Below are 59,207 nucleotides of genomic sequence, written 5' to 3' on the forward strand. Positions count from 1 at the left end.
TTCTCTGCTCAGCGGGGAGCCTGCTTCCTCCTCTCTGCCTGCCTCTCTGCCTACTTGTGATCTCTCTCTGTCAAATAAATAAATAAAATCTTTAAAAAAAAAATGTCAAACATTTCGCCGATTTTCCCCACTCAGCACCAACTACCACGACTCTGCCAACGACCCCTACCTAGTACTGTATATACATTTTTTTGGACTCTGATACAGAGCTTCACCTGGTGATTCACAGTTTATTTCCTCCAATTACCCGGCTCAGGCAGGTCTGAATCTTACTCATTTTTCTCTTCCATAGAAGAGAAACTACTGCTCAGCTAATATCAGTGAAAATGATTTGAAGAACATTTGAAAAACAACCCGAGCCGAGATACAACCTTTTAACCTGCTCCAGAAGCCAAACTTCTCGCGACACCGCCACACTACGCAGGCGCAAAGGCAAAACCCGCGCGCTTCCTCCAGGTCTTTGCATTTGGCGCGAAATCCCGGCTCCGTGGGCGGGGCTGAGGGAGAAGCTGCACTCATTGGGCAGGTTTGGCGCGAAATCCGCGAGCTCTTGCGCCACGATTGGTTCTGGCCATCCCAGTGGGCCGAGGGGGCGGGCGGCGGCGGCGGCGGCGCGCGCAAAGCGATCGCGTAAGTGGTGGAGCTGCTGGTGGCTGCTGAGCGTGTCGGCTGCTGCTTGTCGCCACCCGGCAGCCATGGACCTTGCGGCGGCAGCGGAGCCGGTCGCCGGCAGCCAGCACCTGGAAGTCCGCGACGAGGTGGCCGAGAAGTGTCAGAAACTGTTCCTGGATTTCTTGGAGGAGTAAGTCGGCGGGCTCCCCTTCCTCACGGAACTTCCCGGAGCTTCCCCTCCCCGCTTCCGGAGCCCCGGCGCCCAGGGCCTGCCGACTCGCGGCTCCCGGGGCGGTGGAGCAGCAGTGCGTTGGGGACCCGAGGGGCCACGCACCTCGCAGAGTGCCCCACGCCCCACTTGGGGCTTAGCCGGGCTGTCCCGGAGGACTAAAATTCCCCAGGAGCCATTTTTCAGACTCTGAAAGCAGCGCTTTGGTCCCATCATTCCGTCTTCAGCGCCTGTAAGGCTGGTGGTCCCGTCGGCCCTGGTTACCGGTGTGGAAACTGAGGCTCGGGGAGGATAAGCGCTACCGAGAAGGGAGCCCTGCAGAGTCCTGATTGGACCAGACAGCCAGGCCCCTTCGTGTTGGGGGCACCGAGGGCCCGGGCAACCCCTGGAGCCTATGGAGATAAACTACTGGAGTGAACCCTGCACCTACGCAGATGCTGGGGGGAGGGGGAGTTCCAACCTGCTTGAAAGTGAGCACACTCCCCCCCCTTTCCTTCCGCTGTCCGCTTCCCCACGAACATTTTTTTTTTTTTTTTTTCCAGTTGCCTTCTAACCTTCCAAGCTCTTGGCCTCTCATAACCTCCCCTGCCTGGCTTTTTGCCACTGCCACCCGTTACTTTTCTTAGATAGTGCAGATGTATCACCTCTTTCCCTAAGCGTATGGACTTTGGACTGTTTAATTAAATTCTTTTTTTTTTTATTGTAAAATATGCATAACATAAAAGTTACCACTTAACGTTTTTAAGTGTAGAGTTGAGTGGCGTGAAGTACATACATGCATTTTATTAAGCAACTATCACCACCATCCATCTCCAGAACTCTTTTTGGTATTCCCAGACTGACACTGCAACCACTAAACCGTAACCCCAAACCCTTCCCAGCCCCAGCACCTGGGAACCACCCTTCTCTGTACTATGAATGTCACTATTCTAGGAACCTCATTCATATACTTGGAGTCAGTTTTTGTCCTTTTGTGACCTGCTTATTCCACCATAATGTTATCTTCAAGGTTCATCCATGTAAACAGGATGTGTCAGTTTCTTTTCTTTATGTGTGTGTCAATTTCTTCTTAAGGCTGAATATTTCACTATATGCACATACCACTTTTTGTCCTTTCATCCATGGACTTTTGGATTGTTTCCACACTTTTACTACTGTGAATAATTCTGCTGTCTTATGAAATTCTGATGTATTTAAAACCGTAATTTAATTTACATTCCCTACCTCTGCCTGACAGCTCATTTTTTCAAAGCCCAGCTAAAGACTCAACTCCGTTGTGAAACCCTATAAGCCTTTCAGTCAGCATCAATCAGTTTTTCCCTTATGCTCCTAAGGTACCACTTTCCCTTATCTCTGTAGAGTAACTTACATCTACCTGTCAGTCACTTCATCTTGCATGTAAATCCCTTTTTTTTTTTTTAAGATTTTATTTATTTATTTGACAGACAGATCACAAGCAGGCAGAGGCAGGCAGAGAAAGAGAAGGAAGCAGGCTCCCTGCTGAGCAGAGATCCCGATGCGGGGCTCGATCCCAGGACTCTGAGGTCATGACCTGAGCCAAAGGCAAAGGCTTAACCCACTGAGCCACCTAGGCGCCCCGTAAATCCCTTTCTTAACCCCACCTGACCACCACACCATATTGCAAAGGTCCTCAGTTAATGTTTGGTTTCTTTCAAATTCTCAAGGTCTTTCAAGGCTGAATTCCAATGTCACTTTTTAAATTCTTGAAATCTTGGAGCGTCTGGGTGGCTCAGAGGGTTGGAGCCTCTGCCTTCTGCTCAGGTCATGATCTCAGAGTCCTGGAATCAAGCCCCATATCGGGCTCTCTGCCTGCCTCTCTGCCTACTTGTGATCTGTCAAATAAATAAATAAAATCTTTTTTAAAAATTAAAAAAAAAAATGCTTGGAAGTCTTTCTAGATGTTCTTGTTGGGCAGAATTAGTTTATAGTTCCACAGCACAGTTCTTATACCTCCATTTTTTCCCTGATTTTATTGTGGAAGGAACAATTAACATGAGATCTACCCTCTTAACAAATTTTAATATATTACCATTGACTGTAAGTACAGTGTTACACAATAAATCTCTTAAAGCTTAACTATTCAGTCTCACTTGGCTGAAACCTTATGCCTGTTGATTAGTACCTCCCCATTTCCCACCTCTGGCAACCACCATTCTGCTGTCTACTTAATGTAAGCTCAGCATCCAACCTGGGGCTTGAACTCTAACTCTGAGATCATGAGTCACATGCTCTACCAACTCAGCCAGCCAGCCAGCCACCCTCATTCCACTTGACTCTATCAATTTGACTATTTTAGATACCTCATATGAGTAAGATCATACAGTATTTGTCTTTCTGTGATTGGCTTATTTCATTTAGTGTGATGTCCTCAGCGCTCATTTTTGTTGACACATATAGCAGACTTTTAAAGGCTGAGCAGTGTTCTTTTGTGTGTGAATACATTTTCTTTACTCATTTGTTGTGGACATTTAGGTTGTCTTGTTATCTCTTTAATAGGAGTGTCTCCTGTGAGACAGGAACAACATTGTCATTTTTAGCTTAAAGTATCTGGCACAATGCTTTGCAGGTGGATGTCTAGTATGTATCTAACAGAACATGCCATATTTGAAGAAGGAATTGACTTTTGCCTCAAAATGAATCTGCATTTTATGTTAAAAGAACAAAAAGCAAAAATGTTTGATAATCCTTTATGTTGCGTGTATAGATGTTTCTGTTTTCCTGAGAACTTGGGCAGTGAAGCACCTCATCTCTGTATTTTTATTCATGTTTTTAAATTAACAACTAGTCTGTAGTTTTCCTTATAGAAACAGAATCTTTGGATTTCACCTTGCATTTCTTGGTTTAATATTTTCCAATCTTAATTATATGTGACAATAATAAAAGAATAGTTAGCATATTTTATTAGAAAATATTAAAGTAGGAAATGCAGATTAAAATCTGAAGGCCTAGTTTTTCTGTGTTCTGGGCAAAGCATTATACAGGCATTCTTGTTTAAAATTCACAGTAATCTTATGAGATAAAGCAATGTCCTAATTTCTTTTTTTTTTTTTTTTTTTTTTCTCAAAAAAGGGGTATAAGTAACTTGCCCCAAGTTACACAATTTGTAAGGTGAACCTGTCTGACCCTAAAGCTGATGAATTTTAACCAATACACTGGATTATCAGGCATTTAGATTGTTATTTTTACCTCCTCATTCTTAAATTTAATCTGACTTGCATGTACCTGCAGGTTCCAGAACAGTGATGGAGAAATTAAGTACTTGCAGTTAGCAGAAGAGCTCATTCGTCCAGAGAGGAACACGTTGGTTGTGAGTTTTGTGGACCTGGAGCAATTTAACCAACAACTTTCTACCACCATTCAAGAAGAGTTCTATAGGTATGGGGCATTAATCTTCTTTACTCTAAATAGGCATGGAGCCTGTGAATCCAGCTCTTCTGGGACTGCAAGTGTTCATTTGTGAGGCAGAAGCCAGCTGTCAACAGAGGTGCTTTGATACAGCCAGTGGTCATTTTAGCTGAACTAATTTAGGCCTTTGTGGAGCTGAATATTTTTCACATGCAAATGTTGAAAATCTATGCTTTCTATGTAGTTTTCCCAAGTTTTCAGAGGACCACTTACTTTCTATCAGACATTCAGTGCTATTACTGTGTTCATTTGATTCTTTTTCTTGCCCCCAGGAATAGGTGTTTGAGAAAGTGTGTGGATCCTATTCTCGATCAGGGGTGTTTTTTTAAAGTAATGACATTGTTCTTAAAGCTTAATTTTTTTCTGATTATAAAAGTAATGTGTATGTTGTAAGAAGTTTAGAAAGTAGAGTTAAATAGAAGGAATACATACATATTTACAGATAGTGGGATTACATATATATTCTCATCATCCATAGATAACCATCATTAGCAGATCGGCATATCGGGAGTTTCCCAAGGATCTTCTGGCACATTTTTTTTATTTTTGGTATATGTAACTATTGAGATCATACTGTAGATACAGTCTCCTGCCCTTTCACTTAATAGTATAACGTAATTTTCCATATCATATAAAGTCCCTTGAAAACATTTTAATAGCTGAATGGTATTTCTTTTGGACAGAAACTAGACAATAATTTAGGCTTTCATTTTACTTTTAATTGCTGTATAGAATAAGAACCTTCTCTTCAAACAAAACTTTGTCAGCATTTAGATTAAATAAATGTGACAATCTGTATAAATAAAACCAGGTTAAAATAAACATTGTGGACAGTTGTGAATGAAAAATGAAGACCCAGAAGTAATGAGAGACAGCCCTACTCCTTTACTTGGTGGGCTGGGAGATGGATGACTTCAGTGTTTCTGGTTATATCTGATCATCAGGACTGGTTGCAGGGATAGGCAGCCGAGTTTTGTGAGCATGCACAGCAGGAAAAGTTGTATTGACAAGTGAGAGGGAGCTAGAAAATCCAGGCTGGTTGTATAAACACCTGTACTCATACCTCATGCACAGGCATGTAGCAGTTGTGTCTCCTAAAGGTAGTTCGTTGTTCAGAAGACATTCAGATCCCACTGCTTAAACAAACCAAGCTGCAACAACTACTGGGAATGTGTATAAAGACACTTCAGTCTAATCAGTCAAGTGGTATTTTTCTGCCAGTTTCCTCTCATGTCAGTACACAGATTGCTCCCTTCATCCATTTCTTTCTTTTTTTTTTTTTTTTAATATTTTTTTTTTTTTTTTGACAGAGATTATACAAGGAGGGGGAGAGACGGGCAGAGAGAGAGAGGAGGAAGCAGGCTCCCTGCTGAGCAGAGAGCCAGATGCGGGACTCAAAGGACCCTGAGATCATGACCTGAGCCGAAGGCAGCGGCCTAACCCACTGAGCCACCCAGGCGCCCCCCTTCATCCATTTCTTATCCATCAAGAATTATACCTAGAAAAATATTCCAGGCCTTGCATCAAATGAGAGACTGTCTTGCTGGATTGTAAGCCACCTAGATTGTTCAGGTAGATTCATCTTGGAGTGACCTACAGTGTCGGTGCTAAATGCTAATTTAAAGATAGTGGATATTTGGGTATAACATTTTATCTTCTGTGTTTCTTGTCTTAGATCTATTTGTGGTGGGATAGGTGAGGATTGGAAGAGGCTCATAAACCTAGACTAGACAATAGAAGTGTTCTGCATAGTTAAATTTTAAGGCTTGGTTGTAGCCAGATGAAATTGCTTAGTCTCAGCTGTTTTAAACATGGAAGGTAAAGGGGGCCTGGGCCTTGGTAGCCCTCTTGAAGATGACATGTGTTTTTTGTTCATTTGTTTGCTTTTCAGAGTTTACCCTTACTTATGTCGGGCCTTGAAAAACTTCGTCAAGGACCGAAAAGAGATTCCTCTTGCCAAGGATTTTTATGTTGCATTCCAAGACCTACCTACAAGACACAAGTAAGAAACTCTTCTTTGGAAGAACAGGAATTCACCAAACAGTATAGGCATCACTTAATGATTAAAAAACTCAGGAGGTTTAGTTGTTGGGTGCTTTTGCTTGTTTGTTTGGTTTTTTTAATATTTTATTTATTTACTTGAGAGAGAGCAATTGAGTGAGCGACAGCATGAACAGGGAGGTGGGGCAGAGGGATAGGAAGAAGCCAACTCCCAGCTGAGCAGGGAGCCCAGCACGGCTCAATCCCTTCTGAGCCGAAGGCAGACACTTAATCGACTAAGCGGCCCAGGTTCCCGCAGGTTTTGTCTTAAATGTGTAAAGAGTTAGGCTTAGTTATCTAGAAAGTTTGGTTTTGGAGAAATACATTTTTCTAGAGAGATGGAATGGGAAGTAAGTTAAATAAAGACATTTCTGGGGAATATCATATTTCAGGACGCCTTTCAGGGGACATCTGGGGAAAAATCAATCAAGGGAGAAAATAGGAAAACTGTGAACAGTCACAGAAATACATGAATCTCTGGAAATTTTTGTCAGCTTAAATGGCATAACTTTAAAACATTTTTTCTCATTAGCAATTATTATTTAAAGAATAAATTTGCTGGGAGAAATTGAAGTGATATTTTGAAAACTTACACTAATGAAATTATTTGTGAAATTAATAAGTTATTTAATGTAAAATGAGTTTGTGATATAAAGGAAGTGTTTCTGAATTTCTCAGTATACCATTTCTTTCCTGTGATAACTTTACTATAAAACTAATACATGATTGTTTAGAAATTGTAGGTAAGCAGAGAACATTTGCATATAAAATAAAATGGGATCATCTGTTTTATAATTGTAATTTCATTTCTTTGGCATCTTTATTTAGTTTTCATATTAATGATTTTTACTCTGAATGCATATACTTTCTCATTTAGGGATGGGCACATTGACTAAATCATTTTTGGAGAAGAGTCCAAAGAATTCCTTCTTGTTTTTTGTTGTTTTTGTTTGTTTTAACATAAATTTATCTTTGAATACCCTCTCATTGAAATGGAAACATTTCTTAGGTTGGAAATGAATATTTATTATCTGTCTTTAAACAGAATTCGAGAACTCACCTCATCCAGAATTGGTTTGCTCACTCGCATCAGTGGGCAGGTGGTACGGACTCATCCCGTTCACCCAGAGCTTGTGAGTGGAACATTCCTGTGCTTGGACTGTCAGACAGTGATCAAGGATGTAGAACAGCAGTTCAAATACACACAACCAAACATCTGCCGAAATCCAGTTTGTGCCAACAGAAGAAGATTCTTGTTGGATACAAATAAATCAAGATTTGTCGATTTTCAAAAGGTATTTATTAACTTCTGTGTAGTTCAGATTCAGTTTATGGTAATAATTCATCTCTAGGAACTTGCAGTTATCATAAGCTTATTTAGGTGATGTTAGTCTTGGTTTTTATGTAAGTGGAGGATCATTATATGTGACTACAAACTTAAGGCCAAAACTCTTTTTTCTTTTTTTTTAAACCCAAAACTCTTTTTTTTTTTTTTTTAAAGATTTTATTATTTATTTGACAGAGAGAAATCACAAGTAGGCAGAGACGCAGGCAGAGAGAGAGAGAGGAGGAAGCAGGCTCCCTGCTGAGCAAAGAGCCCGATGCGGGACTCGATCCCAGGACCCTGAGATCATGACCTGAGCCGAAGGCAGTGGCTTAACCCACTGAGCCACCCAGGCGCCCTAAACCCAAAACTCTTGATGCAAATTCTAATTACCAGTATATAAATGTGTTTCAACCTTTAATTTAAAGTTGGATTGGAAGCACCTTCAGACTGTGACAAAATATATTTGTCAGAGAATAAATAGTAAACATGATGATAAATAGTAAACGTGATGATGATGATGATGAAGAAGAATGAGAACTAATGTTAATAAAACTTTGAAAAAGTAGAAACTTGTTGGTTTAAGACCAATGCATGAATAAAAGGACAGGCAGAAATGGACATGTTTCTTGATAGCCGTGAAGATTATCATGACTGAAGAAGAGGAGCCAAATTGGAGATCATCTGAGGGATGATTTGGTGTGAGGCATGGAGGTTATCAGGGCCTTAAAATCTCAGGTTGGGAAATTTGGGCCTATTTTGATAAACAAGGGGAATATATTTTCAGGAGATACACTTTTCTTTTTTAAAGGAAGATTAATAGGACATTGGTGTGTAGTATATAACAAGAGACTAATAATTAGGCAGTTGTAGTTACATGGGCAAGAGTTGGATAGTAGCAAAAGGATGAAGGTTGTGGGCGGAGGGCCTCTCAGTTCCCCATAGGATTCTATAACTGTGATGGACATAGGGAAAGAAAAGTTGCAGCACCTCAAGCATTTAAACATGGGGGAATGAGTACCAGACTAAAATAATTAATATTAACTTCAGTTTTTAGTCCTTACTTACTGTTTTAATATCAATCTGGGATTTAGTTTATATAAAGCGTATACCCCACCAACAACTCTGGAGAAGAGGTATTTAATATTTGAAAAAGAACATGATATAACAACCAAATACAAGTGTAAATCTGTATTGGGTCTTGGTTTGGCAAAAAACAAACAGTTGTAATAAAGGACATTATTCACAATTGAGGAAATTTAAGGATGGACTAGATAATAACAGACCTTATGGATTAAATATTTAATTGTCTTGGTGTGGTAATATCGTGGTTACAAAAAAGATGGTCTTATTCCTAGGGGATGAATGCTAAAGCAGTTAGGGGCAAAGTATCTTGATTTTTATAACACCTTTCTTTTTAAAAAAAAATTTTTTTTAATTTTTTATTTATTTGACAGAAAGAGAGAGAGCTCATGGGTAGGCAGAGAGGCAGGCAGAGAGAGAGGAGGAAGCAAGCTCCCTGTTGAGCAGAGAGCCCGATGCGGGGCTCGATCCCAGGACCCTGAGATCATGACCTGAGCCGAAGGCAGAGGGCTTAACCCACTGAGCCACCCAGGCGCCCCATAACATCTTTAAAATACAATAGAAATATATATGTGTCTAAGTAATACCAACAGTAGTGTTGAGGTGGCATGTATGAAGTATGTGAAATTTTTCATGAGGTTTCCCCCCAAAATTTGGAGGAAAATCGAACAGAGCAGAAATTTACATAGTCAGTTTGAGCAAGGAGGAAAACTTTCTTTGTTTTGTTATAAGATTTCATTTTTACTTGAGACGGCACAAGCAAAGGGAATGGCAGGCAGAAGGAAAAGCAGGCTCCTTGCTGAGCAAGGAGCCCACTGTGGGACTTGATCCCAGGACACTGGGATCATGACCTGATCTAAAGGCATATGTTTAACCGAGCCACCCAAGCGTCCCAGAAAACCTTTTTTTAATCTTAGATTTTTATTGAATTATTTGACAGAGAGACAACGAGAGAGGGAACACAAGCGGAGGGGGGGAGAAACAGGCCTCCCACCAAATAGGGAACTCAAGGCAGTGCTTGATCCCAGGACCCTGGGATCATGACCTGAGCCGAAGGCCGAGGCCTAACAACTGAGTCACCCAGATGCCCTGCAGAAAACATTTTTTAATGACAGTAAAAGTGAAGTTTTTATTTTTTATTATTTTAATTCCTGAGTAGTTAACATAGTATTTAATTAGTTTCAGGTGTGCAATATAGAGATCCAACAGTTGCGCATATTAACTCATCATGCTCATCATGATAAGTCTACTGAAGGTGAAGGATTTTTTTTTGGTTGTTTTAAAGATTTTATTTACAGGGCACCTGGGTGGCTCAGTCATTAAGGGTCTGCCTTCGGCTCAGGTCATGATCCCAGGGTCCTGGGATTGAGCCCCACATGGGCTCCCTGCTCTGCGGGAAGCCTGCTTCTCCTTCTCCCACTCCCCTGCTTGTATTCCCTCTCTTGCTCTCTCTCTGTCAAATAAATAAACAAAACCTTTTTTTTTTTTTTAAGTTTTTGTTTTTTTTTAAGATTTCATTTATTTATTTGAGAGAGAGACAGTGAGAGAGAGCATGAGCGAGGAGGTCAGAGGGAGAAGCAGACTCCCCATGGAGCTGGGAGCCCGATGTGGGACTGGATCCCAGGACTCCAGGATCATGACCTGAGGCGAAGGCAGTCGTCCAACCAACTGAGCCACTCAGGCGCCCAACAAAACCTTTTAAAAAAAAAAAAAAAAAAAAAAAAAGATTTTATTTACTTATTTTGAGGGGGGTTGAAAGTGAGGGGAGGAACAGAGGGTAAAGAACAAACAGGCTCCATTCTGAGTGGTGCTGAGTGCAGAGCCCAATGCGGGGCTCAATCTTGTGACCCTGAGCTCAGGACCTGAGCTCAAATCAAGAGTCGGACACTTAAGCAACTGAACCACCCAGGCACTCCTAAAGGTGAAGGGTTTTTTTTTTGTTTTTTTTTTTTAAGATTTTATTTATTTGACAGAGATCACAAGTAGGCAGAGAGGCAGGCAGCGAGAGAGAGACGGGGAAGCAGGCTCCATGCTGAGCAGAGAGCCAGATGCAGGGCTCGATCCCAGGACCCTAGGATCGTGACCTGAGCCGAAGGCAGAGCCTTTAAACCACTGAGCCACCCAGGTGCCCCTGTTTTTGTTTTTAAAGATACAGTTATTTATTTGAGAGAGAGCATGAGCATGCACACAGAGGGAGAGGGAGAAGCAGACTCCCTGCTGAGCAGGGAGCCCAATGTGGGACTTGTTTCCAGGGTCCTGGGATCCTGAGCTGAAAGCAGATGATGCTTAACCGACTGAGCCACCCATGTGCCTCCAAAGGTGAAGTTTTTAAACAGGTGTTATCTCTTACCAAACTGGAAGGAGTATTAGGGTAGAGAATTTTTAAGATGAATTTTGGCCAATGTCAGAAGTCTGCATATCATTAAGAGTATGGAATATGTTGATATTTGTGGCATTAATTTAGATTATATGATATTTGAAAAATAATCTCTTCTTGGCCATTGTTACAGGTTCGTATTCAAGAGACTCAAGCAGAGCTTCCTCGAGGGAGTATCCCCCGAAGTTTAGAAGTGATCTTGAGAGCTGAAGCTGTGGAGTCAGCTCAAGCTGGTGACAAGTGTGACTTTACAGGGACTCTCATTGTTGTGCCTGATGTCTCTAAGCTTAGCACACCGGGTCAGTAATCTTTGGCTCAAATCTAACAAATTCTCATTCCCTAAAACTACAGAACATTCAGCTTCTTGAATCTTGTCTTATTTTTGGCTACCCATCAGGATGAGCAAGGAAGTATGATAAGAATAGAGACAAACTGATTTTGCCTCAAAAAGTACTATTCTGAAAAATTTCAATGCCTAAATGAAATCTTTGGATTTATAGGTTTTGTTTATTTAAGGAATTTTGATTCTCAGCACCTTTGATATTTGAGCTGTGAAACAAACTCTTGTTTGTTCTTTCAGGAGCACGTGCAGAAACTAATTCCCGTGTAAGTGGTGTTGATGGATACGAGACAGAAGGCATTCGAGGACTGCGGGCTCTTGGTGTTAGGGATCTCTCATACAGGCTGGTCTTTCTTGCCTGCTGTGTTGCACCCACCAACCCAAGGGTGAGTCTTAATAGAATAGCAAAGGTTGAGAAAGACCTCCCTTGAGGCTGCCACAATATAGGCTTCTGAAACTACTGAGTTTTATCTAGTCAGTGTTATTGGTTGACTTGGCGGGTGATTCTTTAGTTTTTGTGTTGGTGGGTTGTTTTTTTTTGTTTTGTTTTGTTTTGTTTTTTTTAAGATTTTATTTATTTGCAAGAGAGAGAGCACACACAAGAGAGAAAGTGCGTGTGCGAGTGTGAATGAGCACAAGCATGCGGGAGCAGTAGGAGAGGGAAAAGTGGACTCCCACTGAGTAGGGAGCCTGCTCAATCCCAGGATCCTGAGATCGTTACCGGAGTCAAAGGCAATTGCTTAACCAATTAAGCAACCCAGGTGCCTCTGATTCTTGTGTTTTAAAACCAGATCTTTTCATGTCTTTCTGACCTTGAGGAGAAACCTATTTGTTTTCTTGTTTAAGAGCTCAGTGCCTTAAGAACATTGATAAGAGATTATATTCATGGTATAATTTTATTGTTTTTTGATTACCGCGGTTGCTTATCAAGCTTCTGGAGAAAGTACAAATAGAAAAATGTAGTGATCTGAAAAGTAAAGTGACTTTCTGTGAGTGATGGATTCCTGGTATTGTAGTTGTATAGAACTTGATTCTGTGTCCTCAGTGGGAAAGCAGTGAGAAAAAGTTTGGAAATTAGTCAAGTATTGGAAGAAGAAGGGTGAATATAATACTATGTTACTTTATGTTCATATCGGTGATTAACATTTTATTACGGGTCATCTCTTGAGCATTCAGATTCATTTAGATAGCAGTTTAAAACCATGTTAGCTTTTTTGTTTTCAGTTCACTGGACAAGTGACAAACTCTTCAGTATCTTGATTAACTTAGGCCTTACTAGTTTGGGGATTTTTTTTTTTTAAAGCTTTGTAATCAGCAGACTCTGAATAACCTCCCAGGCTATTTTTTTGTTTGTAGTGAAGCTCTTTATGTTTCACTTTACATTGACTGTTCCCATGCAAGTATGTTTTCCTTTCTTCTCCACCCCTCAGTTTGGAGGGAAAGAGCTCCGAGATGAGGAACAGACCGCTGAGAGCATTAAGAACCAAATGACTGTGAAGGAGTGGGAGAAAGTGTTTGAAATGAGTCAGGATAAAAATCTGTACCACAATCTCTGTACCAGCCTGTTCCCTACCATACATGGTAAGAGTTCCTTCCATTTGTGACATAAACTTGAAATCAAAATGATGATTAAGAAACCGCAAGGAATATTATATTAACTATACTAGAACTTAAATTTTTTTTAAAACAGCAATAAGTGATTCCTTACAGCACATAAATCAGATGAAAAGATTTTTTAGTGGACTTACAAGGGGTATTAAAGTCATTTATGAAAGGACAGATATTACATGATTCCACTTAAAATGAGGTACCAAGAATATGCAAGTTCATAAGGACACAAAGTAGAAAGGTTGCCTGTGGGGGAAAAGGTTACCTGAGGGAAATGGGGAGTTAGGGTTTCATGGATAAAGTTTCTCTTGAGGATAATGAAAAGTTCTGGAGATGGATAAGGGTGGTGGTTATAAAACATAGTGTATTTAATTCTGCTAAATTGTACACTTAAAAATCATAGTAAATTTTATGTGTATTTTACCATGATTTTTTAAAAAGAGAAAAGTTCACTTGGGCTTCTTTTTCTGGCTTTAGGGTAGAACTGTACTTCAGTATATTTTAATATGTTAGATTAATATGCTGATTTTTTTTTTCCCCAAGAAGATTTCGTGATTTTTTTGGTTATATGTACTGTGTCTATACCTTCACTGGTATCTTCTTTTATGTTTCCTTGGCTCTTGGTTGCTAGTTACTCACCATCACTTAATCCCCTTTGTGTGTTGAAGGATATGACTAAATTTTTCCATCTTTCATACTGAATTGGAGTTACAGCAGGAACTCATAGGGTTATGGGTGTTTGTCTTAGGCATATTTAACTATTTATTTTTTTATTTATTTTTTAAGATTTTATTTATTTGACAGAAATCACAAGTAGGCAGAGAGGCAGGCAGAGAGAGGAGGGGAGCAGGCCCCCTGCTGAGCAGAGAGCCCGATGTGGGGCTTGATCACAGGACCCTAGGGTCATGACCTGAGCTGAAGGCAGAGGCTTAACCCACTGAGCCACCCAGGCGCCCCAGTATATTTAACTATTTAAATGTAACTTTTTTTCTATTTAGATATTTGGCCAATGAAATTGAACTGAAATCCTTTATGTTAGTAATCCTATGGATTTTAGAGTGTCCTCTCTTAATTGAGTAGGTGTCCAGATTTTGATCTACCTCTACTTTCAACCCCCCCAGAAATTTATTGGTGCATAACAAATTATCCCCAAAACTTAGTGGCTTCAAACAACAAATAGTGTCTCATACAGTCTGGGTCAGAATTTGAGAGAAGCTTAGTTGAGTTGTTCTGGCTGAGTGGTTTCTTACTCAGTCTTCTGTGAGGATGCAGCTAAGACATCAGCTGGAGGCGCAGTCATCTGAACGTTTTATGAGGCTGAAGGACTTAACCTGTTAGTGTTAGTTGTTAGTTGGAAGTTCCGTTCCTTGCCACATAAATCTCTTCCATAGGGCTGTTTTAGTGTTCTCACAACAGAGCAGCTGGCTTCCTCTAGATCATGCATCCAGGAGAGCAAAGCAGGGAGGAAATAAAATGCTTAGGACCTAGTCAGAATTTAAACACCCTCATTTCATCAGTGTGCTATGTTTTTTAGAAGCAAGTTACGAAGTCCAGCCACTCCTAAGGAGAGGAAACTTAAGCTCTATTTTCAAGTGAAAAACATAAAAGAAGTATACTGTTTAAAAACCATGATGCCTCCCAACACACTTGTTTCAAAGATCATAAGTCAGAGAAGTTTTGTTTGTGGAATGGATTTTTTTTTTCTGCTTTTAAGGGGTGGTTTTTATAAATGTGCCCAGTGCTTAGTTGATAGAATTCACAAAAAGTCATAATAATTAGCATAGAAAAAATGGTTTTTTAACAGCACATTTTTAAAGATCCAGTTTTTTTACTGTACATTTCTTTCTTATATTGGATTCATAAACAGCTTGTAGAAGCAGCCATAAATTACAGTCAGCATCTTATCTAATCCATAGCAGTTCATTTGTCATGTTTTTATATTCAACACTATTCACTGTCGGTGATGCAAAAGACGTAAAACATGGGCTATTTCCTCAAACTCTTGATAACAACAGCAAGATCTGCTGTTAGAAAGAAGTAGCAAGTGCAGTGTGCTGTGGTGGACATAGTTTATTTATGGAGTTATTTGAGAAGTACTACATCATAAAAGGCTTTGTGAGGAAGTAGGTCTTATAAAGAAGGAAAGGCTCCCACGATGGTGAGCATCAGCATTTGTGACATCTGTGGTATAGATGAGAGCATTGGGACAGTGGTTAGGTGGCTTTAAATTCACAAAACAAGAACTAAGATTAGACACCAGATATTTTTATTCAGTCTTACACTTCACATCAGCTCTCTCAGCTCTTGATTGGTAAACATGCCTTGTAGGTTCTTGTGAAATTATTTAACCTCATATTGAAAAATACCTGGTGTTTTCTTTTTAGGCAATGATGAAGTAAAACGGGGTGTCTTGCTGATGCTCTTTGGTGGTGTTCCAAAGACAACAGGGGAAGGAACCTCTCTTCGAGGGGACATAAATGTTTGCATTGTTGGTGACCCAAGTACAGCTAAGAGCCAGTTTCTCAAGTAAGTGTTTGCCTGAGGTGGTGCATTAGGTAAAACAGTGTGTATAGTTTCAGGCTTTCTCTGCTACCAAGAATACAGTCAGTGTGCCTTTACTAAAATAGGAGTATAAATTAAGACTGCTGAAAATATCTCTTGCTTAGATTAAGTCACCTTAATTTGTTTAACAGAATATGACAACATTTTGCAATTTTTTAGTACAGGAAAAAATTGCCTATAATCCCAATCCCATTTAGAATTCTTTTAATCCTTGTATAATGTCTTTGTATAATCTCTGTGTAAGTCCTTGAATACATGAATATGTATTTTCATGGTTCTAAATCAGAGCATAGATATTTTTAATTTTAATTTGCCCTAAATAATTTTCCATGTTTATTTTCACATGTTGGTGTACTATAACTTAAAAATTATTTTCCTAGTCTGTCTTCATTTATTTTAATGATTATGGATAGCTATACAGTGAACATCATGATTTGTATAAATTTTTATTTATTTTCTTTTTTTTGTTTCCCTTGGAAAGATCCCTAAGGATGGGATTCCCGAGGCTAAGGATACAAACATTTTTAAGGTTTTTAAATAGGACATGCTTTCCAGTTGCAGTGCAGTAAGGATGAGGCACGTTGTGGTAACCTTAACAGCATGTGTACTAATGGGGCGCCTGGGTGGCTCAGTGGGTTAAGCCTCTGCCTTCGGCTCAGGTCATGGTCATAGGGTCCTGGGATCAAGCCGCATATCAGGCTTTCTGCTCTGCTGGGAACGTGCTTCCTCCTCTCTCTCTGCCTGCCTCTCTGCTTACTTGTGAGCTCTGTCTGTCAAATGAATAAATAAAATCTTTAAAAACAAAAAAACCCCAGCATGTGTACTGTTTTAGCAATTATTTGCTTATTTTTAAGAAGCTATAGTAAATACTTGCTTACTTTCAAACTTTTTTTTTTTTTAAGATTTTATTTATTTATCTGACAGAGGAAGATCACAGGTAGGCAGAGAGAGAGGGGGAAGCAGGCTCCCTGCTGAGCAAAGAGCCTGATGTGGGGCTCGATCCCAGGACCCTGAGACCATGACCTGAGCTGAAGGCAGCGGTTTAACCCACTGAGCCACCCAGGTGCCCCTACTTTCAAACTTTTAAGAAACTTAGAGGTCAAAGTAATAGCAACTAGTTTTGAAACACCTGCTGTGTTGGTGCTGTGTATGTATATCCATCTTACCCTCACAGCACCCATACAGGGTTGTAAAATAATCATCTTTTGGGGGGAAGCAAACACAACTTATCTGAAACTTAGTAAATTACCCAACTTCTCAAGGCTAACACGTGACTGCTGAGCCATAAATATTTGTACGCGGATGTATCTGAATGCAAAGCTTGTGCTCCTCATACTTTATCAAGCTGCTTTTCTTTTATTTGTTTCAGAAATTTTGTAACGTGGCACTGTTTTAGAACTGAGAACATTTTTAGTTGGTTTGGAATTTTATAAGTAAATATTATTTCCTTCACGGGTATCAAGGAATAGGCTTTAGATTTGAAAATAATAGTCCTGGGGGCGCCTGGATGGCTTAGTGGGTTAAGCCTCTGCCTTCGGCTCAGGTCATGATCTCAGGGGCCTGGGATCTAGCCCCAAATTGGGCTCTCTGCTCAGTGGGGAGCCTGTTTCCCTCTCTTCCTGCCTGCTCTCTGCCTACTTGTGATCATTGTCTGTCAAAAAAAAAAAAAAAAATCTTTAAACTAAAAAACGAAATAGCCTTTTATATCTAGTGCAGATTTTTTGCATTTTTATTGCAATATAATTTCCATATCATAAAATTCACCACTTCAAATTATACAATTCAGTGGTTTTAGTATATTCATAGAGTTGTATGACCATCACAGAACTAAGTGTACAACATATTCATTACCTAAAAAGAAATCCTGTACCCTCTAGCAGCCTTCATTCTCCCTGCTGGCTATAGGCAACAACTAATCTATGTTTGCATCTATCTGGACATTTCCTGTAGATGTAATCATGTACTTTGTGATTCATTGTGACTGGCTGCTTCTACTTAGCATAATGTATTCAAGGTTCAGCCATGTTGGAGCATGCTGGTATTTCATGTCCTTTTATTACCTAATATTCATATGTATGTACCACACTTAATAATCTATTTATTAGTTAATGGGCATTTGGATTATTTTTACTTTGGCTTTTATAAGCAATGCTGCTATGAACATTATTAGTATATAAGTTTTCACCTTTTTTTAATTGTAAAATATACATCACATTTACCATTTCAAGTATTTTTACATGTACATTTCAGTGGCATTAAGTACATTCAGATTGTGCAGTCATCGCCACCATTCATCTTCAGAACTCCTTCATCTCCCAAGCTGAAAGTCTGCATTAAAAAAGTAACTTTGGAAAAAAAAAAAAAAGTAGCTTCAGGCACCTGGGTGGTTCATTGGGTTAAGCCTATACCTTCAGCTCAGGTCATGATCTCAGAGTCCTGGGATCGAGCCCCGCATCCGGCTCTCTGCTCAGCACGGAACCTGCTCCACCCCCCCACCCTGCCTCTGCTTGCCTCTCTGCCTACTTGTGATCTCTCTCTGTCAAATAAATAAAAATCTTTAAAAATAGGAAAAAGGATGAGATCCCAGATCATCGCAGTAACATTTTAAATAAATAAACAGTAACTTCACATTCATCCCAGTCCCAGCCCTTAGCAACCACCATCCTTTCTGTCTCTAAATTTGATTGTTCTAGATCTCTCGTATACATGGAATCATATACTATTTGTCCTTTTGTGACTGGTTTATTTCACTTAGCATAATATTCAGGGGCCATCCATGTTGTAGAATGTCTTAGAATTCCTTTCTTTTACAAAAGTGAATAATAATTGCTTGTATGGATTTACCACCTTTTGTTTTATCTCTTCATCCATTGATGGACATTTGTGAATAAGACTGCTGTGAACATTGATGTGCATGTATCTGTTGAAGTCTCTGTTTGCAGTTCTTTGGGATCATTTGAGCTCTTAAAATTTAGTTCCTTTAGGTGCCTGGGTGGCTCAGTTGGTTAAGCATCTACATTCGTCTCAGGTTATGATCCTGAAGTCTTGGGTTCAGCACCACATCAGGCTCTGTGCTCCATGGGTAGTCCGCTTCTCCCTCTCCCTCTGCTCTTGCACCCACTACTGTTCTATCTCACTCTCTCTCAGATAAAAAACAAATAAATTAGGTCCTTGATCCATTTTGAGTTAATTTTTTACATCGTATGAGGTAGGGTTTATTCTTTTGCATGTGGATATCCAGTTGTTGAATGCCAAGGCTATTCTTTTACCCTGTTGAATTGTTTTTGGCACCTTTGTTGAAAATCAGTTGACTATAAGTATCAGGGTTTATTTCTAGACTCTCAGATATATTTCATAATCTCTATGTCTGTCCTTAGGCCAATACCGCATTATCTTGATTATGATAGTTTTGTAGTAAGTTTTAAAATCAGAACTGTGAGTCATCCAACTCTTCTTTTTCCAGGTTGTTTTGGCTATTTTGGGTACCTTGAGTTTTCGCATGAATTCCGTTTTATTTATTTATTTTTTAGTTTGTTTTAGAGGGAACGCACAAGAGTGGCAGGGGGAGGAGCAGAGGGAGAGAGAGAAAAAGAATCCCAAGACGGCTTCACACCCAGATTGGAGCCCAGTGTGGGGCTCGATCTCACAACCCTGAGATCTTGACCCAAGCTGAAATCAAGAACCAGACACCCAACCAGCTGAGCCACTCAGGTGCTCCCTACATGAATTGTAGGATCCACTTTGTCAGTTTCTACAAAGAAGCCAGTTGTGATATTAAGTGATTGCATTAATCTGTAGATCAATTTGAGGTATATTGTCTTTTTAACAATTTTAAGTCTTTTGATCCATGAACATGTGATCTCTTTCCATTTATTTAGGTTTTAAAATTTTTTTCAACAGTGTTTTGTAGTGTTCACAGTATAAGCTAGTGCTTCTTTAAATCTGTTCACAAGTGTTCTTTTTCATGCTATTGTAAATAGAACCATTTTCTTATTTTCATTTTTGGCTTATTCATTGCAGGTGTATAGAAATACAATAGATTGTGGATATTTATCTTGCAACCTTGCGCAAGTACTTATTTATTGTTTTAGTGGATTCCATAGGGTTTTTTTTTTACCTACAAGGTCATGTTATCTGGGAATAGTGATAGTTATTCTTCCTTTCAAATATAGGTGCCTTTTGTTTTTTTTTTTTTCCCTAATTGCCCCAGCTAGACTTTTCAAGTATAATATTGCAGAAATCACAAGAGTGAACATCTGTATCTTCTTCCTGAACTTAGGGAGAAAGAATTCATCCTGTTACCATTAAGTATGATGTTAGCTGTGGGTTTTCAAAGATGCCCTTATTAAGTTGTGGGAAATACTCTTCTATTTATAGTTTGTTGACTTTTTATTATAAAAGGTGTTGGATTTTGTCACATGCTTTTTCTGCATCTGTTGAGATCCTTCTTATCCTTTATTCTGTTGATACAGCAAAGTGTTGATTTTTAGATCTTAAACCAACCCATTACTTTGGAATAAATTTCAGGTACAGTTTTGTCTTGTTTTGTTTTTTAGATTTTTTGTTTATTTGTTTATTTATTTGGCAGAGATCACAAGTAGGCAGAGAGAGAGGAAGGGAAGCAAGCTCCCTGCTGAGCAGAGAGCCTGATGTGGGGCTCGATCCCAGGAACTGGGATCATGACCTGAGCCAAAGGCAGAGGCCTTAACCCACTGAGTCACCCAGGCGCCCTTGTTTTGTTTTTTAAATCTCTCTCTCTCTTTTTTTTTTTTTTAAGATTTTATTTATTAGGGGCGCCTGGGTGGCTCAGTGGTTAAGCCGCTGCCTTTGGCTCGGGTCATGGTCTCGGGGTCCCGGGATCGAGTGCCGAATTGGGCTCTCTGCTCGGCGGGGAGCCTGCTTCCTCCTCTCTCTCTCTCTCTCTCTCTGCCTCTCTGCCTACTTGTGATCTCTCTCTCTCTGTCAAATAAATAAATAAAATCTTTTTTTTTTTTAAAGATTTTATTTGATTTTATTTATTTATTTGACAGAGAGAGAGAGATCACTAGTAGGCAGAGAGGCAGGCAGAGAGAAAGTTGGGGGTAAGCAGGCTCCTCGCTGAGCAGAGAGCCCAATACGGACCTTGATCCCAGGATCCTGAGATCATGACCTGAGGCAAAGGCAGAGGCTTAACCTACTGAGCCACCCAGGCGCCCTCTTGTTTTTTAAGTGGAAGGCCTTCTAATAGATGATTGTTGTCAAACTTTTTTTTTTTTTTTAAGATTTTATTTATTTATTTGACATATCACAAGTAGGCAGAGAGGCAGGCAGAGAGAGAGGAGGAAGCAAGCTCCTTGCTAAGCAGAGAGCCCAATGTGGGGTTCGATCCCAGGACCCTGGGATCATGACCTGAGCTGAAGGCAGAGGCTTTAACCCACTGAGCCACCCAGGCACCCTGCCAAACTTTATTATTAAAGACTTCTTTTAAAATGATGTTCTTGTTGTGTATGAACTTCATCTTCCATTTGACAGGAATGTATTTAAGTTGATTTAAAAGACCAAAGGAGATAATAAGGCTTTCTGTTTAGTCTGTGATATATATATCTTTATGAATTGATTATGTTTAATACCTCTCTCAGATGTTCTTTAAGAAATTTAAATTTTTGATTGACATAAGCTTGTTGGCTGACATTTCTAGAAAGGACGCTTATAATCATGTGTTAATGAATATGATAACTTTGAACAGGCATGTGGAGGAGTTCAGTCCCAGAGCTGTCTACACCAGTGGCAAAGCATCCAGTGCTGCTGGCTTAACAGCAGCTGTTGTAAGAGATGAAGAATCTCATGAATTTGTTATTGAAGCTGGAGCTTTGATGTTGGCTGATAATGTAAGAATCTTTTATACTTTGGGTTATAAAGAAATCAGAATAGTCCCTATGCTATCAAAAAGGGCTGTAACTTTCTATTAAAGAGATACCCTTAAAAAAAAACATTTTAGTAAATGATTCATAATTTCATTAATCTTGAATTTAATTGAGATTGTCATCATTAATTACTTCCTGGGCTCTGGAATGTATCATCTGCCCTGAGCCTGTGTTTGCTGTGACTAATAGTTCCCAGCATTTGTTCCTTTCCAGACCATGACACCTTTATGGGTATGTTTCTTGCATTTTACATGTATTTGACATAGATCTGTTAGATCTGTAAAGGCATATAGGCTATACCTCTATGTTTATAGACTTTATGTTCCAACTTTACCCTTCACTACCCCAGTCTAAAATCAATGCTCAGGTGCCAGAATATTTGACCCAGAGATTTACACAAGGTTTTGATGTTGAATAAGAATGCAATAAGTAACCATATATAACTATAACTGAATATAAGTAATCTTGCTCTTGGTTAAAATGAGTCAACATATATGGTTTCTTCTAGCTCTGGAATCTGTCGAACTATCCTACTCTAGTAGAGGAAATTAAGATTACTTACTTACCTTAGAGTTGTTTAGAGAATGAAAAGGTCTCTGTGGTAGCAAACTTGAGTTTATGTTTGCCATTTGGCATCTCAGAGGCAGTTTCTTATGCTAATTTGTTTGGTTACAAGGGTGTATGTTGTATTGATGAATTTGATAAGATGGATGTGCGGGATCAAGTTGCTATTCATGAAGCTATGGAACAGCAGACCATCTCCATCACTAAAGCAGGGGTGAAGGTATGTGTGTTCACTTCTGTTCTACATCATGCCTTAGGCTTAAAGACTAGTGTTGTTCTAGAGACATTCACTTGGATAAAATGCATTATTTCAACATGAAGTGTTGATCATTGAAATGGGAAACATAGCCCTGAGCATTATTAATCCAAATTATAGGTACTTTTTGGGTATTTTGAAAATGTGTTGCTATGACAGAAAGCAGAGAAAGTGTTGGTGAAATTTTTAGCACTTCACCTCTCAGAATTTCCATCAAGCTTCTGTATTCTTTGATAATGTGTGCTTCCAATTGCAACAAAAAATAATCAAAGTCAGTAGATTATTTAAATGAAAATAATAAGTACAGTATTTTAACCAACTTAGGAACCAAACTTCTTAAATAAAAGTAATGCATTCAAATAGGTAAGGAAAATTTAAGCAGTGGAAAAAAATATAAATTAAAGGGTGAAATCTTCCCCATAGCTCCTGTCACCAATAAATGTTCAGAAGTTACAGCACTTGCAGAAATTTTTCGTACATAAGTAGGCATAATACATGTAAATTAGTTCTTTGCTCATTTAGGTTCATAGTTTTATTTTGGCGACCTTTCTATACCAGTACATATTAGATCCATTTAGTATTTATGTTACCACATGGTTTTCAAATCTCTGTACCCCAGTTTGGTTCATTAGGTTTACTAGACTCCTGGTCATTTTCCGCCTTTTGATTATAAGCCATATTGTAGTAAACATCCTTGAACATGCATTTTACTGTACTTAGCTGCAAGATAAATTCCTAACAGATTGCTGGCTTAACGAGTGTGTGTGTGTGGTATCACCACCATTAATATGGGAGTACCTGTTTGCTATACATAATCAGACTTTAGTTTTGATGATTCAGTAAGTGAAAAATGATGCCTTAATATTTTGGTTTGCATTTAGTTAATTATGAGTAAGATTGAGCATTTTGTCTTGTGTTTATTAGCCATTCCAGATGTCTTTTTAAACCTTTAACAATGATTTCTTTTGTGGTCAGGCTACTCTGAATGCCAGGACATCCATTTTGGCAGCAGCAAACCCAATTGGTGGGCATTATGACAGATCAAAATCTTTGAAACAAAATATAAATTTGTCAGCTCCCATCATGTCCCGATTTGATCTCTTCTTTATACTTGTGGATGAATGCAATGAGGTAACTGTGTGAACTGTCACTGTTGGCTTCCTTTGTTATTTCCAGTTTGATTAATTGAAGGAGACAAGACTGTAGGATGTACTCTCGAACAGCTGGTGCGTACGTTCGCACTGACTTTCATTTCTCTCAGAATGGCACAAGATTGGGAAAAATGTTTATTAAGCACATCAAAATAAGGTCACTTTAATTGCTGGTTCCACTTAATTGTGTTAAGGAATATGGAGTTTTTTGTTGTTTTTGCTACTGTTTTTTATTTTTTTATTTTTTTTTTAACGATTTTGTTTATTTATTTGACAGACCACAAGTAGGGGGAGCAGGGGAGGGAGAAGCAGGCTCCCTGCTTGGAGCCCTCCCAATGCAGGGCTCAATCCCAGGACCCTGAGATCATGACCTGAGCTAAAGGCAGACATTCAACCGACTAAACCACCCAGGCACCTCTGTTTTTTTTTTTAATTCTCAAGAGATGAAACATATTACAGTTAACTCCCAGCTATACTCCTAAAGAGAGGGATTTTTTTGGTTGGGTGTTGGTTTTTTCTGGTTTTTTGTTTGTCTGTTTGTTTTTAAGTAAGCTTAGAGAAAATTGGGATACCAAAGAAATATTTTCCACCAAATCAATGACAAATGACAAAAAAATGACAAATGAGTCATTTATCTTCCTATATCTTCCCATCCAGTTCTTGAATGTATTAAGGTTAGCTATAAACTTGTGGATTTACTTGGTTAGTTATTAAAGTTACTTATACCTAGACTTAAATATTTAGCCACATTGCACAGCTCAGATGTGCACAGAAGTACAAAATGACATTATATGGAAGCTAACATTATGGGCTATACTGTTAATCACTGAGCACGAAAGTCCTACATTAGATTAGACAAAATGATTACCTCTTGATTAAAGCATTTATTATCTAAATAAAAGCTGTATTCCATTATCTGAATGTTTGGGGATCTTTAGTTTTTTATGTTTTGTTTTTTTCCCTTCACAAGTCCATGTAAATATTTAACCCAGTCCTCCTCCTTCCCCATCTCTACCCTCATAGCTGGGTGTTGTCTGATTTTCATATATTTTTGTTTATATGTGATTCTTTAATTTAGTTTTTAAACTTTTTTTTTTTAAGATTTTACTTATTTATTTATTTGACAGAGATCACAGGCAGAGAGGCAGGCAGAGAGAAGCAGGGTCCCGGCAGAGCAGAGAGCCCTATGTGGAACTAGATGCCAGGACCCTGAGATCATGACCTGAGCCGAAGGCAGAGGCTTTAACCCACTGAACCACCCAGGTGCCCCGCTTTTAAACTTTTTAATGGAAAATAATTTCAAACTTAAAAAACAGTTGCAAGAAATAGAATAATGCATGTAGGACCCATGTTCCCATTATTTCACATATTAACATGTCTATTTGGTGCTTTTTTTGTACTGTTGGAGAGAAAGTTGCTTATTTTTCGTGCGTCTGTGTGTGTATTTTTAAGATTTTATTCACTTATTTGTAAGAGAGAGAGAGCACAAGCAGGGGGAGCAGCAAGCAGAGGGAGAAGCAGTCCCTCCGCTGAGCAAGGAACCAGAGGTGGGACTTGATCCAAGGACCCTGGGATCATGACCTCAGCTAGAGGCAGACGCTTAGCCAACTGGGCCACCTAGGTGCCCCTTTTTTTATGTTAATAACAATTCTCTGATTATCTTCATATAGTCACAAGTGGCTGTATAATGTTGTGGCTAAGAGCATGAACTCTGAACCTAGACTATTCAAATCCTGGCTCCATTATGTATTGTGATGTCAGACAAGCTATTTTACCTCTCTGGGCCTCAACTTACTTATATGTAAAATAAGGACAATATTACCTACCTAATAAGATTTTTGTGAGGGTTACATGAGTAAATGCTTCTTGACAGGGGCGCCTTGGTCACTCAGTGGGTTAAGCCTCTGCCTTTGGCTCAGGTATCTCAGGGTCCTGGGATCGAGCCCCGCATCCGGCTCTCTGCTGAGCAGAGAGCCTGTCTCCCCCTCTCTCTGCCTGCCTGCCTCTCTGCGTTCTTGTGATCTCTGTCAAATAAATAAATAAAATCTTTTCTTTAAAAAATGCTTCTTGACAAACTTAAGGCAACAGTGTGGATATACGGAGCATCCAAGAAATCTTAAAGTCCGTTAATTCCTTCAAGAATATTCTTAGAGTGGGGCAAATGTATGTATTAAACTTTTTGATTTTAAATGAAACTGGTACCAAACTTTGCTCAGAAACTTACAGCTGTTAGTGGCACATTAGAGCTTGTTTTTAGCTATAAGTAATTTATTAATGCCAGGGATCATCTGGAGTGGATATTGTTGTGACTGACCAAAGTGATTTTCTTCTTCTGAATTAGGTTACAGATTATGCTATTGCCAGACGGATAGTAGACTTGCATTCAAGAATTGAGGATTCGATTGATCGTGTCTATTCTCTTGATGATATCAGGAGGTATCTTCTCTTTGCAAGACAGTTTAAACCCAAGGTAACTGGCCTTTTGTACTGGAATAGGGTATTTAAGAGGGCATTAAAAAGGGTTCTGTGGAAATTAAATGAACCTGTAGTTATTTTTTTCTTTTTGAGATTTTCTGTTTTGAGGAACAATGTTTCTTCAGAGAGTTGAGAAGAGGAAATTTTCTTAAAATGTGAATAATTTTCTTTTTCTTGTTAGGTGCTAATAAAAAATTTTTAATGGGTGAAGAATTTTGGATAACCAAATAAAGTAGAGCATACTTTTATTTCAGCCGTTATTCCTAAGAATCTTAAAATTACATGAGCTCAAATCAATAGTCTACTGAATGTTCTTGAATCTTTCTCTAAGGAGAAATTTGGGTTCCTTTAGGAACGTGGCTTAATATTTTACAGTAATTGATGTAGTTCATTTAATTGAACATTTTCCTAAAACAGTATACCAAAAAAAAAAATTTTTTTTTTTGAATACCAAAAAAAAAAGTTTTTACACAATTGTCTGCTTCAACTTTGGGGAATTCCTTTTAGATTTTAATTATCTGTCACCTTCACTGATTTTCCACAATATGGGATTGATTCTCACTGTCCTGAAAGAAGCTTAATGAGACATTTAAAAGTAAGGGTTATTGGTCATGTCTGTTGAAGGCGGCTTTTGTTCTCTATGACTGTGTGGTAACCGGTCCTGTGACCTTAGCAGGCTTCTTTAATTAGGCTGAGTTCCTCACTCTGAAAAACTGAGTATTCTTTTAGTATTCTCACTTTGTTGTTGTTATTCAACAAATAATAAGGTTTACTGAAACAGCTGGTGTGTACGTGCATGTGTATAGACCTCTTTTTCCCCAAAGACAGCATAAGTTAATTAACTGAGTTTCAAGAATAGTTTGAGCACTAATTTGTTTAATGAGCTTTGGCATCTTGGGCTTAAAAGGTATTACATCCTATTCCACTGCTTCAGCTTGTTTTATGTCTTTTAGAAATGGCATTTGCTTAACTACCCTGTTGTATTCCTGTTTATAAAATTAGTATATGAAATTCACAGGTGTCCTTAGTTTAGTTTCTTATAAAATGCATTTCAGTGTTAATTCTTTGTTGACTTCAAAGTTTGACCCTTTCAGTTCTCCAGAGTGTCTTAACCTGGAAGGCTCTTAAACTTATGTTTAATGCAGCTCCCATTAAGTAGAAAAGCTCTGACTTTGGGCATGTTCTAAAACAGATTTCTAAGGAGTCAGAGGATTTCATTGTGGAACAGTATAAACGTCTCCGCCAGAGGGATGGCTCTGGAGTAACCAAGTCTTCATGGAGGATTACAGTGCGACAGCTTGAGAGCATGATCCGTCTCTCTGAAGCAATGGCTCGAATGCACTGCTGTGACGAGGTATCAAAGTCACTTTAATAATGGGAGGAAAGTGCAATTGATTTGTTGGTTTATAAGCATGTTTTTATCTTTGGTATGACAGTTGAATGCTCATAGGATACATGATGCTAGGATTTCTCCCTTGAAAGTTGCTGTTAAGCATTTATTGAATACAGTTAGATTAATATGAAATAATCATTTTGTACATTATAGAGTACATATTGAGGTGAGTTACCATTAACAGGTAGGTGATCCTCCTGAAGTTTTGTCAGAAAGTCAGTAGAAGACTAGTTACATCATCACATCACAGGAAGGGTGAGTACAGTGTAGTAAGTTATTTTGAGAGAGACCACATTCACATAACTTTCATTATAGTATATTGTTGTAATTGTTCCATTTTATTATTCATTATTGTTAAGCTGTTACTGTACCTAATTTATAATTTAATTTGCAATTTATAATTTAATTTATAAATTAAACTTTATCATAGTATGTATGGACAGGAAAAAAAACAGTTTAAGTAAGGTTAAATACTACCTATAGTTTAGGGATCCCCTGCGGTCTGGAACATAATCCCAGAGAATAAGAGAGGATACTGTGTACCATATTTTATTTATCCATTGATCCATCAGTGGACATTAGGGTCACTTCCACCTCTTGACTTTTGTGAATACTGCAATGAACATGGGTATTTATATGTTTTAGATATTAATCCCTTATCAGATATCTAACATGCAGATATTTTACCCCATTCTGTAGGTTGCCTTTTTTACTCTGTTGATTATCTTGATGCTCAGAAGTTTTTGAATTGTATATTATTTCCTTTGTCATTTTTCCCTTTTGTTGACTGTTCTTTTGACACCACTATCAAATCCGATGTCCTGAGGCTTTTTTTCCTGTGTTTTCTTACATATGTTTTATAGTTTTAGGTCTTCATTCTGTTTTGAGTTAACTTTTTATGTGATATAAGGTAGGGGTCTAACTACATTCTTTTATATAAGATATCCAGTTTCCCCAGTATCATTTTTTGAAGAGACTGCTTTCCCCAAGGAGTGGTCTTGACACTGTTGTCAAAAATAATTTGACCATATATGTGAGGATTTAAGGAGAACCATTACTTTATTTAAGCGCAGTCATAGAATATGTCCCCCCTTACAGCATTAACACTTTTAAGATGTCATCCAGGTTTTGTGTAGAAGTAGTTTGCCCATTTTCATTGCTGTGTAATATTCTGTCAGTATGTCACAATGATTCACCTATCTTTTGTTAATGGATGTTTGGATAGTTTCCGATTTGGGTTCTAGTGGGATATACATGTCTTTGGGTCTATATGATATACAGGTGTGTGTACATTTCTATTGGGTATACACCTAGAAGTAGAATTGTTATAGGTCGTACGTGTGTTCAGTTCAGTAAAGACTGCCAAAATGCTTCCATAGTAGTTGTATCAATTTGCGTTCCCACCAGCAGTGAATGAAAGTTGTTCTACATTCTTTTCAATACTGTATAGTACTAGTCTTTTTAAGCCATTCTGGTGAATTTATGGTGTTAACTCGTGTTTTATGTGTGTGTGAGAAAACTAAAATGCTACTGTGATTTGGTACGGAGAAAATCTGTGTAGTATATGAAGAAAACTGACTTTCTTGATTTACCTCCTCTTGATTGGTTTAGGTCCAGCCAAAACATGTGAAGGAAGCTTTCAGGTTACTGAATAAGTCAATCATCCGAGTAGAAACACCTGATGTTAATTTAGATCAAGAAGAAGAGGCCCAGATGGAGGTAGATGAGAGCCCAGATGGCATCAATGGTGAGACTCTTTTTTACTGTTCCGGAGTTAGGGACCAAAGTGTTCTCTGAGATGTTATGGTAAAATATACTTGTTGTATAGCAAAAGGGGGAAAAATGGATATTGAATTATACTGCTTACAAAATAAAATACAATTAAATAGTTAATATAAAATATATATGCTTGAAAGACTGAAAGAAAATACACCAAAATGGTGAGAGTGGACCTAATTCCCCAGCCTTATTTATTGTTATTTTGCTTTTGAATTAAACACTTGTTCTTGAGTACACTGGACCAGACAAATACCAGGTTTTTAAATTTTGTGTATAATATTGCAAATGAACTTTTAGATCATGAAATCTTTATATCTGCCATCCTTCCCATTTAGTTTTTTTTTGTTTGTTCTTTGTTTTGTTTTGTTTTTGTTTTTGTTTGGAGAGAGTGCACCCACACAAGGAGGAAGGAGGGACAGTAAGAATCTTAAGGAGACTGCACACATGGAGTCCTTCATGGGGGCTCAATCTCACCACCCTGAGATCATGACCTGAGCTAAAATCAAGAGTCAGGCATTTAACCGACTAAGCCACCCAAGCAACCCCTTCCAAATTAGTTTTGACTTCACTAGTAACATTTACAAATTTGCTTCTAATTTATTTGTAGAATTACTAAATACTAAGTATAACTATATGCTTGTTTAGAAGTTATTATTAAAACAGATGTAATATACTCATAAACATTTGAGAGGGAAGTGTTGGAAGCACAAAAACAAGATTCAGATGGTTGATAATTTCACTTAGGTCATGTTGACAGCCCTGCTCCTGTGAATGGAATCAATGGCCACAGTGAAGACATAAACCAGGATTTGGTTCCTAAAGCATCCTTAAGGCTGAGCTTCCCTGAGTACTGCCGAATCTCTAACCTAATTGTGCTTCACCTCAGGAAGATGGAGGAAGGTAAGGCTCTACCTAGTGTGTGCACATCCTCAGTCGTTATGTAAGTTTTATTTGCATAAACCAATTCTCTTGCTAAAGATTTGTTTTGTCAGATAATAAATTGTTATACAAGCTCATTTTGGCAAAGAAAATCTTTGGGATATCATTATATCTGACAGTCTGAACATTTACCCATAGGTTCATTGTCAGATAAAGGTCATTTGTTTAATGTTCTTGGCCCATTTTAATATTTTTGGGAAGCAGAAGTTGGGATCTGATAATATGTAAAGAAGCACTTAGCAAATGTTTATACAGATGCAAAATCAGTGCTCCTTAGAATAACTTTACTTCAAATGGATGGACTCTAGGTTATTTATATTTCATAGGCAAGTAATTGAACTGAAAGGACCATATTAGCCAGTTATTTTCTACTAAAAATGAAGTAAGTAAAATCCTTGTTTCTCCATAGGTAAAGTGTGATATCTAAAACTAGTACGCTTCCTTTTTTTTTTAAGATTTTATTTATTTGACAGAGAAAGAGATCATAAGTAGGCAGGGAGGAGGGAGGGGGAAGAGAGAGGAGGAAGCAGGCTTCCCACTGAGCAGAGAGCCCGATGCGGGGCTTGATCCCAGGACCCCAAGATCATGACCCAAGCCGAAGCAGAGACAACCCACTGAGCCAACCAGGCGCCCTAGTACACTTCCTACCCTGACTGTTTTACTATGCTTTTCTAACATGCCTATCATTAATCCTCAGGCAGAAGGGAAAATGATGAAATCAAGAGGCTGAACTTAAACTTTTCATTTGGTGGTTAGCCATCAGGTAGTTCTTACTTAAAATGCTGTTTTCCCTACGTATACTCTCCTCAGTATCCTGCCTGTGATGGAAGAAGAGAACAGTAGAGATTGTCTTACTAAAGGTTTGAGCCCTGTAGTTTTTGCCCTTGTTTCCTTAGAATTGTAGGCCAGTGGGAGGAAAGAGAGAAGGCAGTGAAGAGCCACTGGGACAGACAGGTGTTAGCCCCACCCTCTTCTCACATGAAAACATTTGGGAGTTCACATCTTCTCGTGTTCACATTGTATTTCATTTTTCTCCTTATCATGCAACTGAATTTTAAACATGGCAAACCATTAATCAAACAGATATGGTTAGCACCCGGACACTATATGCATTCCACAGATAAATTCTGCTAGGTCTTCCTTTAAAAAAAAAAAAAGATACTGTTCACCCAGTCAAGTAAGTTATGAATTCTCAGTCTTCAGGTGGGCAGCTCTTTTCTAGTCTAGCACAGGGAGCACAACTTTTTTTTTTTTTTTTTTTAAGATTTTATTAACTTATCTTTGCAAGAGAGAACACAAGCGCAAGCTGGGGGGAGAGGCAGCGGTAGATGCAGACTCCCCACTGAGCAGGAAGCCCGATGTGGGGATGTGGGACTGATCTAAGCCACCCTGTACAGGGAACACAACTTTAAACCAAGAAGGTCACTTACCAAGAACATTTAGATAATGAAATTTCAGTACATGCATAGTAAAACTTTTCAAAGGCATTGTCAGTAAAGCTGGAATTTTCTTGTCTTGATTTTATATTTTATTAGCAATCACTAGAGTCAAGACTAAGTAGTTTTCTTTTATTATACTTCGTTTCTATAGTAGTTATATTATCCAAGTTCCAGCTTTTCTTATGACATTTAAGTTCTGCTTTGAACTCTTAAGTAGACAGTCATCCAATGTAGATAGACCTTGCTGAAATAAATCGGTAGTTTTTTATTTTGAGTACATTTCTTGGCTGATCCCAGCTGCATAAAGTCTTCCTTGTTCCAAAAGGAAGAGTTATGTTTAAGAAGTTTTGTTGCTGTTGCTAATTTATGCTTTCAGCTGCTATTGGCAAACGTTCGCATGGGTGATGAAGCATAAGGTGAAGGAAACACGTTCATAGTTTGAAATCCTAATAGCTTTTAGAAACTTGTTTCTTATGATCTCTATTTTATTAGATTTTTTCCCTCAGGATAAAGTGAAGCATAATTTAATACAAGTAATATGACAGGTTATTTCAAGCTTATGCTGAAACATTGCAAATCCTACTTTAGCAGATACACTTTCTGACAGGTTGATGGTTATCTAATCTGTACATTATCTTGTATATGCAAACCCTACAGATTGGCAATATAGCTTGCTAGAAGGAAAATTTAATCCTTTTGAAATGTATTTTTTGTTGCAGAAGAGGATGAGTCGGCATTAAAGAGGAGTGAGCTTGTTAACTGGTACTTGAAGGAAATCGAATCAGAAATAGATTCTGAAGAGGAACTTATAAATAAAAAGAGAATCATAGAGAAAGTCATTCATCGACTCACCCACTATGTATGTACAGAACTACTCTTGCGTGATTATTAATGAGGGCGGGAGTCCATGCCTTATACCTCTGGTTCATAAATGTTCATTTTTTGTGTGTTCTTGGGATCTAGTCAAAATTATGAGTTGTTAAAAAAGAGAATTTACAGCGGTTAATTGACTTCTTTTCTCTGCTGAAACAGCAGAACCTAAGTTAAATCTGGGAAGGTGGAATTCGGATCTTACTGAGCATTTTTAACTAATGTTTTCTACTCCCTTAGCCGTAAACCTGCAAGCATTCTGACCCCCATCTCTTCTTTACTGTTTCTTCTTCCCCATATCCTCCTACATCACTGAGCTTACATGTGGTCTGTCCCAATGATCACTCTTTTCTCAAACTTTAAGCTGTATTCTCTCTGTTTTACTTGATTGGTGAAAACCCTGCATTGGTTAAATATAATTTTTCTACTATACTGCATCTGAGCAGTTAAAAGTATCTGGAGAAAGACAGACAAATCACGGGCCATGTCTTACTTTAAATATATGACCACTAATCTCAAATGGACCGTTGTTTACTACATCTTACAACCTCACACTGGCACTGCCCAGTGCTGTGACTTCTCCCACTCTCATATGGGACCATTACAGGCATACCTCCTCCCTCCTCACATCAGTTGGTCATTCTCTATATTCAGCCTGTCCGTAACACTTGTCACTTTTTTTTTTTTTTAAGATTTTATTTATTTATTTGACAGAGAGATCACAAGTAGGCAGAGAGGCAGGCAGAGAGAGGAAGCAGGCTCCCTGCTGAGCAGAGAGCCCGATGTGGGATTCGATCCTAGGACCCTGAGATCATGACCTGAGCCGAAGGCAGCGGCTTAACCCACTGAGCCACCCAGGCGCCCCAACACTTGTCACTTTTGATTGCTCCTTCTAAGTCATCATATTCTCCTGGTTCTTCTCCTATCTTGCTAGTTATTTCCACTTAGTCTCTTTTCTCAAATCTTGTAACTTTTTTTTTTTTTTAAAGATTTTCATTTATTTATTTGACAGAGAGAGGTTACAAGTAGGCAGAGAGGCAGGCAGAGAGAGAGAGAGGAGGAAGCAGGCTCCCTGCTGAGCAGAGAGCCCGATGCGAGACTCGATCCCAGGACCCTGGGATCATGACCTGAGCCGAAGACAGTGGCTTAACCCACTGAGCCACCCAGGCGTCCCAAATCTTGTAACTTTTTAAATGGAGTGCTATTTCAGTCCTCAGACCTCTTCTCTATTTACATTGATTACCTGAGTGATTTCATTTGGTTCTATGAGTTTAAACCCATCCACTAATGACTCCCAGATTTAGCTCTTAAACCTCTTCTTTAAACTCCAGATGTCTAGCCAGCTGCCTTCTTGTGAACTGTAGGCATCTCACACTCACTGTGTTCAAAACAGTTCTTCCCCCCACCCCCGCAGGATTCCCATTTACTTACTTGTTCTAAGCCTTCTACCTTAGAATCATCCGTGATTCCAATTTCCCCTCATAGCTTCTCCTTTTAGCAGCAAACTGTGTGAGCCCTGCCTTCAGTATGTGTATTCTGTGTTCTGTTCTCCCCACCTTTACATCTTTAGCTACTTTGCCTGGACTTTGACAGGAGCATCTTAACTGTCCTCCTGTTTAGTGGCTCCGTGTCCAGCAGCCAGACAGATCTTTTAACAAATCAAAATGTTTTAGGGCCCTACCTTCCAGTCCTTCCCTCATGTTTACAATAAAATCTCGTCTCCGTACCATGGCCTGCAAAACTTACACAATCAAATCCCCTGTTCACCTCATTGCATAGGACTCTTCCTGTTGCTCCTCAGGGGTGGTGGCCTTGTTGCTATTCTTAGACACACCAAACATGAAGACATTTCACTTGTCCTTTGTCTCTTTACCCAGATCCCCTCTTCCATTCTGATGTCTGCTCGTATGTTACCTCCTCAAAGAGGTGATTCTTGCCTGGGCTGTCAGAATAAGAGCCTCCTTAGTAGCAATCCCTAATCTTGCTTCCTGTTACTTGATAGTGCTTATCATTGTCTGGTGGTAGGTGTTCAGTTTGTCTCATTAGAATGCAAGCACCAAGAGGGCAGGAACTTTGTTTTGTTAACTACTATATCCCCAAGATCTGTTGTGGTGCCTGGTATGTGGAAAGGTCAAATATTTGTTGAATGACTGAATTTCTGTGTTTAAATGGCAGATTCGGCTATCCTACAGTTTACTTTAGTGTCCACTGTATAAATATTATGGATGTCACATATCAGGGTTATGGATGTCACATATCAGGGTTGTGACATCTGCAAAGTCACTTACTTGTGGAAGTAGATATGAGTGTATGATTACAGGTGGTTATGTATTTGAGGAGGCCTGTTGAAAACAGCTACTCAGATCAGAATTTAATAATATCTATGAAAATAAAGCTAAATTGGGGTGGTGTGCATTCAAAGGTCTTTCTCTGCTGGGCAGTATGTTTGCACCAGGCCAGTCCTTCCCTCCCTAGTGTCTCCTGGGATCAGTGTAAGATAAAACGACCCACACAAGAAATCCACATTAGGACACGTGGTGAAATTAGCTGATCTAAATTGGGGCTACATTTTTAAGTTTACACCACCTGAGCTAGCTCACTACAAAAGACTAGAGAGATTATATTGTGCTGATGAAGTGTTCTCCACTGTGAGGGTGTGTTAGTACATAAAGTGAGCTCTTGAAAGTGACAATAGTGCTCATACTGTGGAGCATTTCTGCCTTCTTTGGATCAAATCACTATTTTCTGAGTTCTCTATGGGCTTGGCAGGCAGTCCCTCTCCTTTGTGGGTTTGTCTTGTTTCGGTTTTTGAGAAAGAGAACACAAACACACATGTGCCCTGGGGGGGGGGGGGGGGGAGAAGGGCAAAGGGAGAAGGAGAGAGAATCTTAAACAGCCTCCATGCCTGATCGGGGATTTAATGTCACAACTCTGACATCATGATCTGAGCTGAAATCAAGTCTTTGGATGCCTAAGCAACTGAGCCACCCATGTGCCCCTCATTTGTTTGGGTATTTTAGAGTGACTTATAGGTACCTGTGGCATATTCTACCTTTTATTAGCTCATAGCTCAGAGTGAAAATTTTTCCATGTTAATTATCTTTAGATTCTACTTTTAACTGAATTATGAATGGATGGTATATGAAAGAGTTCAGTGGCCAGTGATTAAAAATTAACATAAGTGAAATTAAAACACTTAGTGATAAACAATGATAAGCATATTTATCAAGAGGATTTTGCAGTTGCATAATCTTAAACTTCATGCATTGTATCTTTTTTTTTCCTTTTTTTTTTTAAGATTGTATTTATTTATTTGACAGTGAGAGACTGAGAGTGAATAATGGGGGTAGTAGCAAGCAGAGGGAAAGGGAGAAGCAGGCTTCCTGCTGAGCAGTGAGCCTGATGTGGGGCTTGATCCCAGGACTGGGATCAAGACCTGAGCCAAAGGCAGACGCTTAAATGACTAAACCATGCAGGTGCCCCTGTCTTACCTTTTTTGAAATTATATTTACAAGCTGTAGTGTGCCAGGAAGCCTTACTAAAATCACAATGTCTGCTGAGATTATCTGTGTATTTTGTAATTTTTCAGAAGAGGTTTATGGTATGAAAAGGTCTGTATCCTAGTGGGAAAGATTAACAGAATCTTGGTAAAGATTTTCAGGGATAGTCCTTTTTCTTCTAACTTCTTCTGAAGGGGAAATGGAAGAAAATGCTAATACCAAACACTCAGGAGGGTCAAGTTCTATGGATGGGGGCATTTTTACAATATTGCTGGAAAGCTGAAGACAAATGTTTGTGTTCACAGGACCATGTTCTAATTGAGCTCACCCAAGCTGGATTAAAAGGCTCCACAGAAGGAAGTGAGAGCTATGAAGAAGATCCCTACTTGGTAGTTAATCCTAATTACTTGCTTGAAGACTGAAATATTGAAAGTAATTAACCAAGAGATTGTGGCCCCTACTTCTTGGCCTGGAGTCCAGATGTAGCTTTACTAGCAAGAGAAATGTTTCTGGGAGCAAGGGTTCAGGAAGGTTTATTTGGAGGAATAAACGCCTAGTTGGTGTCCTGAGTGTCATATTCCTATAATATGCTTTTATATTAACATTAACTATGTTTCTTGTCTAAATGAAGTTGGAACCCAGTGTGTGCTTTCTGTAAGCAAGACCATGTTTTCACATGTATAGGTAAAGGTCCAGTACTTCTATGGTATGTGAATAACTTGCCAGCTACTATTTTTTTGTATAAGAATAAAACATTGTGTCCTGCCGTTGTCTGTTGGATTTATTTCCTCCCTTCTCTAATTACTGCTTTCATCTGCAGTTGACCCTTGAATAACATGGAGGTTAGGGGCACCAGATCTCCCAGACAGTCAAAACTCTGTGTATAACTTTTGACTTCCCAAACACTTAACTACTAATGGCCTACTGTTGACTGGAATTCTTACTAATAATTTATATAGGTGACTAACATGCATTTTTTATGTTATATGTATTATATATTGTATTCTTAAAGTAATACATTTTTTTACTTAAATTTTTTCAGTATTTCCAGGCTACAAAGTTTGTCTACAAATTTTTTCAAATTGTTGTAGATCTCTAAAAAGTTTTCCAATATACTTATGGAAAAAATTTATGTATAAATGGACCCACACAGTTCAAACTTGAATTATTGGTGGAGGGGGGCGCAGCTGTACTCACAAACATGAGTCTTTCCCTTTTGTTTAATGTGAGGCAGGTGGGTGGAAGTGTATAGCATTGTAAGCCTCTAAGATAAGGTTCCTGTGAGGAGTCCTTATTAGAATTCGTATGACTGGATAAGGGACTTTAGGGATTACTTTCCAAAATGAAGTCCAGTTCTGCGTTTTGTTTTTTAGCACAGTCTATAAAAATTAAAACTTTATTCTACTTTTCTCATCATTAGAATGTTCATGATGTAGCAGTTCACACTGTTGCACCTTTTAACAACAGATGGCATTTGGGGGCCTGCAGGACTAGTTGGGGAATGTTTACAGGTTGTATGTGAGTTCACTAATAATAACTTCACTCTCCAGTGGCTTGAAAACAATAGAGTGAGGAGAACTGGGAATGGATGGAGAAATTGCACAGTTAGCAGATGCAGACTATAAACTCCTCTGCCAAAGATACGTTCCTAACTAATGAAGGAAGAAGCAGTGGGGAAGAGAAAACCAGGGTATAGGATATCAAGCTTCCCATTGAGGCAGTTAGGAGATGCTAGCATAAGGCACAGACAAATAACAGGCAGGACATTGGGTAACAGCTAGTGGAAACTTGGGACAGCAACAAGCCTTCTCTGTCCTGACTCCCACCATGATAAAATGAGATGGGGAGGTCCTGGGGGTGGGGGGGGGGGGGAAGCCGACTGACAGAAATTTGAACTTTAATTTGATCAAATATTTACCTAAAAGGGAATTTGAAGCATAGGAAAGATGAGTTTTTTGGTGAATTCTCTTATCAAATTCGTCATTTGGGTAGGGGCTTCCAGAGCATAGTGCTGTCATTACTATAAATAAAGCCTCGGTTTTTGCATGTTACTTGTCAAGGAGGTAAAGTGGCTAATGGATGATGGAGCATGTATTGAGATACTTATGAAGAAATTAGGCACATGTTAAGTAAATGGATAGATGTGTGTGGTTGGGTTTTGGTTTTTTTTTTTTTTAAGATTTTATTTACTTGTCAGAGCACAAGCAGGCAGAGTGGCAGGCAGTGGCAGAGAGAAACAGGCTTCCTGTTGAGCAAGGAGACCTATATGGGATTCAATCCCAGGACCCTGGGATCATGACCTGAGCTGAAGGCAGCAGCTTAACTGAGCCACCCAGGCATCCCTGTAACATGTTTCTGAATTGGAAGACTTGAATGTTAGAAGGTAACTGATCTATAATGTATTTCCCTTGAAATCACAGATACCATCAATGCGGAAATGACTACATAAATTGTGGAACAGCTGTACTGTAGGATAGTAAAAAATGGGGTAAACCTGTATGTTTGAAATGGAAATACCTCCAGGAAACATGAGGAAAAATGTGCAAATTAGGAGTGCCTAAATATATAAAGGAGTACATTTATAAGAATATATATATATATATATATATACCTAAATATATAAACCAAGTGTTATATATATTATATATATAACTAATATATATAATATATATAAGTAATATATTATATATCTATAAATATATAAGCCAAGTATTAACACAACTAAAGGGAAAAATCCGTAGCAATATATAATAGTAAGGAGGCTTCAGTACCCACTTTGATCAGTGAATAGATAATCCAGACAAAATACCTGTGAAGAAACATTGACTTTAAAAGACCTATTAGACCAGATGGACTTAACAGGCATACACAGGATAGTCCATCCAAAAGTAATAACATACATTCTTCTTAAGCACAAAGGGAATGTTCTCCAGGGTAGATCATGTTATGCAACAAAATAAGTCAATACATTTAAGAAGATTAAAATCATTGAGCATCTTTTCTGACCATAATACAGTGTGAAACTAGAAATCAATTACAGAAGAAAATGGGGACGCCAGGGTGGCTCAGTCAGATAAACCTCTGCCTTGGGCTCAGGTTGTGATCCCAGAGTCCTGGGATTGAGTCCCATGATGGCTCCCTGCTCCACAAGGAGTCTGCTTTTCCCTCTCTCCCTAACCCCCACCACTGCTCACTCACTCCCTCAATCTCTTTCTCTCTTAAGTAAAACTTTAAAAAAGAAAAACTAGGAAATCAAGAAATATGTGGAGATTAAACATGCTACCAAACAACCAATTACAAAGAAGAAGTAAAAAAATTCTAAAATACTTTGAGAGAAATGAAAATGGAAATACAGCATACAAAAACTTATGGAATTCATCAAAAGCAGTTCAAAGAAGGACCTTTTTTTTTTTTTTAAGATTTTATCTATTTATTTGACAGACAAGTAGGCAGAGACGCAGGCAGAGAGAGAGGGGGAAACAGGCTCCCTGCTGAGCAGAGTCTGATACAGGGCTCGATCACAGGACCCTGGGATCATGACCTGAGCCGAAGGCAGAGGCTTAACCCACTGAGCCACCCAGGTGCCCCTTTTTGTTGTTTTATTAATTTAAGTAATCTCTACACCTAACATGGGGCTCAAATTCATGACCCGGAGATCAAGAGTCACACACTCTTCCAACTGAGCAGGCCAGGTGCTTCTAAGAGGGAACTTTATAGGAATAAATAGCTACATCCAGAAATAAAGATCTCAAATAAACAACCTAACTTCACATCTCAAAGAACTAGAAAACAAATGTTAGTAGAAGGAAGGAAATAAAGACTAAAATAACAATAGAAAACCTCAGTGAAACAGCTGGATTTTGAAAAGAGAAAACAAAAGGCAAATCCTCAGATTCACCAAGAAAATAGGACTCAAAATCCAAAGTAAAGGGGCGCCTGGGTGGCTCAGTGGGTTAAAGCCTCTGCCTTCAGCTCGGGTCATGATTCCAGGGTCCTGGGATCGAGCCCTGCATCAGGTTCTCCTCTCTCTCTGCCTGCCTCTCTGCCTACTTGTAATCTCTGTCTGTCAAATAAATAAATAAAATCTTTAAAAAAAAAATCCAAAGAAAATGGGGGGCATTAAAACTGATAGCACAGAAATACAAAGGATCGTGTGATGCCTGGGTGATTCAGCCGGTTAAGCATCTGCCTTCAGCTCAGGTCATGATTCCGGAGTCTTGGGATCGAGCCCTGCATCAGGCTCCCTGGTTGGCAGGGAGCCTGCTTTTCCCTCTGCCTACTGCTCACCCTGCTTGTGCTCTCACCCTCGCTCTTGCTCGTTCTCTCTCTGACAAAGAAAAAAAAAAAAAGAACAAAAGAAAAAATATACAAAGATTGTAAGAGACTACTGTGAGCAATTGAACACCAACAAATAGAACAACCTAGAAGAAATTCCTTAGAAATACACAACCTACCAAGACTGAGACATAAATAGAAATCTGAACAGACCAATTACTAGTAAGGAGTTTGAATCAATAATGTCCAGGATTATATGGATTCAATAGTGAGTTCTACCAAATATTTAAAGAAAATTAATGCCGGCCCTCCAACTCTTCCAAAAAATAGAAGAGGAGGGAACACATAAACTTGTTTTATAAGGCCAGCATTACCCTAATACCCAAATCAGACAAGATCACCAAATGAAAAGAAAATTACAATGTCTCTGATGAACAGTGATACAAAAGTCCTTACATAATATTAGTTCACCCAATTAAAAAATACATTAAAAGGATCATACATCATGATCAAGTGGGATTTGTTCCAAGGATGTAAGGGTGGTTCAACATCTACAAATCAATCAATGTGATACTCCACATTAATAAAATGAAGGACAAAAATATGACCACCTCAGTAGATGAAAAAAAAAGCACTTGACAAAATTCAACATCCATTTGTGATTAAAAACTCAACAAAGTGGGTGTTAGAGGGAATGTATCTCAACATAATAAAGACCGTCTATAATAAGGCCACAGCTAACATCATACTCAAATGGTGAAAAGCTGAAAACTTTTCACCTAAGGTCAGAAAGGAGGTAAGAATGCCCACTCTTACCACTTGTATTCAATATAGTATTGGAAGTCCAAGCCAGAGCAATTAGACAAGGAAATGAAATAAAAGGAATCCAAATCAAAAAGGAGGATGTCACCGTTTTCACATGATATGATATTACATATAGAAAACTCTAGAGACTCCACCAAAAAAATTGTTGGAAGGAATCAACAAATCCAGTGAAGTTGTAGCATACAAAATCAATATGCAAAAATGTGTTGAGTGTGGAGGTCAAGATGGTGGAGAAGTAGCAGGCTGAGACTACTTTAGGTAGCAGGAGATCAGCTAGATAGCTTATCTAAAGATTGCAAACACAAATCCAACGGGAGATCAAAGAAGAAGAACAGCAATTCTAGAAAGATTTTCTCTAGAAAGAGAAAATCAACCACTTTCTGAAAGGTAGGACTGGCGGAGAAGTGAATCCAAAGCGACGAGAAGATAGACCCTGGGGGGAGGGGCCAGCTCCCAGCAAGCAGCGGAGCAACGGAGCACAAAATCAGGACTTTTAAAAGGTCTGTTCCACCAAGGGACATCACTCCAGAGGCTAAACCGGGGTGAAGCCGACGTGGGGTCAGCATGGCCCCAGGTCCCGCGGGGTCACGGAAGGATGGAGGGTGTCTGAGTGTCACAGAGTTTGCAGGTATTAAAATGGGGAAATCGGCTACAGAGACAGAGCCGAGGAGTGAGCTCTCAGCTTGGGGTTACCTTGAACTGGTCACAGGCTCGGTGAGCTCGGAGCGCAGGCGGAGGCCAGGGAGATGGGAGTAATTGGGCCCTATTCTCTGAGGGTGCACTGAGGAGTGGGGCCCCGAGCTCTCGGCTCCTCCAGGCTGGAGACTGGGAGGCCCCCATTTTCATTCCTGTCCTCCAGAACTCTACCGAAAGTGTTCAGGGAACAAAAGCTCCCGAAAGCAAACCCGAACTAATTACTCAGCCTGGCCCCTGGTAAGGGCGGTGCAATTCCACCTGGGGCAAAGACACTTGAGAATTACAACAACAGGCTCCTCCCCCAGAAGATCAACAAGAAATCCAGCCAGGACCAAGTCCACCTCCCAAGGAGTGCAAGTTCAATACCAAGGAGAACGGCGGAATTCCAGAGTAGGAGAAAGCAAAGCACAGAACTCCTGGCTTTCTCCCCATGATTCTTTAGTCTTGCAGTTAATTTAATTTTTTTTTCAATTTTTTTTCTTCTTCTGCTAAATTTTTTTTAATGTTTACCCTTTTCTTTTTTAACGTTTTTAAACTAGTTTATCTAATATATATATATTTTTTTCCTTTTTTGTACTTTTTCTTTATTCATTTTCTTTTTTTAATAGTTTCTTTTTTTTTTTCCTGAACCTCTTTTTTTTTTTTAAGATTTTTATTTATTTATTTGACAGACAGAGAGAGATCACAAGTAGACAGAGAGGCAGGCAGAGAGAGAGGGGGAAGCAGGCTCCCTGCTGAGCAGAGAGCCCGATGCGGGGCTCGATCCCAGGACCCTGAGATCATGACCCGAGCCGAAGGCAGAGGCTTAAACCACTGAGCCACCCAGGCGCCCCCCTGAACCTCTTTTTATCCTCTTTCTCCCCCCCCCATGATTTGGGATCCCTTATGATTTGTTTAAAGCGTACTTTCCTGGGGTCTTTGCCACCCTTTTAGTATTTTACTTTCTCCTTCATATACTCTTACCTGGACAAAATGACAAGGCGAAAAAATTCACCACAAAAAAAGAACAAGAGGCAGTACCAAAGGCTAGGGACCTAATCAATACAGACATTGGTAAGATGTCAGATCTAGAGTTCAGAATGAGGAGTCTCACGGTTCTAGCCAGGCTCAAAAAAGGTGCCACTTCCAGTAGGCGACGAGAGAAGAATGAGGCACAAACAAGTCAGCAGCAAAAGACTGGGAGCAGGGGACAACAGTCAAAAAGGACTGCTGCCACGAGCAACCCACCGTCTCACTTTTATTGGATAGAAACAATAGCCAACAGAAGGACTGATGAAGGTCAAACGTTAATCCTGTCTTGCAGACAAGCAAGAAGGAGGATAAAGTTTATAGTTAAACAAGCACATTCAAAGGACTCATCTAACTAACAACGGGCTGGTGCGTCTGGGAAGAGAAAGGAGCGATAATGGAAAAGGGAAGCAGGCAGTTTTTATTCCACCCTGAGCTGACCGGGCGTTCCCGGGTGCTCGGCTTCCCTGAAGCCAGCGGCGTTTGGCCCTGGGCGGGCCGGGCACCCCCAGCTGCCCAGCTTCACGGTCATATATCGTCCTTCTCCCCAAAGACCTGTTGCCAGTATATGTATTTCTTAAGGCCATATCTAAATGTGCTTGGCAACTAGTAAAATCCTCCAGGGGTTACAGTTTAAGTAACAAATTGTTCCGAGGGGCAGCATGGAAGGCATGGAAGATATTAGAGAAACCCTCTCAGGAGATATAAAAGCCCTTTCTGGAGAAATAAAAGAACTAAAATCTAACCAAGTTGAAATAAAAAAAGCTATTAATGAGGTTCAATCAAAAATAGAGGTTCTCACTGCTAGGATAAATGGGGCAGAAGAAAGAATTAGCAATATAGAAGACCAAATGACAGAGAATAAAGAATCTGAGCAAAAGAGGGACAAACAGCTACTGGACCATGAGGGGAGAATTCGAGAGATAAGTGACACCATAAGACAAAACAACATTAGAATAATTGGGATTCCAGAAGAAGAAGAAAGAGAGAGGGGAGCAGAAGGTATATTGGAGAGAATTATTGGAGAGAATTTCCCTAATATGGCAAAGGGAACAAGCATCAAAATCCAGGAGGTGCAGAGAACCCCCCTCAAAATCAACAAGAATAGGTCCACACCCCGTCACCTAATAGTAAAATTTACAAGCCTTAGTGACAAAGAGAAAATCCTGAGAGCAGCCCAGGAAAAGAACTCTGGAACATACAATGGTAAAAATATTAGATTGGCAGCAGACTTATCCACAGAGACCTGGCAGGCCAGAAAGAGCTGGCATGATATTTTCAGAGCACTAAACAAGAAAAACATGCAGCCAAGAATACTATATCCAGCTAGGCTATCATTGATAATAGAAGGAAAGATAAAAAAGCTTCCAGGACAAACAGAAACTGAAAGAATTTGCAAACACCAAACCAGCTCTACAGGAAATATTGAAAGGGGCCCTCTAAGCAAAGAGAGAGCCTAAAAGTAGTAGATGAGAAAGGAACAGAGACCATATACAGTAACAGTCACCTTACAGGCAATACAATGGCACTAAATTCATATCTCTCAATAGTTACCCTGAATGTTAATGGGCTAAATGCCCAAATCAAAAGATACAGCGTATCAGAATGGGTAAAAAAATAAAACCCATCTATATGTTGCCTACAAGAAACTCATTTTAGACCCAAAGACACCTCCAGATTTAAAGTGAGGGGGTGGAAAACAATTTACCATGCTAATGGACATCAGAAGAGAGCAGGGGTGGCAACCCTTATATCAGATCAATTAGATTTTAAGCCAAAGACTAATAAGAGATGAGGAAGGACACTATATCATACTCAAAAGATCTGTCCAACAAGAAGATCTAACAATTTTAAATATCTATGCCCCCAACGTGGGAGCAGCCAAGTATATAAACCAATTAATAACAAAATCAAAGAAACACACCAACAATAATACAATAATAGTAGGGGACTTTAACACTCCCCTCACTGAAATGGACAGATCATCCAAGCAAAAGATCAACAAGAAAATAAAGGTCTTAAGTGACACACTGGAACAGATGGATATTCAGAACATTTCATCCCAAAGCAACAGAATACACATTCTTTTCTAGTGTACATGGAACATTCTCCAGAATACATCACATCCTCAGTCCTAAATCAGGTCTCAACCGGTATCAAAAGATTGGGATCATTTTCTGCATATTTTCAGACCACAATGCTCTGAAGCTAGAACTCAATCACAAGAGGAAATTTGGAAAGAACCCAAATACATGGAGACTAAACAGCATCGTTTTAAAGAATGAAAGGGTCAACCTGGAAATTAAAGAAGAATTGAAAAAATTCACGGAAGCAAATGATAATGAAAACACAACGGTTCAAAATCTGTGGGACACAACAAAGGCAGTCCTGAGAGGAAGATATATAGCAGTACAAGCCTTTCTCAAGAAACAAGAAAGGTCTCAGGTACACAATCTAACCCTACACCTAAAGGAGCTGGAGAAAGAACAAGAAAGAAACCCTAAACCCAGCAGGAGAAGAGAAATCATAAAGCTCAGAGCAGAAACCAATGAAATAGAAACCAAAAAGCAATAGAACAAATCAACGAAACTAGGAGCTGGTTCTTTGAAAGAATTTATAAGATTGATAAACCCCTAAAAGAAAAGAGAAAGGACCCAAATAAATAAAATCATGAATGAAAGAGAAGAGATCACAACTAACACCAAAGAAACACAGACAATTATAAGAACATACTATGAGCAACTCTACGCCAACAAATTTGACAATCTGGAAGAAATAGATGCATTCCTAGAGACATATAAACTACCACAACTGAACCAGGAAGAAATAGAAAACCTGAAGAGACCCATAACCAGTAAGGAGATTGAAACAGTCATCAAAAATCTCCAAACAAATAAAAGCCCAGGGCCAGACAGCTTCCCAGGGGAATTCTACCAAATATTTAAAGAACTAACTCCTATTCTCCTGAAACTGTTCCAAAAGACAGAAATGGAAGGAAAACTTCCAAATTCATTTTATGAGGCCAACATCACCTTGATCCCCAAACCAGACAAGGATCCCATCAAAAAAGAAAACTACAGACCAATATCCTTGATGAACACAGATGCAAAAATTCTCACCAAAATACTAGCCAATAGGATTCAACAGTACATGAAAAGGATTATTCACCACGACCAAGTGGGATTTATTCCAGGGCTGCAAGGTTGGTTCAACATCCGCAAATCAATCAATGTGATACAACACATTAATAAAAGAAAGAACAAGAACCATATGATACTCTCAATAGATGCTGAAAAAGCATTTGACAAAGTACAGCATCCCTTCCTGATCAAAAGTCTTCAAAGTGTAGGGATAGAGGGCACATACCTCAATATTATCAAAGCCATCTATGAAAAACCCACCACAAATATCATTCTCAATGGAGAAAAAGCTTTTCCACTAAGGTCAGGAACACGGAAGAGATGTCCATTATCACCACTGCTATTCAACGTAGTACTAGAAGTCCTAGCCTCAGCAATCAGACAACAAAAGGAAATTAAAGGCATCCAAATCGGCAAAGAAGAAGTCAAATTATCACTCTTCACAGATGATATGATACTCTATGTGGAAAACCCAAAAGACTCCACTCCAAAACTGCTAGAATTTGTACAGGAATTCAGTAAAGTTACAGGATATAAAATCAATGCACAGAAATCAGTTGCATTTCTCTACACCAACAACAAGACAGAAGAAAGAGAAATTAAGAAGTCAATCCCGTTTACAATTGCACCCAAAACTATAAGATACCTAGGAATAAACCTAACCAAAGAGGCTAAAAATCTATACTCAGAAAGCTATAAAGTACTCATGAAAGAAATTGAGGAAGACACAAAGAAATGGAAAAATGTTCCATGCTCCTGGATTGGAAGAATAAATATTGTGAAAATGTCTATGCTACCTAAAGCAATCTACACATTTAATGCAATTCCTATCAAAATACCATCCGTTTTTTTCAAAGGAATGGAACAAATAATCCTAAAATTTATATGGAATCAGAAAAGACATCGAATAGCCAAAGGAATATTAAAAAAGAAAGCCAACGTTGGTGGCATCACAATTCCGGACTTCAAGCTCTATTACAAAGCTGTCATCATCAAGACAGCATGGTACTGGCACAAAAACAAACAGACACATAGATCAATGGAACAGAATAGAGAGCCCAGAAATAGACCCTCAACTCTATGGTCAACTAATCTTCGACAAAGCAGGAAAGAATGTCCAATGGAAAAAAGACATCCTCTTCAATAAATGGTGTTGGCAAAATTGAACAGTCACATGCAGAAAAATGAAATTGGATCATTTCCTCACACCACACATGAAAATAGACTCAAAAATGGATGAAGGACCTCAGTGTGAATGGATAAAGAAGATGTGGTATATATACACACAATGGAATATCATGCAGTTATCAAAAGAAATGAAACCTTGCCATTTGCTACGACATGGATGGAACTAGAGGGTATCATGCTTAACGAAATAAGTCAATCAGAGAAAGACAACTATCATATGCTCTCCCTGATATGAGGAAGTGGAGATGCAACATGAGGGCTAAAGGAGGTAGGAGAAGAATAAATGAAACAAGATGGGATTGGGAGGGAGACAAACCATAAGTGACTTTTAATCTCACAAAACAAACTGAGGGTTGCTGGGGGGAGGGGAGAGGGGGGTGGTGTTATGGACATTGGGGAGGGTATGTGCTATGGTGAGTGCTGTGAAGTGTGTAAACCTGGTGATTCACAGACCTGTACTCCTGGGGATAAAATTATATGTTTATGAAAAATTAAAAATTTTTAAAAAAGTGTTGAATTTCTATATGGTAACAATGAACTATTAGAAAGAGAAATTTTTTTTTTCCCGGAAAGAGAAATTAACAATCTCACAATTGTATCAAGAATAAAATACGTAGGGATAAATTTAACCAAAGATGTGAAAGACTTGTACATGGAAAACTGTAAGACATTGATGAAGTAAACTAAAGAAGACACAAATAAATGGGAAGATACTCCATGCTCATGAATTGGAAGAACTGACATTGTTAAATGTCCATACCACCAATCTATGGATTGAATGTAATCCCTATCAAAATTCGAATGGCATTTTTCATAGAAATAGAGCAAACAATTCTAAAATATATATGGAAACCAAAAAGTCCCTGACTAGCCAAAGCAATCTTGAGAAAGAAAAACAAAGCTGGAGGGATCATACTCCCTGATTTCACTCTATTACATAGCTACATTAATCAAAATATTATTGTATTGGCCTAAAAACACATATGTCAATGGAACAAAATAGCCCAGAAATAAACCCACACATATACGGTATAACATGAACAGCTAGCTATCTCCTCTAAGCAGAAAAATGATAAATCAACAAGGAGATAATATTTTCATGTTTCAAAGTATCAAAAATATGAAGTTTTATAATTGGTGATACCAAAGCAGAGATTTAGGCATCCTTTTAACATTAGGTAGGATTTAAATTGAATAAGTCTTTTTGGAAAACTATTTGGACCTCAGTCAAAATTCTAATGTGTATAATTAACATTGAGTCCAGAACTTAATTTCTAAGACTCTGTCTTATAGAAATGAATATAGACAAAGATGTACAGATATAGATATTCATTTGCAACACATTAAAATTGGGAATCAGGAGCACCTGGGTGGTTCAGTTGGTTAAGCATCTGCCTTCAGCTCAGGTCATGATCTCAGGGTTCTGGGATCGAGCCCCACATCAGGCTTCCTGCTCAGTGGGGAGTCTGCTTCTCTCTCTCCCTCTGTCCAGGTAGGCTCCCCCATTCCCCAACTCATGCTCTCTCTCAAATAAATAAAGAAAATCTTTTAAAACATAAAAATAAAATAAAATTAGGAATCAACCAGTGTTCTGTATGCTAGAGGTTCAATTAGGGTACATCCTTATGCAGAATGCTATGCATCTGTTAAAAAGAAGTGTTTCCGGCATCTGGGTGGCTCAGCTGGTTAAGCCCCTGCCTCTGGCTCGGGTCATGTCCCAGAGTCCTGGGATCAAGACTCCATGGGGAGTCTGCTTCTCCTTCAGACCTCCCCTCTCTCTCTCTCAAAATAAATAAATAAAAATCTTAAAAATAAAAAAAAGAAGTGTTTCTATATATTCTGATATAGACAGTGTTCTAAGAGCTGTTAAGTGGAAAAGAAGAAATCAGAGGAACAATACATAAGGCATAATTGCATATATGTTAAGTTATATGTTTAAGGGCGCCTGGGTGGGTCAGTGGGTTAAGCCGCTGCCTTCGGCTCAGGTCATGATCTCAGAGTCCTGGGATCGAGTCCCGCATCAGGCTCTCTGCTCAGCAGAGAGCCTGCTTCCCTCTCTCTCTCTCTGCCTGCCTCTCGATCTACTTGTGATTTCTCTCTGTCAAATAAATAAATAAAATCTTTAAAAAAAAAAAGTTATATGTTTAAAATGTTATACATTTACATATATTTGCATTTGTATATATTTAGTAATAGTTGAGTTGCATTGTTCTAAAGATGCTAAAGAATTATCTCATTTCACAACTTATCTGTTCACCATTGTTACCAATGAGGAAACAGAGGCATGGAAAAACTAAGTAACTTTCACCAGATAAGATTTAAACTCAGGCATTCTGACTCCTGAATAACCATTAAACTCCAGAAAGAAAGAAAACTGGAAGGAAGCATAGTGTTGAGAGTACTTACCTAAGGAAGGTAAGGGGGCTTGGGGAAGGGGAATTTGCAGGTTTTTCATACATGTTTCTGTAATTGAATTTTTTACACAATGTGTTCATCATTTAATTATAAATATTTCTTTTAAGTTTTATAATTTTTTAAAAGATTTTCTCTCTTTGACTTAGAGCAGGGGGAACAACAGAGGGAGAGGGAGAGAATCTCAGGCAGACTCCCTGCTGAGTGCAGAGTCCGATGTGGGGCTCAGTCCCAGGACCCCAAGATCATGACCAAGAGTCCAATACTTAACCAACTGAGTCGCCCAGGTGCCCCTACTTATATATTTTTAAGGGGGGAAAGGTTTGCAAGGGACTCACCTTTGTTTTATTATGTAAGTGAATTTTAAACTAATTCATAATTAAGAAAAAGACGTGGAGAACTTTCCCCTTCAGACATTTTCCAGGCTCATCTGCACAAATTACGTGAGATGTTTGAGGTTTTTGTGTTATCTCTGTGGTCTTTAAATTTTTGATATTTCACTGGTAAGCCGCACCCTGATTTCATTACCATAGATAACCCAGTTAAATATTAAATGTCAACAATCACTCGGCATTTTACAACCTAGCTGTTGTTATAAAAGTAAGGATTTCATATGCTTCCTAACAGGTACTTGAAAATGGAGCTGGCTTGGAATTCAGTCTTTATTGTCCTCCTAAGCTTTTCATGCCGGGGATTAGATTGGGAATCCGACAGAAACTTCATTTCAGCTGCTGGTCCTCTCACCAATGCCTTGCTGTACCAGAGTAGTCCACTGGGAACCCCGGGTTCTAAATTTGCAGCAGAGGATGAAAGCATTTATGTTTGTCAACAACCACTGCCTGCTTTCCTGCCAGAGTACTTCAGGCGTGTTCATGCCAGTGGGATCACCCATTATAAAGTATTTCTGCCGTGGGCACAACTTCTCCCAGCAGTAAGCTCTGAGAATCCAGACAACAAAGCAGTGCAGTGCTACCAGCGGTTCCTTGAGACCCTCAAGACTGCACAGCTTCAGCCCCTGGTTGTTCTGCATCACCAGACGCTCCCTCCCAGCACTGTCCAGAGAAGTGAAGTCTTTGCCAATCTCTTTGCGGACTATGCCTCATTCGCCTTCCACTCCTTCGGGGACCTGGTTCAGATCTGGTTCACATTTAGTGACTTGGAAGAGGTGATGAAAGAGCTACCCCAACAGGAATCAAGATCTTCACGTCTCCAGACCCTCGCTGATGCCCACAGAAGAGCCTATGAGATTTACCATGAAAAATATGCTTCTAAAGGTAAGTCCACACAACCCTGATCTGATGGCTGACCCCCACCGGCAGTCTTCATCACTCACCTTCTCCCAGCCTCCTCACAGTAGGACTTGACATTTCTTCCCACTCCCCTTCAATAATCTTGTCAGATGTATTTATTAGTGAGAAAATAACATGGTACTGGAAACTTCCCGATGGAGAGAGGCAGAGGTGGCTTAGACTGGATAGTGCCCAGCGTTTCCTTTGAAAATATCTTTTAGGGCGCCTGGGTGGCTCAGTGGGTTAAGCCGCTGCCTTCGGCTCAGGTCATGATCTCAGGGTCCTGGGATCGAGCCCCACATCGGGCTCTCTGCTCAGTGGGGAGCCTGCTTCCACTTCTCTCTCTGCCTGCCTCTCTGTCTACTGTGATCTCTCTCTGTCAAATAAATAAATAAAATCTTTAAAAAAGAAAAGAAAAGAAAATATCTTTTAAGCCCTCCTTCCCCAGTCTTGAGTCCGTGCCATCACAGAGTATATTTTTGCCCTTCCTTCTCTAGTCCTCCCTTCCTGACTCTCCAAGGCTTTAAGATTGTCTGTCCTCCCTCAGGCTCCCCTTTTTCTCATGCAAAGCAAGTTATGCATTCTAGCTGAAGTTTTCATTCCAGCAAAGAGGACAGATAAAATAGTGATATGCTGATAGGTGGTGAGAAGAATGTAATAGCAAGTGTCCATATTCCTGCTTCAGAGCTAATTCTGATTCAAGTTCTGATTCAGTAGGTTTGGACAGGGCCAGTACACGTGTGATTTTAATAAATTCCTAGGTGAATCTGAAGTTCACTAATTTTAAGAACAAGTTTTGGATTATATATGCTTTCTGGTTTTTATTATGTACTATATGTATGTTTGTATATGTAGTAAATAACATATATGCATATTTGCATATCCTACTTTCTAAACTTAAGGTATTTTATGAGTATATTCTTATTTTACTAAAAAGTCAGTGAAAGAGAGAATGAGTTTTTTAAAAGATTTTATTTTATCTCTCAGAGAGAGCACTAGCAGGGGCAGTGGGAGGGAGAGGGAGAAGCAAATTCCCCGAGGAGCAAAGAGCCTGATGCAGGACCTGATCCCAGGACTCTGGGATCATGACCTGAGCTGAAGGCAGACACTTAACTGACTGAGCCACTGAGGCACCCCAAGAGCATGATTTTCAGTGTTCTTATAGATTCTCATCATATGAATGGACCGGAGTTTTAACTATTTCTCTCGTGGGGCACCTGGGTGGCTCAGTCAGTTAAACTCAGGTCATGATCCCAGAGTCCTGGGATCCAGCCCCCAGTAGGCCTTCCTGTTCAACAGGGAGCCTTCTTCTCCCTCTCCTCCCAGCTTGCGCTCTCTCTTTCTCTCGCTCTCTCTCTCTCTCAAATAAATAAATAAAATCTTTTAAAAAATAAATTAAATAATACATATATATATATATATATATAAATGAGAGAAATATTTATTTCTTTAAAGATTTTATTTATTTATACGAAGGAGAACAAAAGGGAAGAGGGTCAGAGGGAAAAGCAGACTCTCTGCTCACGGGAAGACTGATGAGGGCCTCAACCCTGGGACTCCAGAATCATGACCAGAGCTGAAGGCAGAGGCTTAACCAACCGAGCCACCCAGGTGCCCCATATATATTATTTATATGTAAGTTTATTTAATTTTCACCATTATGAATTACATCACAATGAATGTTCTTATATATAAACCTTTTTCTACCTTCCAATTAATTCTTTCTGATTCTTAGAATTGAAATTACTAGGTCAAAAAACGTGGATTCAGGGGCGCCTGGGTGACTCAGTGGGTTAAAGCCTCTGCCTTCAGGGGCGCCTGGGTGGCTCAGTGGGTTAAGCCGCTGCCTTCGGCTCAGGTCATGATCTCAGGGTCCTGGGATCGAGTCCCGCATTGGGCTCTCTGCTCAGCAGGGAGCCTGCTTCCTCCTCTCTCTCTCTCTCTGCCTGCCTCTCTGCCTACTTGTGATCTCTCTCTGTCAAATAAATAAATAAATAATCTAAAAAAAAAAAAAAAGCCTCTGCCTTCAGCTCATGTCATGATCTCAGAGTCCTGGGATCGAGCCCCGCATCCGGCTCTCTGCTCAGCAGGGAGCCTGCTTCCTCCTCTCTGTCTGCCTGCCTCTCTGCCTACTTGGGATCTCTGTCTGTCAAATAAATAAATAAAATCTTAAAAAAAAAAAAACAAAAAAACGTGGATTCTTTAAGAACTTTAAAGCATGTTGCTAAATTCCAGAAAAGTTTTAATAGTATATACCAATAGCTATAAAACTGCTCTGACCCTATTCAGCCTGTCTTCGATGATATAATCATTTCTGTTATTGGTAATTTGACAGCTGAAAATTACTATCTCCTTATATGCTTCATTCGCATGTATTTGATTATAAAGAGATCAAACTCTTTTTTTCTATGTTAAGAATGAAAGCAGGGTAAGAGAAGAAAGAGTATGAGTGTGAACAGGGCCATTTCAGATAGGGGTGTCAGGAGGGTTGTCCTCAGAGAGGACAGCAAGGGAGGCAGCAAGCCAATGGATAGGAGAAGAGGATTCCAGGAGAAGAGCCCCTGCAGGGGGACAGTGACGAGCCCAGCGGTCAGTTTAGTGAGCTAGGAGTAGTGGATGAGAGATGCGGAGAGGCTGAACTTGAAACTGGAGTCTTTGGAAAGAAGAAGGAACCTTCCTTGGAGAGGGTGAGCAAGTAAATGTTTGTTGGCTGTAATTCTATTGAAGAAGCAGTGGGTAAATGAACTTCGAAAGAAGGCAAGACTGAACTTGGTTCATCTCAAACAGAAGAAAATCTATCTTGTTTTGAAGACAAACTCCATAGACTTATTTTGATTATAAAACTATATAAACATGTTATTAAAATGTTTGCAGAGCCCATTTTAAATCTTAATCAGGTTACTAAAGACTGTTTCATAAGCTCATATTTTCCTTTTCTTCTGATGCTCATTCCTCCCATCCTTCATTTTGTGTTTCATCAATATCACTAGATTTCTACCCCATTATAATGCAGGACATAAAATAAATTCTCTTTCCAGTTTCCCTCCTATTCAGAAAGGTGGTTTTTCTTCTTTCTCTCTCTTATTCTCCTCTCCCTTGAACAAAAGTGCAATCCTTTTGTTCTTTGTAAAATATATCACCTAATATACACAAAAAATTGTATAAAATATGTTGGTTAAAAGCAAAATACTATAAAAAGATAGTATACTATAAAAAGATTACTGAAGCCTTTTTTTTTTAAAAAAAGCAAAATACTATAAAAAATACTCATGGAGTGACCTCTCAATAGAATTAAAATAGTATTAAATGGTAGTATTTAATACTAGTATTAATATAGTAGTATTAATATGTAGTAGTATTAATATCATAGTATTAAAATAGAATACCACCTTAGATCAACTAGGATGACTGTAATAAAAACAAAACATACAAAAAGAAGTGTTGGTGATGATGTAGAGAAATTGGAACCCACACCACTGAATGGGAATGAATGATGGGAATGAATGGTGGAGCAGCTGCTTTGGAAAACAGTCTGGCAGTTTCTTGAACAGACAAACTTCAGAGTTACCCTATGACTCAATGATTTGTCTCCTAGGTATATGTCCAAGACATATACATTTGAAAACAAATGCCTGGGAGAAAACTTACCACAAACATTCATAGCAGCATTTTTCATAATAACCCAAAGTGGAAACAACCCTACTGTCCCTCAACTGATGGATAAACAACATGTGGTGTATACATAATACCCAAAAAGGAATGATATGTGGCACAACACAGGTGTACCTTGAAGACATGAAGCTAAGTGAAAGCAGCTAGTCAGAGAAGACCACATACTGATATGATTTCATTTATATTCAATTTCCAGACTAGGCATAGAGATGCTACAGTAGTATAGCAATGTCTAGGGCTAGAAGAGAGAATGGAAAGTGACTGCTAATGGATAAGAAATTTCTTTTTTGATGAAACTGCTTTAGATTAGAGGCACCTGGGTGGCTCAGCTGGTTAAGTGACTGCCTTCAGCTGTGGTCATGATCTTGGAGTCCCAGGATCGAGTCCTGCATCGGACTCCCTGCTCAGCACAGAGTCTGCTTCTCCCTCTGACCCTTCCCCCTCTAGTGCTCGCTCAGTCTCACTCTCTTTCTTGCAAATAAATAAATAAAATCTTTTAAAAAAAGAAATAGTGGCTATAATTGTACAACTTTGTGACTATACTAAAAACCATTGAACTGTATACTTTTTTTTTTAAGAGAGAGGGGGAAGAGCAGAGAGCCAGATGTGGGGCTCAATCCCAGGACCCTGAGATTATGACCTGAACCGAAGGCAGAGGCTTAATCCACTGAGCCACCCAGGCGCCCCGAACTGTATACTTTAAAGGTTTTATTTTTAAGTAGTTTCTGTACCCAGTATGGGGTTCCAACTATCATTCAGCCCTAAACAACCACTAATTAACTTGCTGTCTCTATAGATTTCCTTGTTCTGAACATTTCATATGAATGGAATAATACAAAATGTGGTCTTTTGGGACTACCTTTGTTGGGATTTGTTGAATGTTTCTATCATGGATAAGGCTGAGATTATGAGTTTTAGGAAGGAAGATTACAGAATAAAGTGCTATTTTCATCATATCATATCAAGGGTACATACTATCAACATGATTTATACTGTTGATGTTGACCCTGATCACCTAATTGAGATTGTAGTTGTCAGGTGTCTCTAGGGTAAGGTTACTCTTTTTTCCTCCTTTCCATACTGCATTCTTTGGAAAGGAGTCACCATACAGAGCTCACACTTAACGATTGGGAAGTTATGCTCCATCTTTTTTTTTTTTTTTTCTATTTTTTTAAGTAGTCTCCATGCCCAATGTGGGGCTTCAACTCACTACTCTGAGACCAAGAGTTGGATGCTCTGAATACTTGGATTGCTCAGATGGTTAAACGTCTGCTTTCTAATAGGGTCATGATCTCGGGGTCCTGGGATTGAGCCCCACATTGGGCTCCCAGCTCAGTGGGGAGTCCGTTTCTCTCTCCCTCTGCCGGTCCTGCTTGTGCTCTTTCTCTCTCAAATGAATAAATAAAATCTTTTTTTTTTCATACATATTCAACAGATTTATTTAAAAAAATGAAGAGGCTGGACTTGGATGTCTCAGTGATCTAAAGGAATAAATGAATTTGTAGTCTAATCTATACAGTTTCTCTCTGGCCCAAATAAATATCAAGGAAAATTTCCAATTATTTATCATCCAGAAATCTGATTAGATAATAATATTTTCTTTTTTTTTTCTCTTCTTTTTAAAAATTTTTTAATTTTTTATAAACATATATTTTTATCCCCAGGGGTACAGGTCTGTGAATCACCAGGTTTAAAAATCCTTTTTAAAAAAAGTTAAAAAAAAAAAAAGAGAGTTGGATGCTCTACCAACTCAGCCAACCAGGTGCCCGAGTTATGCTCTCTCTAATAAGTAGTTTTTGTAAGATCTTTTCTAGGGGCACCTGGCTAGTTCTGTTGGCTAAGCATCTGTCCTGAGCTGAGGTCATGATCCCAGCGTCCTGGAATCAAGCCCTGGATCAGTCTCCTTGCTCAACAGGGAGTCTGCATCTTCCTCTCCCTCTGCCCCAGCTCCTGCTCTCTCTCTCTCTCTCTCTCTCTCTCTCTCAAATAAATAGAATTTTTAAAGGAAAAAAGTTATTTTTGGGTGCCTGGGTGACTCAGGTCATGATCCTGGGATCCTGGGATAGAGCTCCGTGTCGGGCTATCTGCTCAGCGAGGAGCCTGCTTCCCTTCCTCTCTCTCAGCCTGCTTGTGATCTCTGCCTGTCAAATAAATAGACAAAGTCTTAAAAAAAAAACTTAATGGTAAATTTTATGTTATATATGGTTTACCAATTTTTAAAAAACTATTTTCTAATCTTTCTATATTCATTATTGTAAACCTCACATTTATGTGTTCACTGTGCTGCCACTGGGGAGGATTCAATAGAAGAGAGGATTCTTGGCAGAAATGGAGGTTGGGGAGAGTGGGAACTTGCATCTCATGGGAAGAGTAGAATTGCACACAGCATCCCCCACTTGTACAACAGTAGGACACAACCCTGGATAACACTAGTAATACCAGCCTCCCAACACAGCAGTAGTAACTTGAAGCATTGATATTGGCAGTTCAATATTGGCCAGATTACTTTTATTGGCTCATTTGAGGCAAAGGTGGAAGGAGCAAAAGGAAAGGGGTTATTTTCTGTAAAAGACTACAATGGTTTTTAGTGGAATGACTTCCCTTTGTGGTGGAAACAGGTGAGCTTATCCTTTAGTGAGGTCTAGCAATACCTAGAAGGAACATGAATTTACACGATGCTATGCAGTGATTTTATACACAGGTTTAAACAATTCTCAACCCACAGCAAATACCAATTTTGAGCTCTATATACATGAACACCTATCTTTAATTACATCCAACAAAAATTGCAGGATAAATTATCCTAAAGCAGAGTAATTACCCCCTTCTCAGTCCCATACAAAACATAAACTGCAAGCTCAGAGTGAGAATCTGGTTTTGAGCAATCTGCATTTTGCAGTATTTTAGGAGGTCTAACTGCTCGCACTGGGAATAACTTGGCAACCATGGTTGGGAAGTTTGATTATTTTGTATGATGTATGAATTTCTGGAATGTCAAGTACATTTATTCACTCTAATTCTAAAAGCGGCTTGCAGAGTCAAATAAAAATGATTAACTGTACTACTCTTGTTTCATTTATTGGTCTAGAGATGACACTAAGCTGTACATTTTAAAATGTTCAGCACAAACTGTACGTTCCAGGTGCGCTGACGTGATGAAGAATGAAAGCACGGATATCTGTGCAAAGGAAAGGGGCCCATCAGGCACAATCACTAAGTAACTAGATAATAATTCTATCTTATCAGAACGAGGACTGAATGTCTCTAAGTGATATTCCCTACGCAGAAGATTTCAAAGTTCTATCGTGTTTATCAAAGTAAAGCCCATTTGGGGGCACGTGGGGGGCTCAGTTTGAACAGCGAGCGACTCTTGATCTTGGGCATAGAGATCACTAAAACAAAACAAAGCCAAGCACTCTTGTAGTTGTTAGCTGTGGTTCACTGTCTCAGGACAGCTTCCTCCTCTAGAGAATCTGGAGAAAAGTGAAGTCAGGAAGACAGCCTGTTTATCTCCCAAACTCCAGTACCATTCCGTTTTTGCTTAGTGGTTCCAAACCCCCACGTCTGCTACGCACCCAGCGTTGAAGGTGGTATCTGGAGGGATTGAGGAAAGGTTTTACATTTTGCCCCTCAGCGAGCACACAGTGCAGTGGGAAAGACTCAGACGCATGCCGGAGCGCTAGCGCGCAAGGTGCACGGCTGAAGACGCCCGCGTCCGCGGTGGCGTGTTTATGGAAACACAGTGTGAGGGGAGCACCTGGGAGGCACTTTAAAGCGCACTCGCTGTGGGGCTCAGTCTGCCCACAAGCACGCGGAGGATTGAGACGCACTCGTGTACCAGCACCACTGTAGGTCATCAAATATCAAAGCACGTAGGTACCCGCTTCAGGTGTTTACGGTTCCTCCGCTTTTTTGTTAACCCTTCCGTGCATGCGCAGTGGGGGCGGAATGGCCGGTGTACAGGGAATGAGCACCCAGCCTTCCAACGAAGGTGAGGAAGCAGTTCTCCCCTCACAGCCTTCTACACTGTGAAGGGGCAGGGCGTGGTCATTGATATTATTTTTCTAAAAGACGTAGAGGTGTCTTGCGTTTCAGGGTCCCGTTTTAGAAGAGACCTTCTTTAAGGGGACTTTGCTGTTTTTAAAGCCACCTTGTTATCCAAAATCTTTCAGCAAGGGTAAGTCATGTAAGTGATTTTCTTCAGAAATCTCGCCTCATCCTTTTTTAAAGGTTTTACTTATTTTACTTGACACAGAGAGAGCCCAAGCAGGAGTAGCAGCAGAGGGAGACGGAGAAGCAGGCTCCCCACTGAGCAGGGAGTCCCACACGGGGCCCAGTCCTGAGACCCCAGGATCATGACCTGAGCAGAAGACAGACGTTTCACTGACTGAGCCACCCAGGTGCCCGGTTCTTTTTAAAGAACAGGAAAGGAGTCCCCATGCAGCTTCCATGGTCGCAGCTTCCATGGTCCCAGCGTCCCTCCTCACTCACCTGCAGCGGATTCCTCTGGTTGCTTTTAGGTGGAAAGCTCTCTGTGGTCCTGCAAGCTGACGCCCTCTCAGAGCTCCTGCTGGAACCGTCCACATCTTCGCTTGCCAAGGTGATGACAGCCCCTCAAAAGAGCATTTGTAACCTCTGAGGAAAGTTGGGATTTTAATTTGAGAGCACAAGAGAAGTTTTCGTCTGTTGGCTTGACATTTTTAAAAGTGCCTCTTCTGAGTGTGGCCCATTCTCTAGATTCATGTTTACAAACAAAATGTCATTTGTTGCACTCTCAGCTCTTGCCTATGCAAAAAAGTCCAACACCTCTGTTTGCTTTTTTTTTTTTTTTT

The 59,207-nt window shown here is 39.4% G+C and overlaps 2 protein-coding genes across 2 annotated transcripts in view; both read left to right on the plus strand.

Moving 5' to 3' along the window:
• Positions 1–588: 588 nt before the first annotated feature.
• Positions 589–36,637, plus strand: MCM6 (minichromosome maintenance complex component 6). Its single transcript, XM_059394375.1, has 17 exons — positions 589–802; positions 4,091–4,237; positions 6,159–6,269; positions 7,353–7,602; positions 11,225–11,390; positions 11,672–11,817; positions 12,862–13,012; positions 15,424–15,565; positions 21,327–21,468; positions 22,181–22,288; positions 23,300–23,455; positions 25,817–25,945; positions 27,143–27,304; positions 28,955–29,090; positions 29,867–30,022; positions 32,220–32,359; positions 36,176–36,637. Exons 1-17 carry the CDS (start codon positions 696–698, stop codon positions 36,290–36,292), a joined length of 2,466 nt encoding a protein of 821 aa, XP_059250358.1. The 5' UTR covers positions 589–695; the 3' UTR covers positions 36,293–36,637.
• A 13,414-nt stretch (positions 36,638–50,051) lies between these two features.
• Positions 50,052–59,207, plus strand: part of LCT (lactase) — a 56,005-nt gene continuing 46,849 nt past the window's right edge. Inside the window, exons 1-2 of the mRNA XM_059394376.1 lie at positions 50,052–50,688; positions 58,896–58,975. Coding sequence (XP_059250359.1) covers positions 50,052–50,688; positions 58,896–58,975 — 717 coding nt within the window. The remainder of the gene's footprint in view (positions 50,689–58,895; positions 58,976–59,207) is intronic.

Source organism: Mustela nigripes, chromosome 3 (assembly GCF_022355385.1).
Source record: "Mustela nigripes isolate SB6536 chromosome 3, MUSNIG.SB6536, whole genome shotgun sequence".
Lineage (NCBI taxonomy): Eukaryota > Metazoa > Chordata > Mammalia > Carnivora > Mustelidae > Mustela > Mustela nigripes.

Coding starts and splice junctions, on each gene's coding strand:
- MCM6 (XM_059394375.1), top strand. CDS start 696: ATGGACCTTGCGGCGGCAGCGGAGCCGGTCGCCGGCAGCCAGCACCTG. Junction 803..4,090: donor TTCCTGGATTTCTTGGAGGA/GTAAGTCGGCGG, acceptor ATGTACCTGCAG/GTTCCAGAACAGTGATGGAG. Junction 7,603..11,224: donor GATTTGTCGATTTTCAAAAG/GTATTTATTAAC, acceptor CCATTGTTACAG/GTTCGTATTCAAGAGACTCA.